Here is a 70093-nt window from a genome sequence, read left to right as displayed (position 1 = left end):
TTCCATGTTTTCTGATTTATTTAATTATTTATTATTATTATTATTAAAAAGTGAAGTCATCAGAAATCTGTGACCTCGCCCTCAGCTGTGAGGTCATCGTGACACGCAGCTTCTGATTCGTCAGCTCAATCTGCTTCCACTTCCTGTGAGGTCATCGTGACACACTGCTTCTGATTGGTCAGCTCAATCTGCTTCCACTTACTGTGAGGTCATCATGACACGCTGCTTCTGATTGGTCAGCTCAATCTGCTTCCATTTCCTGTTTTACTAAATATATTTATCTTTCTCTAAATGTATGATTTAAAGAAAGAAACTCGTCAGAAATAAGAGTTTGAAAGCTTTTGAAGAAAATAATTCACTTTTCTAACAAGATGAGAGTACACTTTAAAGTAGAGACACTTCATACTGATATACACCTGAACATCAGCAAGAGAGGACTCTTTAAAGTAGAGACACTACATACTGATATACACCTGAACATCAGCAGGAGAGGACTCTTTAAAGTAGAGACACTACATACTGATATACACCTGAACATCAGCAGGAGAGGACTCTTTAAAGTAGAGACACTACATACTGATATACACCTGAACATCAGCAGGAGAGGACTCTTTAAAGTAGAGACACTATACACCTGAACATCAGCAGGAGAGGACTCTTTAAAGTAGAGACACTATACACCTGAACATCAGCAGGAGATAACTCTTTAAAGTAGAGACACTATACACCTGAACATCAGCAGGAGAGGACTCTTTAAAGTAGAGACACTACATACTGATATACACCTGAACATCAGTAGGAGAGGACTCTTTAAAGTAGAGACACTACATACTGATATACACCCGAACATCAGCAGGAGAGGACTCTTTAAAGTAGAGACACTACATACTGATATACACCCGAACATCAGCAGGAGAGGACTCTTTAAAGTAGAGACACTACACACTAGCTATGCTACTTGTGCTGTAACGCTGTTCATTGTTTCATTTTTTTTTTATTAGTCAATTTATTGAACATGCTAGAAACAAAAAAAACAATAATACTAAAACTTATTATAACAAAGGGAAGCAAAATAAAATAAAAGTTCAAGGTATCAAAAAAAAAGAATTCTCAAATAGTTTCTTTCATGTTAAAAAGGGGCACGAAGAAGAAGCTTAAAAACGTTTCTGGTCCCCCTCTAGCATAAATTCTTCATGAAAATCAAAGTTTAGGTCATCGGCATCCGTGATATTTGATTCATTGTTTTAAACAAATAATTTTTTTGTATATAGTGTTAGGAAAAATCTCACTGGTCACCGGCTTGAGCTTCAATCTCAGGATCCATGTATTTGTGATCCTCTCCAGAATGGAAGTAGTCATCACATACAGAGCATCAACTAGTTCCTGAACAGTGTCCTTCACATGCTGATATCCAAGAGAGGGAGTTACACAGTCACAAGATGGAGGAATAGAAAGCAGTATTCAATGTTTACTTCAGATTAGCTCCACGTCAGAAATGATCATGCTTGTCATATGTCTATCTCCATAGAGGCTGAATCATCATGTTAATCACATAGCTATCATATGCCTCAAACAGTCCTGATGCTCTTCTAGGTAATCATACAGCAGCAGCGGGGGGAGGGGGGGGGGGGGGGGGGAAGAGGAGGAGCAGCAAGAGGAGGAAGAGCAGGAGGACATTGAGACAGACACAGAGCCGGAGCAGCCTCCCACTCCTCACTAACACTGAATCACACTGAAGGACATTTAAACTTTAAACTGAACTCAAAGATTGTAAAAAACATATTTTTCTGAACCCGCAGAGCGAGAACATATCCCAGCATGCACTTGGGGAGATGAAGGGTATCAAGACCAGCGTTGCCAGTGAAATATTAAGAGGAAGACTATTTGATTAATTACATCATCAAGGCAGGTCGTTTTTACTTTAATGGCAAGTACACTACTTCAAATGAACACAAGTCCTTTGTGAGTGACACAAATAATAGCTTTAGGCCTCAATTAGATTCAATGAAAACAGAATATATTTGTCAGCAAACTGAAATACATGTAGGGCTTTCTGGCATGCCGCTGTCAACATGAAATGTAAGCGCTGTTTTGATTTAAAAACACTTCAAGTTGTTGCTTATAGGGAATCCTGTTCACCAGAGAGGTTTAAATGTGTCTGACTTCAACAGATTCTTCCATGTAAGGAGGGGGAACATGACGATAGGTTAATTACTCGTGGTGTGTTCAGGGTCGCAGTATTGTTTCCTGATAAAGGGATGTTTCTGATGCTTTGGAGTTGGGTTGTGTGAGGTACTTATCATCAGTCGTCAGTGTATTGACTAGAAAAACACAAAGGAAAATACTGCAGTGGACGAAGACACAAGCAAGACTTATTTTAGCTGCATGCAACAAATCAAAATCAGTGTAATTGTACGTTAAACTTAGAGTATTTTCACATCTGTACCCAGCCCTCGGACACCTCGCTGTAATCAAAGCGCTCAGACTTCATTGAAAAGAACAGAAGTCTTACCTTCCAGATTAAAAAGGAATCACTGATCGGGCGTTTCAATGTGCTAACTCTCTAAAGCCAGCAGAGAAAATGTCTTGTTGCTATGGAGATATGTTCCTGGTGTTGCCTTTTTCCTTAATTAATAATGGACTTGTATTCATTAATACAAACACCCAATAAAATACAGAGTTTTACGAAGATCTTGTTTTACTACTGTGTTGTCCTCGGATAGATTTATTGACAAAGATAATGACATTTCATCAGATTACGTTTTCAGACGCTCATATGAACACGTGTGGTTTTACATTTCTGTTGTTTTTGGATAGCTCCATCATTAGCACCATTTATAACGAATAAAACACAGATTTTAGGAAACGTGATGAAAGTGTAGTCGGATATTTAGACTTGTGTTTGACAAACAACAACAATGAGGATGTTAAAAGTGGTTAAAAGTTGAAAAATGTAATAAAAAAAGTCATAATTATCAACAACACATTTAGGGAAATAGAAAATAAAAATGATGATATATAGAAAAACTTTATTAATCTTTGTTTGACGACCAGTTGACAAACATGAGGATATTAGAAAGTGGTAAAATGTTGAAAATAAAACAAATAAAAGTCATAATCAACATTAAAGTGTTAAAATGGAGGGAAACTAAAATTACACTTTACAAGAAAATAGGATGTTAAAATGATGAAATCCTAAAAATAGAAATAGGTAGAATAAAGAAAGTAAAGTCTAAATACAGTCAAATAAGTAAACGATGAAATGAAGAAGATGAAAGATGACCAATTACCACCTTTTAGAGCGACTCAGATACACATCAAAGAGTTTCACAAGCAATTGATAAAAATGTGAAAATAGAATAGATTAAAAAAAGTGTTTTAATAATACAGTGAAATAGAAAATAAAGCCGATAATAAACAAAGAGTTATAAAGTACATAATAACCAGACTGTAAAGATGTGTTTTGTTTAAAATCAGCAGGGTTCGAGTTATGTGGGAGCCAATGGGAGCTGAGCTCTCATGAGGAGGGGTCTGAGCTCCTATGAAAGCAGTGAAATCATACATCTGTGGGGGTCGCTAACACATTACCAACAACCATTATTTTAACCACAAATAATGCACTTTTCAATGTAATGAGTATTAAATACGTTAACGAGGTAAATAGGCTGAAAGAAAAACATGTTTTCCAAAAGAACTACGCGTCAAGTCTCTCTCTCTCTCACCCGTTATTTATGTTATTACCTGGCTGTTATTGATATATTTATCTCCACCCCTAACCTTAGTTTTAGAGACCCCCATAAAGCTCAGATTATAACTCGAACCCTGAAAATCAGAGATTCGTTCAGACCCTCACAGACCCTCTGTCAGAAAGCAGCACGGCCAAAACACTTCACTTGGTCTCTTTGGATCACTTGCTGTCTCCTCTGGGTTCTGGTTCTGGTTCGGGGGTGTAGAACTGGAACGTGACACAAACAGGGACCCCGGTGAGGGCGGTGCTTAGAGGGATCTTTAGGGTGGGGGCTGCCGTGGAGAAAAAGTGAGGAAAATCTGGAATTGGGGAGGGGGAGGCAGAGGCGTCCACATGTGGAAGGACGGTCAGGAGGTCAGCGCTCGGAGAAACGTCCACAAACAGAGCTATGTTTGCTGGGTCTTCAGGGAGGAGAGGGAGGGGGTCTGTGGAGGTCTGAGGGTCCTCTGAGAGGAGAGGAGGGAAGGAGATGAGGAGGGGAGGAGGTGAGGAAGGGAGTGAGGAAGGAGGTTCAGTCTCCTGGATCACGTTAGGAAGGGGTGTCTCTGTGATGGGGTCCTGTGGGGGGGGATCCTGGGAAGGGGACACAGCGGGGGACGTCTCCTCGGAGGAACTCACCTCGATGGACTCTAAGGAATCTGAGGTTTCTTCTTCTCCATTGAGACACATCTGTTGGAGGGTAAAAAGAAAAGATTTAAAATAAGGTTTCAACCACAAATCATTTTGGGAGAACCCTTCAAATCCTCTTTAACCTACACCGTGTGCAAAATGCTACTCCTTCCACATACTTTCAGCTAGAGACTTCATTCCAACTTTAAAAGGGTCACAAGACATTCAGCTATTAAAGTTGTATTCAGCTTTTTGATATCTTTTACAGTTCTCGAATTATCAACGTTTAAGTTTTGGTAAATGTTCGTGTTAGATTTTATAATGGATGTCTATGGGAGAGACTCTTCAGAGCTAGAGTGCGTGCATCATCACTTAGAGTGTAGAGGGTCTTTCAAATCTTCTGAAAATATATTTTAAAACTGCTCTCACACTCAAAATATACACTCTATCAAATCATTTCAAAAGATTTCAGGAGCATTATTAGTCTGGCCTGCTCAATTGCCTTCATCATATCAAACTGACCCACCATTCTGGCCCAAAACTGATCTGAGTGACAAAAAGTCCACCAAGCTCCCAATAGACGCCATGTTAAAAATGTTCGGATCTTTCTTCAGACCAGAAAAGAAGTCAACTTTAGACAAACTGACGCCATCGCCACATTGTACACACAAAACAGAAGAAAACACACAGATGTGTTCATTAGGGTTCCCTGATGCTTACTGTCAGGTCATTTGTTTGATAGGAGCCATAGTTTTTGAACAGGAGGAACAATTGTCAGAGATAAACCTCAAAGCATTCTGAATGAGCCTCCCTCTACTGCTGCAGGTGACCATGGTAACCATAGTTACTGGGCAGATTGGGGCAGACACAGCTGAGTGACATCATCCAATCAGAGCACACACCCACCCACACCCACACACACACACACCCACTCATCCACCCACCCACACCCACACACACACACACACACACACACACACACACACACACACACACACACACACACAATACTACTACTACTACTACTACTACTACTACTACTACTACTACTACTAATTCTACTACTACTACTACTACTACGAGTACTTACAGTAAAAAACTACTTACTGTACATCCAACTATTAAATCAATCAGCTATCTCAGGACATTGAGGCTATACATTTACAGTGGAGGAAACAAGTATTTAACCCCCTTCAGATTTTGTAAGTTTACCAACTTATTTTACAACTAAAAGCTCTTTTCAAATGAAGAGCAGGTTGTAACCGAGGCTCTGGCCGTTTCTCAATCGCGAGGATATTGGCTTCCAAGCCAATATTTCAAGGATGCTACGTCATCGAGTGCTGCCGAAGGACTGTTCCAATCTCCAGCATACTTGGAATTCCACCGAGGCCGCGTCCTTGGTTTGGGGGAAATTTCGAGGCTGCACATGGGTAGACTTCGCGTCCTTAAAATCCCCACAATGCTTTGCGCATGGACCAATTTCCCCAAATCTGTGGCGGAAGATGTAAGGCGGGGCCTCTCATATGACGCCCAAATAGCAATATTATTGTTGCCCAAATTAACTAACACATGAGTTCCCAGATGGTTATAACACTTATTTCATCATAAATTGTTTATTTAAAATGATATTACTTACTGTCATGATCATAATCAATAAGTACATCATTTATTATTCTGCTGTAAATAGCTTAGAGTCTTTGCTTGGGAAATACATTGTATAATATTACAGTTATTGTTTTGCAGACTAATTGTTGTTGTTGTTGTTGTTGTTGTTGTTGTTGTTGTTATCCAAATAGAAAGTGGGTACTCTGATGTTTTATAGAACATAACTTATCATGATAATAATCAATAAGGAAATCATGTGTGACTCTGTTTGAAATAGCTGAGATGAAACACATTCATGGTGTGGATAAAGTGAAACTGATCATGAAATCATTGAACAGACTTTACTGATGGGATGTGTGATCAAATGAAATGTTTGGATCATTAATAAAGGTTTGTCTTTCAAAAACAAAAACAGGATGTTCTTCTTGTTTTATGTCCATATACTATTATGCATTTCCTAGTTGTATCTTGTGCCTCTACTGTGACATGTTTCACAAAACACGTTACTTACAGATAAACAAATATAGCTGACAGCGTTAAAAGATAACTAGAATGTCAGGAGTCCAATAGAGGCGTTTCAGGTTCGGCTCTGTTGTGATTGGTCAACTTCCTAGAGATGTCCCGCCCCTTAACCTATCACGTAGACATGTGTTGGAGCGCTAGCCAATAGAAGTGCAAGTGTTACATAGTGTAAATATCTTAAGGAAGTAAACAAAGGAGTCCAATGGAGGCGTTTCAGGCAGGGTTGGTGTGTGTGGGAGAGAAACTCCCAGGAGGGAACACAGGGATTTTAGCCTCTGCAGACCATTTACATGCACTAAAACCTATATAACACACTACAGGAAAGGGAACACCCCAAAAAGAATAATAGGGCCTCTTTAAGATAATCACATGTTCTCTTAGATTGCATTGTAGTGGTAGCAGCAGATGAATACTCACTGGTTTAGAGAACACCACCGTCACCATGAAGGCAACACAAAGCGTCTTCACGACGGCCATTTTTGTTTTCCTGTTTATTCTGAAATACATAAAACATAAGCACTTCATTGTTACGTTTCAGAGGGAAATACGTTACTTCTGTTTCCTTTAAACACGTAATTTTACAGATAATTCAGTCTACAAATACATACATCCAAACTGCACCCTCAGGGGAAATTAAGTCTGGAAATGAGTCTAAAATTGAGTTTAAAAAAACAAGTTTTCACATTTAAAAAGGAAATTGTGGAAAGAATGATTCAACATCATTTCACTAAAAATATAACATTAAGAAAAATGCTGCTCACACATTTATGGATTCATTTGATTGATAAGACATTTAACTTTTACTGTAAAAATACAGGACAATTATGTGAAATTAATAACACTTTAAAGAAATGGATTATCGACAAAAAAAGGGCTTCCACTTCATGCATCAGTTTTACATTTATTTTAAATATATTTAACATTTCTGCATTATTGAATACTCTTATAATAATTTATGATACCTTTTTAATTACCCAAGTCATATTTTAAATACAGTATTACATCCTATGGAGATGTATACTCTAAAATAGGAATCGAAATTGCTCCACTCGGCTAGTTTGAAATGTTTAATCTTAATATAAATCCATAAAACAAGTTAAGACATCTCAATGAGTTACAAAACAGTCAATAAATGAATAGTGCGTTATAACCTGGTATAACCTGTAAAATGTGCATTGTTTTGTATAGAAATCTCTCCAGACCTACCTCTGAATGCCGAGTCTCCTCTTCCCTTCTCACAGACGATGAAATGACTCAATAAACGCTCCTCTCCTCTCATGTTTTTATACGGCTGTTTTATGTGTGGGCACTAAACAATAACTCATCATCTAATTCACGTATTTAGCGTTCATTCACTTCAGTCCTGCCTCGATAACAATCCAAACTAAATCACTGAACACAGACACCGCCAAATTAGAGGGTGTTAAAACTGTTAGCGGATAAATAGGAGCACCATGTGCCGAGTCTGAAGAGTAAACATGTGTTTTGTGGTTCTGCTGGGAACAATGGGAAGAACTTTAAATACACATACTCAGATTTCAATGTTATTACACTGACTGCAGCAAAACACGTCTTAAATACCGTGACATCAACCAATTCCAGAGAGTTCAATATGTGATAGAGATATGAGGCATTCAAAGTCCAAGTGAGGGAAACCTAAAATGTTTTATATCAAAGAGTGTTGTACTGTAAACGTCCTCACGTGTGTGGGTAGTAATCAATGTGTATGCATTCAAGAGGATTTAAAATAACACAGAGGAACATTAGTGCGCTTTAGTATCTTACACCGGATGATGTGCAGGTCAAGAAAGGAAATATTAAGTTTGATGTGATTGTATTTGTCCTTCAAGTTAAAGAAATGTCTTCAAATGTATAAAAATATGAGCATTAAAGCCACAAAATACATCTTAAATACCGCTAACTTATCAACCAAGTCCATAGAGTTCAATATGCAATAGAGATATTATATATCAGGGGCATTAAAAGTCCAATTGAGGGAAACCTAAAATGTTTTATATCAAAGAGTGTTGTACTGTAAACGTCCTCACATGTGTGGGTGGTGATCAATGCGGATTTAAAATAACACTGAGGGGAACATTAGTGCGCTTTAGTATCTTACACCGGATGAGAGGGATAAGGAAAGAAAAACTTTGATTTCAATACATTTCTCCTTCAATTAAAGAAATGTCTTCACCAAATGTACAGAAATATGAGCGTTAAAGCAGTTAAAGAGGTCCTAGTATGCTTTTTGAAGATTCCCCCTCTCCTGTCGTGTGGGTTTTAGTGCATGTAAACCAGGGGTCTCAAACTCAAGGCCCGGGGGCCAAATCTGGCCCGCGACTTCATTTGATGTGGCCCCGCAAGAGCTTGCAAAGAATACAATACGTTTATTATACGGTTTCATGCCACTTTACAGAAGCAGGTTGCCCATAAACTACATGTCCCACAATGCATCTCGTTTTGTGACACTGAATAGACTTGCAATTATTTGCCCTGGACTTCTGCTTTCAGACGTAGTTAATTGCTAAGTTATGATCCTATCCGATAATAATCCAATTCAGAGACAATAATGTAATATAATACATTTGATATATATTATAAAGTTACAACCGGCCCTTTGAGTGAAACCTTTATGCAAATGTGGCCCGCGATGAAATTGAGTTTGACACCCCTTATGTAAATGGTCTGCAAAGGCTAAAATCTCTGTGTTCCCTTCAGAGGGAGTTTATTGACTTGTTTGAAACACAAGCAGTTTATTTAAATATATTTTGGCAAGTATTTGGTCAGAAAGATATTCCAACTTCTTGTTTAGATATTTTCCTCCGGGCCATCTCTTTGCTGCTTGCTTTGATTAAACATCCCATGAAGACCGTAATAATACATCAGCCATTAGCTTGGTCTTTTGTAGAGCTGCACATACAGTAAGAGAATCTGCAACTATCTGTAAAAAAAACGTTCAGATTTTCTAATGTATTTATAGTTTAAGCAAAAAAAAGGATGTGGTTACAGCTTCTTAAATGTGACCATTTGCTTCCTTTTTTCACTGAGTTTAACGTAAGAGGATAAGGGCCACATGGGGGAAAAATACTACAATATAGAATACATTATTTCTGACTTTAATCTCAGAACGGATTTTCTTTCAACGAACTAATCGTCTTCATTTTTTAATGGGACTGTTGCTTAGAAAATTAAACATTCGGAGTGAATTGAAGACCTTAAATGTGCAAGTCATATTCCAAATGATTACTGGAGACCATATATCTGCATATTAGTAGATAAAGAAAGGTCGGTTTCCACCTTTTGTGACAATCATTGTTTTAGCTGCAATGAAATCTTCCTCACGTGTTGCATGTTTTCTCTCAACACCTTCTGCAGCCTCACCCCATTTTATAAAGTCAGATTAAACAAACCTGTATTTTTATGTTACATCAAGAGGTTGATCTTTCACTTCCTTTAATGCCAGATTTGTATTGTTCTTTGTTGAAAGTCACCGACAAATCTCTGATGTTACCCTCTGACCATGTCCCATAAAATAATCTGTCAGCTCTCAACGCTTCAACCCTGGTGGTCTAACCGACAGTAAACAACGCTGAAATAACTTCACAGGGAGCCGTGGAAAATGCAGACGGTTTATTTAAAAAGTTTCATGAATCAACCTCAGTCCACAGAAGACACCGCTTCCTGTGAAAAGAAAGAACGAAAAGTCAGACCGCCGTCCCACAGGAGCATCAACTGGGAATCTGATTATTTTAAGGAGTTTCTTTAAACCTCGGGTTTGTCAGCGTCTGCACTTTGTGTTTCAGGTTTCTTCTCCAGGTCCGTCATGCTCGTCTCCTTCGCCGCTGCGGGGGTAGCTCTCCTGCAGGAGGAAAAACAAAATGCAGTGATTAGCTTCCTTTCACACACAGGTACATGAAAACAGTCCTTCCTACTGCATTAACACTTTTCAACATCTCACCTCTGGCTGGCAGAGAACTCACTGCTACACAGTTTGAGTTTCTCCTTCCTAGTAACCATGACAAATCGGCAATTGTTTGTATATCTGTACATTATAGGCAAGGCAAGGCTAGTTTATCTATATAGCACCTTTCGAAGTGCTTTACAAAAATGAAAAACATTAAGAAAATGGCATTTAAAAAAGCAAAGATGATAAAACAAAATACATGGATAAAAGTTGCAGTGTAAGATATGAACAGTTCAATTAAAAGCAGCGGCAAAAAGAAAAGTCTTCAGCCTGGATTTAAAAGTATATATCATAAGTATTATACAAGTATGTCTATGTTCCTGTAACGTAAGCATGTATTCCTGCTACCAACTGCAGTACTTTTGACTTTTTGTAGAACATTTTAATTATCCATTGGGATCAATAAAGTATCTATCCATCTATCTCTGGGTACGCATTAGTTATTTTCCTGGGTAAAGGATGCTTCGGTGTACCCTTTCCTAAAGGAGATAAGGAAGCATTGAAGCTCCTTCCCTTAGCATGTAGCCTTTATCACTTACAGGTCATTTAACTCTTAAAGGAACTTTCCTAAGCAAAAAACAGATCGTATGATTGAAATATCCAAAACCTAAAAGCCTTGCCACGGTTAGCATTTAGCTCAAAAATCCACCGTTGACCAAGAACAGTCTCAGAGGCCCTAGCATGGTTTAAAAACTGATTTGAAGGTATAACATTTCAACTACGGACTAAATCTATATGCAAGCGCCAAAATACTTGTTTAGCAATTGTTGATTATTCCTAATCTTATCATTGTTGACACCACACAGTTGTAATTTGTCACATGGGTGTACTTTAAGGTATTTCGTCCACCTGTTGATGTGATGGACAAAGAGGGCGATTTGGTTCAGATACTTTTTGTTGACTCTACGGTCTTGCTGTAAATGTTTTCTTAATTCAAATTGGATGGAACAGGGACTTCAGTACGGACTCTTTATTAGGAACGAGTCACAATGAAGACCCAAACTTAGCCTCTTCATTTCCTCTGAATGTCGTCGCTACACTACATGTTTTAAGTTGAGATGTTTGATTAAACTTGTGTTTCTTTTACGCCCCTTGTATTGTGTTTTTAGCACTTCATTAATCTTTTATGATTCGTATGATGTAAACTTTTAATGCTTTGTCAAGTACTTTGTGAGAAGTGCTTTATAAATACACTGTACTTACTTGTAGCACTTTGGGATGACTTTTGGCAATGAAAGGTGCTTTACAAATAAAATGTGTTATTATCAGAAAGGAACGTTTTTTTCTTCAGTGCTTTTCAGACCAACCTGGCGTTTCCTCTCCTCTTCCTCTTCACCACCACTGCCATCACAGCAATGACCACGACTCCAGCACAGACCCCCGCAGCACTGTAGATCAGAGGTCCCTGCATGGTCTGCAGCAGGTGGTCTTCACAGGCGTCTCCGCTGTACATCATTGAACACACACATGTTGTTTCTCCTCCCGTCTCCACGCAGCGTCCGTTCCCACCGCAGAGTGTCTGGCTGCACTGCAGGCGGTCCAGGTTCCTCAGCTGGACGTCTTCCTCCAGGGTGGAGTTCAGGTCCTCAGAGAGGGGAGGTAGAGGGGAGAGGGGAGGAAGAGGGGAGGCGGGAGGGGGAGGGGAGCTGACGGGAGAAGAAGAAAATACTTCTGCTCCAGACAGCTGCTTCAGACCGACACCTGGAAGAAGAAGTACACATCATTTACTCGAGTAGAAGTACAGATACTCGAGTTTAAAAATACTCTGGTAAAAGTAGAAGTACTGACTAAACTTCTTTACTCAAGTAAAAGTAAAGAGGGCTTTGAAATGTACTTAAGTAAAAAGTACCCATAACTAGCAGCTGTTTTAAAGAGTACCTGACCTCCCTTTATATTAATAGAACAATAATGTCATTGTTAGCTAATGAATGTTTCCATGCTGAACAACGGCAACATGACAACGTTTTCATTCCCTCTTCTTTAGAGAAGACCAGGAAATGATGGATACACGGATCGTGTTCAAATCAATAGGCACGCAATGACTCTAAATAATAATGATCACGCCACCAAACACACATTCAAACTAAAGGAACCAGCCTGTTTGGAAAATGTATGAAGTAGAAAGTACAGGTATTTGTGTTAAAAATAAGTAAAAGTAAAAAGTCGTAAGTAGTGGAGTAAAGTACTGATACCAGAAAATGTACTTAAGTACAGTAACAAAGTATTTGTACTCCACTACTTCCCACCTCTGATAAAGACTCACAGTTCTCGTCTGAGTGGTCGTGGCAGTCCACTCGTCCGTTACAGAACTTCTCCTCCGGCTGGCAGGAGAGTAGATCCAGACAGGAGCGGCTGCCGTTGGGACATCGCTGCTCTGGACTGCAGTGAGTGGAGTTCATCAGGACGTAATCATGAGCACAAACACATGTCCGACCCCCCGGGGTGGCGAGGCACAGCTGCTGGCAGTCTCCGTTGTTTTCTGAGCATCCGTTTGAGCCTGTAGGCGATTGTTAGTTTATTATTAGGTTAATTTCACTCGTCACCGGCTTGAGCTTCAATCTCAGGATCCATGTATTTGTGATCCTCTCAAGAATGGAAGTAGTCATCACATACAGAGCATCAACTAGTTCCTGAACAGTGTCCTTCACATGCTGATATCCAAGAGAGGGAGTTACAGTCACAAGATGGAGGAATAGAAAGCAGTATTCAATGTTTAGTTCAGATTAGCTCCACGTCAGAAATGATCATGCTTGTCATATGTCTATCTCCATAGAGGCTGAATCATCATGTTAATCACATAGCTATCATATGCCTCAAACAGTCCTGATGCTCTTCTAGGTAATCATACATCCTGTCATGTACACAGCTACAGTTGGGATACCTTTGTTATCATGTGTACTCTGATATTGGACAGAGTACATTCAGAATTTTCTGAACTGGAGTTTGTGACGTTTACCACAAGACTATGAAAACGTGATTTTCTTGCTTGCTTTTATTTTGTTACTGTATATTTGGAATTCAACATTTATATTTCAACTTTCTTGTTTATTTCTAGTCTTTTAATTTGTATTGTACAATGCCATGTCTTTTTATGCTGCTGCAACAAACATTTCCCAAATTGGGATCAATAAAGTACTTCTTATCTTATTACGCACCCGTCTGACTGGACTTGCTGAACGCCTTCAAGCCGACCACTTCTGTGCCGACTTCAAACCACAGCTTGATGTTCTGCTGCTCATCTCTGAACCAGAGCCTGGTCTTGTCTGCTGGAAAGGGTCAACACAAAGTCAGGTAGCTACATTAGAAAGCAAAAGAGAATTGCTACCTTGACCTTTTTGATGCATGAATTGTTTGTGTCTTGAGCTACTGAGATAATGTAGAGTGGTAGATTCCGGTCTAGTTAAGAAATGAAACAGCATCTCCACATCACACAAGTGTCATTTTTGATTCAGTAAGCTGTACATGCAAGCCATTTATTTCTATTTTGAGATGTTTATATTTAAGAATTGTTCTTTTCTACTCATTTAATTTGTCATTACGTGCAATGCCTCGTTTTGTTTTATGCTGCTGCAACGAAAATGTTTTCCCCAAATTGGGATTAATAAAGTAAATGTTATCTTAATCTCATTACCACTGAGAGTCATCCAGAGCAGCGCGTCGTCGCTCAGGGTCACATCAGTCAGACCCTCCTCCGTCTTCAGCTCTTTGTATCCAGACCCATTGAGCAGGGCAGAGCTGATGGACCCTAAACCTGCGAGAGAATCACATCTAGGTTACGGCTTACTTTAGATAACAGATTACAGCCTTATTCCACTTATTTTTCCCCATACATAACTTCTTAAGAAAATGGAATAGTTAGGAGGTTTTGAACAGGGAGGTAATCAGTGTGTAACAGACAGGTAGAAACAGGTCAAGATAAGCAATAAACTGCTGTGGACCAACTGAAGCAGCAGAAATTATTTAAGCCAGCTAAAAATAAGGTTACACTAAATTTTTATATTTTCAATGCTTGCGGTCACAAAGCCCTTCTGAAGTGGTTATCCATGTTGTCTTTAAAGCCAACAGAAAACATTTTCACCTCTCAGTACAAAGGGGTTGCTTGTCTAACACTGCTTCCATTGGTTAGTCTGTGTTATTGTGCAACTTTGGTAAACCCTAAATAAACAAAGACTACAAACTAACCAACCCATTTAAGGCAGCGGTAAATGTCTGGCGGCCTCTTGGAAGAAAGAAGATCGCAGCTTGAGATTCATCAGGAGAGTAAAGCTACAATTATATATAATTTATGCTTACACTGATTTTTTATGCGCCTAACATACATTTAGCTGATGCCCCTTAAAGTACTATACAGTGTAGTACATTGTTAAAATACTCCTTTCCAAATGCAAGTACTGCATTGAGAATGGTACTTAAACATACTTTGAGTTATTTTTACTCATTATACTTAAACTAGAAACTAAAACTGTAAAATAAGTGTTGTTACAAGTTCAATATGTTCCTTTAAAAATTGTAGTAGAGTAGTGAATTAAGTATATTATAAAAGCATCTTAAATTTGTAATTCTACAGTACTTTAGTAAATGTACTCAATTACTTTCCAACACTTCACAGCATCAGATTGCTTAGCTTCCTGCTGGTATGCATGCCTTTGTATCACCTTCACTACTCCCTGTAAGTGTCATCATTGCAACTGGTGAAATGTTCTCAACCAGCTTCTAAATAACAAATTATCCCTCCAAACAAAAGCTCCCAACTCTTCTAAAAACACGTGAAACCCCTGTACCTCGGGGTCAAAAAACATCCATCTCTCCAAAACATATACGAGCAGTCTATTATTAGACAGGCTTAAAAAAGGGTGTCTGATCCAACCCACATTCTCCACCCAGACCTCCAGCTCCTCCCTTCTGGTAGAAGATTCATGGTTCCCAAGAGCAGGCTGAACCGCTATAAGCACTCATTCCTGCCTCTGTCCATTAAACTTCTTAACACTCACATGTAATGTAATATACTTTTACATGTTGACCATGAGGGTTGTGTAACAGGTCGCCATTGTCCAAACAAAAGCTTCACACTATTCTGAAACCACGTGAAGCCCTCTCACCGGTGTCGGCCCAGTAGATGGAGTCCCCGCTGCTGGAGAACACCAGAGACGTGGGCTGCTCGGCGTCTTTCCACACGACTTTCCTCTGATCCCCGTCCATGTTGGAGCACTCCACCGTGGAGCCCTGCAGACCCAGGTTAGTGAAGCACACTCTTCCAGTGGGAGGATGGAGGGCGATGGACCCCACCCGCCCAACATCTTCCTTCAGGAGGACCGCAGTGTGGGCCGCGGTGCTGGAGGTCACCTGCAGGCGGGGCTGCGTGCTGCTGCTCCAGAACACACTGCCTGTGATCCAGTCCACAGCCATGGCAGTGATGGAGTTACCCAGAAGCTTCAGGAACACGCCCTGAGAGGACAGGCAGAAGTGTGAGGATGCTTTGAGTAGAAGTACCAATACATTATTGTCAAAATACTTCCTAGTCCTAAAAGTCTAATCATTTGCATTTCAGTCCAAATGTCTTTGTCCAAATGTTTTCTGTAGAATGAGTCATTTTAATACTTAAAGTACATTTTGATGATAACACTTAAGCACTTTGAATGTAATTATTTACTTGCAGAGGTGGAAGAAGTACTCAGATCTTGTACTTGAGTAAAAGTAGAAGTACTAAGATCTTGTACTCGAGTAAAAGTAGAAGTACCAGAGTGTAGGAATACTCTGTTAATAGTTTGAATGACTTTGTATACTGCAGGGTAGCTTGTGAATTTACTCAAGGTGGAACTAAAGTCTGATTATATTTCACATCATTCATCCAGATCTGTAAAGTAACTGAAGGTATTGAATAAATGTAGTGGAGTAAAAGTACACGATTTACCTCTGTACTTCTACTCTAGTACAATTCAAAGTAGCATAAAATAGAAATACTCAAAGTTTAAGAACCTCTAATTTGTACTTAAGTACAGTACTCGAGTAAGTGTACTTCCCCACCTGGGAGGACAGTTCTAAGTCCTTGAGTTTGAAGGAGCTGAGGGAAGTCGTGACTTCGTCCGTCAGAAACAAAGTGTTGTCTCGGAGGCTGAAGTCCAAGATGGCCGCCTCGTTGACGCTGGGCACCTGCAGGGCGACGTGTTCAGGCCAGCCCTTCAGATCTGATGAGGAGTGTCGGGACTGCAGGTAGATCTGGAGTAAAGACGAGAGAGTGGCATCAATGCATTTGCAAAAAATCTCCAAATATTTCAATATACATTTAACTAAACGCAACAAAGAATGTTGCACGTTTCCAACATTGCCGGTTGGAACTTGATCCGATAAATTGCATTGAGACGACAGATGTTTGTCCTGGGAAAACATATTGATTATAACCTTTTCCTAGTTGTTTTATTTGTGGGAAACTGACATAACTCTTGTAAGAATGCAGATCAACTCTTTTCAAAGTATCGGTTCCTTAGAAGTTTGATACCATAATGGTTTCTCCGTTACCCTCAGCTTTAGTACATTAATGTGCAAACGCTAGTGATGCCCCGCCCCTTAAAGCTTCTCTTCAATGCATTTCCAGTCATATTGTATACATTTACATGAAGATAACATGTGGTCAGCATGTCCTTGTGTGAGAAATGTCACCTCAAACAGTGGGTATTCTCCACAGTAATGAGTGTATGCAAGTCGCTTTTGGATCAAAGATAATTGCTTTAATTCAACATCAAGATGTACGCAGTCTTTATAAGCTCATTATAACCTTTTCCACACCACTACATTATATATAACCAGAGGAGTACAAATACTTTGTTACTGTACTTAAGTACATGTTTCTGGTATCAGTACCTTACTCCACTACTTATTTTTCTGACGACTTTTTACATTTTGAACACAAATACCTGTACTTTCTACTTCTTACATTTTCCAAACATGCTGGTTACTTTAGTTTGAATGTGTGTTTGGTGGCGTGATCATTATTATTTAGAGTCATTGCGTGCCTATTGATTTGAACACGATCCGTGTATCCATCATTTCCTGGTCTTCTCTAAAGAAGAGGGACCAATGAAAACGTTGTCATGTTGCCGTTGTTCAGCATGGAAACATTCATTAGCTAACAATGACATTATTGTTCTATTAATATAAAGGGAGGTCAGGTACTCTTTAAAACAGCTGCTAGTTATGGGTACTTTTTACTGAAGTACATTTCAAAGCCCTCTTTACTTTCACTTGAGTAAAGTAGTTTAGTCAGTACTTCTACCAGAGTATTTTTAAAACACGAGTATCTGTACTTCTACTTGAGTAAAGGATGTGTACTTTTACCATCTCTGTATATAATAATCACCTGAGTGACGGTGGAGGGCGACAGCATCAACAGGAAGTCAGAGTTGACGAGGCGGGAGCAGGTCAGGCCGTCCTCAGCCAATAGGAGATGAGGCGGACATTTGCACACGGCTTTGGGCCCCGGGGCCAAAACACACATGTGGGAACAGACGATGTTTTCACAGGGACTCTCAAAGCCTGTCTGAAGCAACGGGTGGATGATCTGAAACAAACGGGAGAACATTAATGCTTACAAGTCAGGCTGATACTTCGTGAACATGTGAGAGGAAACCAGCAGTGGTGCAAGAAGTACTAAGACCCGTTAAGTAAAAGTACAACTACTATCGTCTTAAAATACTCCATTTCAAGTAAAAGTCCTGATTTCAAAATGTTACTCAAGTGAAAGTACAAAAGTATTGAAATGTATTTAGAGTGCAGAACATTTAGAAGTACTTATTCTGCACAATAAAGTACAGAAGTGTATTATTAATCCTACTTCAGCTTCATTATATGTAGTTTTATGTAATTTGGGGCAATTATAAAATAATGTTTAGTAGTATCACTGTTCATGTTTTATAGTTCAGATATACTCTTTCCGTTTGTTTATAATCGTCATACTCTGTTCAGCACTTTGGGCTGCGTCAAGCATGAAAGGTGCTATATAAATAAAGTTTATTTGAATACCAAACCCATCTTTCCCTGTGCCTAAACACCGTAAACTGTGAGCGTTATACCTTCACACTGAAAGGTTGATCGAGTCTCTTCAGGAGGACTTGTCGGTTTTTCCCAGAGTTTTTATTAGCAGCGAACACAACTCTCTTCTTAGCGTCAGACCAGTACAGCATGTCGTTAAAAACAGCCAGCGAGAACGGGTTGGTGGTCTCCTTCATCTGCAGGATCTGGAACATCACAGATTAAGAAACACACATTTATTATGCAGGCATGAAGCTAAAGAGTGTGTTGGTTGAAGTGCTTCAATTGATTTTCTAGCACTTTTTCCATCCAATCGAACATTTCATTTGGTTTGTTTTCCAGGCCAAAGCTTTTTCCAAGAGGTTAAGATTTCATAAATGTTTAACACGAGTAATTGTCAATTTAAAAACACTTAATTTGGTATTAAAATGTCTACGAGCAATCACGTAACAAACAAGAGTCTAATCTAATTTGTGTAATTGAATTTGTTCCAATGACGACATTTTAATCCAGTTTACAATGCATTTACCAATAAATAATCCAGTATCTCATTACGGTAAGTAGTCAGATGATTGGCTTATTAAATTAGAACTGAAGAATTATTGCATTGTTTCTGCTCTGTAGGCTGCATAGAAAAGTGAAAAACTCTACTCCATTCAAGCCCGAAAACTTCCTCCTCCAACCCAAATCTTTTACCCGGATGTCCTCTCCGTCCAGCGTGGCGGACCCAATGGCCCTCAGCCTCTCGTCGGTCCAGTAGACCCTCTCAGAGATCGGGTCCAGAGCCACGCCGCCCGGCCAGCCCAGACTGGAGTTCACCACGACTCTCCGCTCAGAACCGTCCATCCCCGAGCGCTCGATCTTCGGCACGTTATCGATCTCCGTCCAGAACATCAGCCTGGAGACACAAGGTCAAGGTTAGTTTATTTGTAAAGCACATTTTAATACACAGAGGCCATTCAAAGTGCTTCACAGGCATTTAACACATAATAATTAATAATTAAGTAGAGACACTACATACTGATATACACCTGAACATCAGCAGGAGAGGACTCTTTAAAGTAGAGACACTACATACTGATATACACCTGAACATCAGCAGGAGAGGACTCTTTAAAGTAGAGACACTACATACTGATATACACCTGAACATCAGCAGGAGAGGACTCTTTAAAGTAGAGACACGACATACTGATATACACCTGAACATCAGCAGGAGAGGACTCTTTAAAGTAGAGACACTACATACTGATATACACCTGAACATCAGCAGGAGAGGACTCTTTAAAGTAGAGACACTATACACCTGGACATCAGCAGGAGAGGACTCTTTAAAGTAGAGACACTACATACTGATATACACCTGAACATCAGCAGGAGAGGACTCTTTAAAGTAGAGACACTACATACTGATATACACCTGAACATCAGCAGGAGAGGACTCTTTAAAATCATATTGAATTAAAGTGTCACTGACCCTTTCTGAGGAAGCAGAGCCAGAGAGCGAGGCAGGTCCAGGTCTTCATCGAGGATCACGCTGTGGTCCGAGGACTTCACTGATTCTGAGCTCAGTTTGATGGCAGAGATCTTTCCGTTCACTCCATCGATCCAATAAAGGTTCCTGCCGAGCCAGTCCACCGCCACAGAGTCCGCTCGCAGCCCTGCAGGAAACGGGGATCAAAAGTACTGCGTCTGAATACATTTTGAGGTACTTTACTCAAGTATAACATTTACTGCCCCTATACTTCGACATCTGAGAGGCACACATTGCTCTTTTTCCTGCACTACATGCATTTACATACCTTCAGTTGATTTGTTTGAGGATGTTTTGGTTTTTCATACAAACAAAAACCTCAAACGTACAGAAAACAATACAGAAATAAAAAGTACACAAATTTCAGAAAACTTAAAAATATTTTTAAACTAAATTAACTAAGTACTTCAAAATCCAGAGAGCATACCTTTAGTTGATTTGTTGGATGTTTTGGTACAGAACGTATAGAAAACGGTCAATAAAAAAAAAGTACACAAACATGTCTAACAATGTCAGAAAACTGTTTTTTAAACTATATTTTCCTCTGGAATGAAGTGCATGAAAAAAAGTCTAAATAAAAAGAAAATACTCTTAAAATAACTTCAAAATCCTACATTTCCTACGGTCCTTGAGTAAATGCATTTATGGAATTGAACCCACCTTTAATGATAGTTACATGTATTGCCCCCACTTTAATGAGTTACAATTATTTCACCCACCTTTGATGAGGGTCCCACTGGTCTTATGGTCCAGGGAGGACCACTGGATGCCCTCTGTGTCCAGGCTGACCCACAGGACCCTCTGCTGCCTCCAGTCGTAGTCCAGAGACATGATGGCCTTTTGGGCCGACGAGGACAAGATGTCCAGACCTCCGTTGCGCAGACCGTACAGGAAGATGTCCGTGTGCACCGAGGCCAGGAGGAAGGGCTCACCTGAGGGAGAAGAGGGGGGTATCATCATGGACTGATATTTAATGATGAAGATTCATGATTTAAGGATGGTCTAAAAAAAAAAAAAAAAAAAAGTTGAATTATACTCAATTGACCTTTAAAAGCTCTTCGACTTGTGCATAATATTAGTGTAATTAGCTTTTTCAAATGCATTTGTTTCAGAAATATTACAACTTATGTACACATTAGCAAATACCTTGTATGTGTAAACCTACATGCAATAAACAAAAATGCTTTCTAACCATTTTCAAATGTGATTAATCATTTAATTAATGTTAAATGGACACATTTTTCAAACAAAAGTAACAGATAATGCAGTGTTCACCTTCTTAATTATGGAGATGTTCTGCTTTTCTTTGTTTATTATCATATTAAAAAAGTAAATATCTTTGGGTTTCGGACTTATCAAGTCTAACATTTAATGACATCACAACTAGGATAGACATTTTACACAATTTTCTGACATTTCATACCAACTGATAATGAAAGAAATTGTGAGTTAGAGCCAGGATGTGGTGTAACAAAGGACTTTAGTTACCGGTGATCTTGCAGTGGTCTCCTCCGGCCTCCATGATGTATCCCTGCTCACAGTCACATCTGTATGACCCCTCGGTGTTGATGCACAGCTGGCTGCAGACGGACGGGCTGCTGGACTCGCACTCGTCCACATCAGAGCAGCTCCGAGCGTCCGGAAGGAGCCTGAAGCCCAACGAGCAGCCACAACTCTGAGAGAGAGAGAGAGAGACAAATGTTTTTTCCAAGTTATGGGAAGTTATGGGAAGATGCAATGACATACAATTACTAATCCATCTGTTTTTGGCTCTTATCTGCCTATGCTTTAGTGTCTCTTGTGTGTTAGTATTAATGCACTTTAAATTGTGCATGTGTGTTTTGATATGGGCTGCAGTGAGATGGAGAGGCAACATTATAAAGACCTGGCAAAGATTTCATTTTTCCAAGTTATGGAAAGATGAAGAGACACAACTACTAATCTGCTATTCTCAACTGTCTTTGCCTTTTGGCTCTTATTTCTTATCTGTGCTCTAGTGTCTCTCGTGTGTTAGTATTAAGGCGCTTTTAGGGTCAAATAATTCCTGAAAACTCACCTTTTCAGTCTTGGCTTCAACTCTTAATCTACTAATATACCAACTGTCTTTGCCCATTGGCTCTTATCTTTGCCTATGCATGTTCTTTAGTGTCTCTTGTGCATTTGTATTAATGTGCTTTTAGTTGTATATGCATGTATTTTAATGTTGTCTATGCATTTGTTTGTTTTCTTTGAGTGCCATCAACCTGCCGGGATCTACAGATGAAAATCAGCCTTTACTTGCATGATGGACTCAAGTGCTCATTTCAATTAGTGTGAATTGTTCCTTTTTGGAATGAATACAAAAATGTATACATCCCAATTCCCATTTGACTGCACTGTAACTTTTATTCATGTACCTTAGTTGTTCATGTTTTATTATCTTTGCTTTTAAATTAGTGTTTTCTAAATGCCATTTCATAATTCTTTCTTAATGTCTTTCATTTGTGTAAAGCACTTTGAATTACCTTGTGTTGAAAGGAGCTATATAAATAAACTTGCCTTTGATTCAAGTATGTCAAAAAAAAAAAAAATCACACAAGATATTTGAACTCAACTATTGTTCTAGTAATGCATGCAAGTTAGCACACATTTAATAAAGGAATACCTCTCTTTTATATTAAAAACCACATGTTGCTCACCGGTCCCTGCGGCGTGCTGAAACAGATCTGAGAGCAGCGCTGTGCGTCCTCGCAGAGAGAGCTGCAGCTGCCGCCCTCGTCTGATCCGTCGGCGCAGTTAGTGACGCCGTTACACACCAGAGACCAGGACAGACACCCCTGACTGCCGCAGGGGAACTGGTGGGGGGGGCACGACACCTCACCTAGCACACACACACACATTAGTGTTTACACAGAAATAAACGCTACATTTTGAAAAAACATGAAAAAGCTGACGAGAGCAACTTACTGTAGGCTGGCAGAATAAAAAGCATGACCATCCTAGACTAGCTTATTTGTATTTCTATTCCTTAGGCGTTGTTTCGCAAGGCTGTTAGAATTGCTTTTCTTGATATACCAAAAAGATTCTTCACAAACCTATTACTGAACTTCGCATCCTTTATCTTTTTGGAACCACTTCTCATTTAACCTTGATCAAAGTTTACGATATTAATTTTTCTTGAGATAACACACTAAATGTAAATAATATCTTACTTTATATTGTGTTAGCTGTAATTTAGCCCTCAAATAGGGATTTATTTGTCATATAGTTTACCTTCACGGTCAACTTTTATATTTTCAGTCTTCCATGTGCAATACTTTGTGTTCAGGCACGTTTTATTACATTAGAACATGATGGCCTATGTCTATACCTTAAATACAAAAATTGCCTGAGCCGCAATTAAAAGCACGAGGTAACAATACTCCTCACATTATATCATTCTAAAAACAGAGCAACTGTCACAAAAACCCAACATTTCCCAAGACAATAAAAGTGTGCCGATTCTGAGTCAGATTCTTTTTTTTTACAAATCTCTCTATATCAGAAAACGAGTGACTCACATTCGATCTCGTCGCTGCCGTCGTCGCAGTCCTTCGTGCCGTCACACTTCCAGGAGGAAGGGATACACTTTGTCTTGGATTTACACGACCACTGAAACTCCCCACAGATCTCCAGAGACACCGGACAGTCCTGCAGAGGAAACATTCATTTACTGTCTGAGAATACTTCATTTCAAAATGTTACTCAAGTTATAGTACATGAGTATTACCAGCTAAATGTACTTCAAGTACCAAAAGTAAAAGTACTCTTTACACAGAATGGATATTTTCACAGTATTATATTCTTACAATTATTATATTATCCTGTTTTGTACATGTAGGAGCATTTGAGTGTCAATGTGGATAAATCCTAGATACTTGAAATACTGTGAAGATCAGTAGTAAAGTACTGCATTATAATACCATATCATGGTCCTGTATAAAGTAACAAATGTAGTCGAGTAAACACTACAATTAATGTGCCAAAGTGTTGTGGAGTAGAAGTATAAAGAAGCGTATACTGGACATCCTCAGGTACAAGTATGACAAAATAGTACTCAAGTATGGTACTTGAGTACCGTTACTTTCCATCGCTGAAAATATGACAACTGTAATCTAAAAATCCGTACAGTGTTGATGTACAGATGTTTAATGCTAGATTTCCACAGGCATGACAACACATACGATAACACCAGTAAACATGGTCCTCTACAACAGAAGTCTACTTTAAGGCTTGTTTTACTCCAACATGCACCTTTAACATCTGACCTGAAGTCTGATGTGTGCAGTGCTGTGAAAGCATGTTGAGCTGCACCTGGCGTATGAAGAGGGCTATCCAAATAAAGCTTCATCATCAACGTTCATAGAATATCCCGCTTTATATATATATATATTTTGTTACTGTACATTTGTTTTTCAACATGTATATTTTCTACTTTTTTATTTCCATTTGAGATGTTTACATTTGGATTGTTTATTTCTTGTCTTTTAACTTCTCTTATGTACAAAGCCATGTCTTTTTATGCTGGTGCAACGCAAACATGTCCCAAATCGAGATCAATAAAGTACTTCTTTACCATCCTCACCTGAACTTTTGAAACATCATTCATCTGGCTGCAACTTACAAATTATTTATCCAATACATCTTATTCCAATCACTTTCATATAGACTCTTATTACACAATTTCAATGTTCCTGTTTTATTGTGTTGCACTGTTGGAGGAGCCTGTGACCTAAGATTGTCATTACTACACTGTAGCTATGTACGCATGACAATAAAAGCCTTGAACCTTCCCCACCTTCTCGTCGGAGCCGTCCTTGCAGTCCAGGTCTCCGTCACAGATCCACTCCTCTACCAGGCACTCCTTGCTGAGGGGGCAGCGGCGCTTGGTGCTGCAGACGGGGGGGGAGACGCAGCTCTCTTCATCCGACCGGTCCCTGCAGTCCGGGTGTCCGTCACACAACATCTGAGCCGACACACACTGCCCATTGGAGCAGGTGAAGTCTGTGGGACTGCAGCCTTCATCCACTGCAGATCAAAACAGGTGATCAGTACCATACGATAATACTTTAATGGTCAAGTCTGAAATGTGACTTGCATCACAGCAGCTCCATGTGTCACATCAACAGACAGATATCAAGACACAATACATGCACAACAAACATTTAACATGACAGCAGAATCACTGAGAGAGAACCTGCTCAAAGAGCCTTCAGCGTGCATTTGATCTGGATTCAGCTCTGTGTTTACTGAGGGGATCGACTGGAGCACAAAGGATGCTTCAGTGTTTGAATGTCACATTTACTCTAGTACAAGTTTGAGATACTTGTACCCCTTATTTAAGATAAGATGGAACTTTTTTTATCCCCTTCGAGACATTCAGGCATTTATAGCAGCAACAGGGTCAGAGTGTTCTCTAAAGAAGAGGGACCAATGAAAACGTTGTCATGTTGCCGTTGTTCAGCATGGAAACATTCATTAGCTAACAATGACATTATTGTTCTATTAATATAAAGGGAGGTCAGGTACTCTTTAAAACAGCTGGTAGTTATGGGTACTTTTTACTTAAGTACATTTCAAAGCCCATACTTCTTTACTTTTACTTGAGTAAAGAAGTATAGCCGGTACTTCTACTTTTACCAGAGTATTTTTAAACACCAGTATCTGTACTTCTACTTGAGTAAAGGATGCGTGTACTTCTACCCTCTCTGATAATGATGAATATATGAAGTGTTTGTACCGCAGTTGGCCTCGTCGCTCTCGTCCAGGCAGTCCCTCTCTCCGTCACACAGGAAGCTGTTGGGGAGGCAGCGGGTGTTGTTGTCACACTGGTGTTTGCATCCGTCCGTCTGATGGGTGCAGCCCATCTCATCGGACCGGTCCTGACACTGAGACACACCGTCACACACCTGGCTCCGAGGGACGCACTTCTTCCCGTGAGCGCACTGGAACTGATCTGCAGAGAAGGACACATAAACAAACCAATCACAGTGCTGCAAGGTGTGGAATGCGCGCCAAGATTTAGTGGATTCAACATTACTCATAAATAGTCTTGTGAACATACACCACATATCTGGCTTCTCCCATAGAAACCATTTTGTTATACATATTGCTACTTGTTTAAATTAACTAACCATGCAGGATTTGCTATTGTATAATTATTTGCAGTGAGAAGAGAACAAATAATATGGTGGACAGGTGGTTGTTTTGGAATAGTATTAACAATCATGTGCCCATCAGGTAGAGGCACCCAAAGTGTCAGGGCCCTCGTGGCTTAACAATAAAATGCAACTGGAAAAGACTCATATTGACCTGAAGGAAACAAACATGCTACCACATTGAAGAGAGGGGAAACACAATTCGAGAGAGACTCAACTTCGGGTCCCCGGGCGCTGTACAATAGCTGCCCACTGCTCCTACTACTAGGATGGGTTAAATGCAGAGACCACATTTCCCCGTGTGCGCTGCATGTGTGACCATTAGAGGGTTTCATCTATCTATTCTATCCATCTATAACTTCAGACTCAAATATGTATACATGTTCATTTAATTCATTTCTTATTTTAACAGTTACTTACCTGTATATAATTGTATCTTTAATTGTATTAATCTTGTGTGAATCTGTACTGTCCTATTTTTTCAATCTCACTCTGTTGCTGCTTGAACTCCTGAATTTCCCCACAGAGATAAATAAAGGTCGATCTTATCTTTGATAAAAAGGGTAAAAACTAAAAAGAGACGTAAAGTTACTTTAAAGAGACACAACGTAACGAAAGAAAAGTGAAAAAACAGACTAAAATCCTATAAAGTCATGCATTTAGCTTCTCTGTGCGAGAGGGTGCATTTTATATTGATGTGCAGTCCCATTAAAGTCCACCAGAGGGAAGTAGAGCATCATATTAAACCCACACACACACAAGCTAACACCACACCCAGTAAGGAGCACCTACCTGCTTCACATGCTGAGGAGCACTCTTCCTCATCAGAGCCGTCGGAGCAGTCTGCCTCTCCGTCACACACATGTTTATAGAGCACACACTCCTTCAGGTCCACGCAGGATCTGAAGCCCAGAGGACACTTTATGGGGGTCGAGGGGCCGGAGGAGGGTGCAGGGGTCGTGGTCGGGGTCGGGGTCGGGGTGGGGAGGGTCCCTTCATCCGGTTCAGAGTGCTCTACCTCTGGGTCCTCTGAAAATAAGAAAAAAATATATGAATTAAGAATTATTCAGAAAGCTTGTCGATACAAGTCATGGTGCCAAAGAAAACTGATAGTACTTGTGGGTTATCCGTCGCCACTTTTTAATGGCTGCTAAATCCTCAGAACTGTTACAGGATGTGTTTTTTGTAAATTGTGTAACTTGTTTTATTATAATGTTTTAAAATGGGTATTTCGAGAGTCTGAAAAAAACATAAAAAGTGGCGACAGATAACCCACAAGCACCAGAAGTTCAGACCTATTTATACTGTTACGCTGATTATTATTTTTTAAAGTCATAATATAGCATGTCGACAAAAGTCATAATATAGTGTGTTTTATGTGCCATTTATGTCCTTAAAAAGTTGATTGATCCCATTAATTAATATGTGTCGGTGTGGGTGTTTCTTCCTCCCACCGCAGTTGTCCTCGTCGGTCCCGTCCACGCAGTCCCTCTCCCCGTCGCAGAGGAAGGTTCTCGGTAAGCAGCGGCTCTGGTCGTCGCACCGGTGGTCACAGCCCTTGCTCTTCTCGGGGCAGAGCAGCTCATCGGACCGGTCCTGACACTGAGACACCCCGTCGCACAGCTGCTGCTTCTCGATGCACTTCTTCCCGTGAGCACACTGGAACTGATCTGCAGGAGATTCACCCAATGAGACAAGGATTTGACAAACTAAAAGTGCACCATTTTTGCTTTATTTTTTTTTCACATTTTCTATTGTTTTTATTATTGCGTTCATTACTTTTTTAATCATTTTAGTAATATTTATTTATTTTTAATACATTTGTAAAGATATTGGGAAGCCACTTTTAAAATCCCAATGAAGGCTATACATTTTCTTTTTATCATTATTGTATTTGTTTATTTATTTACCCATATATTTATTTATTATTAGCTGCATTAGCAACACATAGCCAGTGTTGGGGATGCAACTTTTAATTATTTGCAAGATACCAATGAAGGCTATTACAAATTGCCCGCTAGATACAAATGGTGTCTTTGAAATTCAAATGTGGGCACCATCCAAAACAATGGAGGCCTTTTGTCTTATAATCAGTTTTTTTAACATCAGATTTGTACACTTTTAAAAACGGAGTGAGAAGCTTGAACTCGGATCTCAACAACAATCTTATAGTCAGAGCAGAATTCCTATAGTCTCAATAAATGTGATGTCTAACCATTTCAGTGCATTTCAAGTCATTCACAGAACTGCAAGGAAGCATCCTCTGTACAAAGCTTCAGGAAACATTAGAGGTACCTTCGCTGCATGCTGTTGCACAGTCGTCTTCATCAGAGCCGTCCTTGCAGTCAGACTCTCCGTCACACACATGTTGGTAGGAAACACACTCGGAGGCGTCTCTGCACAGCTTAGAGCCGATGACACATTTCAGAGGGCTGCTTCCTGCAGACACTACTGTTCAAAGAGACACAAAAACATCATAAGAATCAGAAACCATCTAAACTTCCCACATTTTGCACTAGAAAATCTCATTGTATATTTCTGTATTAGGACAATAAACGCTTTCTATCCATCTATCTTCAGCAGGGACATTTATATTGATACTGCAAGGGGGAAAGTGATAAAAGGTAAAATAAAAAGTTTAGACTAACATCACACAAAGAGGCAAGCACCTGTTAATTAAACGTAAATAGTGAGCATGCATGTTGCAAATAAGTAGCATTATCAGAACACAAGTGTGAAGTGAAGATATAAAAGTGGTTAAGAAGCAGCAAATATAGCATTAATAAATTGTAAAAACGTGTATACTGCATTTAGTGTTGTCATTATTGTATTGCCATTTCTTTTTTTATTTGTAAACTATTGTATTTCTTAAATTTTTAATTGACTTGTTTATTTTTATGAACACTTAGCTAGTGCTGGGGAAGTCAGACAAAAAAAAGTTTCACTCCAGCAAAGATACCCTATAGTAAACAGAAATAAATAGGTAGCATTATGAGAAAGTAAGCAAACATAAAAGTAGTTTAAAGTAAATGCATCTATAAAAACCTTGCCAGTGATGGGAACGTTACTTTAATCGCTTTCCAAAAACCACCTAGAGAAAATCTAGTTCAACTAAAAAGGTTGAATCAAATCCAAAAAGTACACATGCATGGTAAAAAATAAATGAGTTGCAGCATTATGAGAGAGAAAGCGAACATATAAAAGTAGTTAAGTAGCAGCCAGTTGCTGTCGAAAAGTTGACATTGCACACAGTAGTGTCAATAGCCTCAATCTGAGTAACATCACTCTGAATAAATGAACGTGTAAAAGGATATAAACCGTTGTGGCTCCTCACCTTGCAGGGACCCTGACAGCTGCAATAAGACTGCACACAGAAGCAAACTTCCACCCATCGCCACAGATCAAATCAAGCAGACCGAATGATACCAAAAGCTGAAGGGTAGCATTTTTATAATGGCACCAGGTGAGACCCAATCATACCTGATTAAACACCTGAGGGAGGGGCGGGGCTATTGAGTGTTCCCATGTTATCCTGAGCAGCTGTATGCAACACATAAACAAGTAGTAAAGACATCGTTAAATAAGAAACAGCTATACTTAATTGTGATATTGTTGATTTGATTGTATTAGGGTGAATATTTGTGAGAAATGTAAATAATAACTTAATATCCTGTGGAAATACTGTTTAAAATGTCTGCAGTTTTCTGAATATGGCCTTAACCTAGTAAGATAAAAAGGTAAACAATAAATGTCAAAATAAGAAATATGTATATATTATAAAACATTCAAATGCAGGCTACAAACATGTCAGACATGCAATCAGCCGCTCAAAATAAGTGAATTACTAAAATAAGGATGAATACACGTTCTAAATAGTAATGTAAAATCAACAAGTTCACCATGAATTCCAAAATAAGTTATATATGAACAATAATGATTGTCAAGGCTATCAGCCAATAGCCAGAGTCTGTCTTCTTGTAATCATCCAATCAGATTCTGAGTAGGAGGGACTAAGAGCTCGTACGTAACCATCAGGTCTGTTTTGTTGTTCCAGTCTACCTAACTAGCTAACTAGCTTTCAGTAGCAACTTGAGGAGAGCCAACAAGCCTTGTCAAAATTAGCTGCAGTAAAACACCGTTTTATGTCAACAAGGTGCTCAAAAAGGCTGTGCACATCTTTCTCTCAAAAACCGGAGTTTTGGACATTAAAACTGGGGTAACTATTGACATGTTTTTGTCTGTTTTTCTCGACTTTGAAGCATGTTGTTTTGTGTGAAGGTCCGTTAGCCAAGAGTTCGTCCAAGATGCTAACTCGTTTTTTGTTGCCGTTTATTTAAAACTCACAAACATCCAAATAGCTACGTTGAAGTACAACACAACAACGTTTACAATCATGCATTTATATAATGTGTTATTGCATTAATTACAAGCCCGGGCAGGCTGATGATAGGTAGTAAAGTCTCGCTGCTTGACTGTTGCGCATAGGAGGTTTTTTGTGGATCACAACAAAAGGATTTTTGATAACAAGCTGGCAGTTAGCTGAAGCCTACAGGAAGTGCGCCGGCCGTTGAAGCCGATTTTTATGAATGGACATAGTGGCCACTAGGTGGTACTACAACTGCCGTCACGTCATGTTGGCCCGAAAAATACTTCTTCCCATTGACTTGCATCGGGAAAGAGACGTCTGTAAATCAGCGTGTACCTTTTTTTTAGCTAAATAAACTAGCCAGCACGAACTCTTTAATAGCCCTTATTTTAATCATTAGTGTCTAAAAAGTTGTAAAATGCGTTAAAACCTCAATCTAGAGTTATTTTCTCTCTCCATTCATTTAACTGAGCCGAGAGCGGGTGATGGAAGGCGGGGCTTAAGGGGAAACTCAACTGCGCATGCTCCCTGGGCCTACATACGGGTACTTTCTGTAGCTACAGTCGCTTTGTTTTGGGCTTCATGCGATACTGAGCAGCTCTCATAGGAATGAACGGAGTATCCAGTTTATACATCCATGAGCTAGCTCAGATAAGCTAGCTAACGTTAGCCTGCCTAGCTAGATGAGGGCTTCTACATGAATTGTCTTCAATCTGCTTAGCTTCGTGAGCTATACATGCTCTCTTTTCGTTATTTAGCTTACAGTGATTCAGCCTTGTAATGCTAACGATACGCTAGTGAAGTGAGTGTTGTGATTTCTGTGAAGCTAAAAGCCGGCCTATCCAAGACAGTTGGTTTTAGCATTGGGGGGCCTGTCACAAAATATAGTCCTTGTTTATGAGAGTGTTCACTGTGTTACACAGAGGTGGGAGAAGTACTCAGATCTAGTACTTGAGTAATAGTAGAAATACTCAGATTGTGTACTTGAGTAAAAGTAGAAGTACTCAGATCTTGTACTTGAGTAAAGTAGAAATACTCAGATTGTGTACTTGAGTAAAAGTAGAAATACTCAGATTGTGTACTTGAGTAAAAGTAGAAGTACCAGAGTGTAGGAATACTCTGTTACAGTAAAAGTCCTGCATTCAAAATGGTACTCAAGTAAAAGTATTATCATTAAAATATAGTTAAAGTAGCGACAGTAAAAGTAGTCATTGTGCAGATTGGTCCATTTCAGAATAATATATGATATGTTTTATAATGATTGATCATTAAAGTGTTAACAAAGCTGGTAAAGGTGCAGCTAGTTTGAATGACTTTGTATACTGCAGGGTAGCTTGTGAATTTACTCCAGGTGGAACTAAAGTCTGAATTAACACTTGATTATATTTCACATCATTCATCCAGATCTGTAAAGTAACTAAAGGTATTACATGAATGTAGTGGAGTAAAAGTACACCATTTACCTCTGAACTGTCGAGGAGTAAAAGTACAAAGTAGCATCAAATGGAAATACTTAAGCAGGATCTTTTAAAGTGTACTTAAGTACATGTACTTAGTGACTTGTACTTTAGCACATTGAGCAGCCACAAACTATGCAAGTGACTAAGGCCCCGTCCACACGGAGACGAAAATGAAAACGATATCAAAAAAGTCTTCCGTCTACACGAGACCGCTCGACCTGCTGGAGACGCTGTAGTACATATGTCGGGCCTGTAAGTGGCGCTGTACTTCCGCCACAAAATACACCAAAAGCAGCGAAGAAGACCCCCCGAGCATGGTTGCCATGCCGCGGTGGATTTAGCAACATGTAGTTCATGTAGTTCTCCATGTCATGTAGTTCTCCATGTCCACTTGTTACTGATGGTTGTGGTAGTGCAAAATCTACAGCTCCTCTAACATCTGTATCATGGTCAGTAGCGTATGGAGCAGGAACGAAACCCTGTGATCCGCCATTGTTGTTGTTGTTGGCGAAACGCATCAGCATTGACGCGGGGGTGAGCAGGAGAGGCGGAGCTATGATCGTTTAGGGCGTACACACGGTGCCGTAAGCGTTGCGTTACCAGACCTTCCCATTTTGGGATGCGTTATCGTTTGAGGGCTCCGTTTCCGCGGTTCCGTTACGGCCTTGTGTGGACGAACCGTCCATACGATAAAGAACTATAGCGGATAACACCCGTTTCGTCTCCGTGTGGACGGGGCCTAAAAGCCTTGCATCTCCCACAGCCAATCCATTGAGTCGCAGTAGAAATTTGAGCAATCACAAGTTAAAAAAAGTGATTATTGTTCCCTGTTCTTAGCAATGTACTTTGTTTGTGACTTTCTCCCAAAGTGCCCATCTCTTCTCATCTTACTTATAGACAAGTTGATTTAAAGAATAATGCAGTTTTGCACCATTTGAACATTTGAGGTACCAGAGATATCAGAAGTTTAACTTAAAAAAATCTGATAAAGCAGTATTGAACTAAGACCAAAACTACCATTTAAGTCGACTAAGAGGCTACATGGTTGTCTTTTTTTTTTACTATATTTTCATTAGAAATCTAGTGAAATAAGCAAGTGGATAAGACAAGTTGATTTAAAAGACAGATATGTAAAACTTGAGTTTCTCTGTAAAGAACAATGCGATTATGTACCATTTGGAGTTTACCGGAGATTTCATATCAATTTACTTATCAATTTGAGCTTTAAAAATCATCAAAGACCAAAACTATACCATTAAGTGGACTAAGAGGGTGTGGCTCTATTGATGAGGCTACATGGTTGTCTTTTTTTTACTATATTTTCATTAGAAATCTAGTGACACAAAACAACAGCAATCCATCGAGTGGCAGTTAAAAGTTGTTATTGTTCCTTGTTTTTAACAATACTCTTTGTGTGTGACTTTCTCCCAAGGTGCCCATCTCTGTTGAGTTTCCCCTGCTAGCACTGGGTGTGACTCGCTGGTCACTAGAGGGGCCCCGTCAGAGCAAGGGCCCACACTGTAGCTCCAGGTGTGTGTGTGTGTGTGTGTGTGTGTGTGTGTGTGTGTGTGTGTGTGTGTGTGTGTGTGTGTGTGTGTGTGTGTGTGTGTGTGTGATTGTGTTGAGTGCTCTGGAGACTCCCAGCTAAGATGTCCTCCATCTTGCCGTTCACCCCTCCTGTGGTGAAGAGGCTTCTGGGCTGGAAGAAGACAAGCAGCGGTTCAGGAGGCGCTGGCGGAGGAGAGCATAACGGCCAGGAGGAGAAATGGTGCGAGAAGGCGGTGAAGAGTTTAGTGAAGAAGCTGAAGAAGACGGGTCAGTTAGACGAGCTGGAGAAAGCGATCACCACACAGAACTGCAACACCAAGTGTGTCACCATCCCCAGGTACGACCGCACGATTCATTCAAAATCTGCTACTGTTACACCTTTCAAGTTTCAAGGCTTTTATTGTCATGTGTTCAAAGCTACAGTGTAGTTATGACAATGACAATCTTAGGTCACAGGCTCCTCCAACAGTGCAACACAATAAAACACATAAAATAGTGCAAGTAAATACAATACAATAAAATAGAATATAATAGAAACAGAATATGATAGAAACTGTGCAGAATAGTCTTTATATAGTACGTAATATTGATATATGTGAGTCGCAAACGGATGAATGTTATGTGTTTAACAGTCTTATGGCCTGTGGGACCTGTCTCTGTGAGTGTGATTAGTTTAAACTTCTGCTTAATATGCAACCCTGACATCTTGGGCTGATGCTGATCGTGCAATTCTCTTTTTGGGCGGGGGCAAATAAGATAAGATGTGTTTTCACAGTAGCAGGTTTACAAGCATTACACATGAGTTAACAGACTTTTTTCTAAACCAGACTCTCTTATTCTCGGCGTGCGCCCTCATACCAAAATGCAGATTTTCCCCGTACATTTTAAAGTGATGCCAGAAAACAATATTCCTGTTCGTCCAAAATTGTATAATATTTCCAGAAATAGAAAAATTGTGTCGAATAGAGCGTCAGACGGCAGAGACAGATTTGTTTTTACGGAGCGCCGACGTCGAGTTTACGTCCACGGCGCCATCTTGTTTACGGGCGTCATGTTTTCAGGATAATTGATATATCGGCGCCACAGTATCACCTCATACTATATCTTTCTAGAAAAAAGCCTGGTTAGAATACTACTACAAGAATATAATAAATATTTGTATTGGCAAGAAAGAAAGAGACACCCCCTAAGAAATAATAGAACATAGTAAATAAATAAATGTCCTTTACAGAATCACACATATATAAGTAGTAAATAATAATGAAAAAAGGAGAATTTAAAATAACTTAAACACATTTTTTTCCAGCAAGAGATTTATTCAAATATATTCAACAAAAAAAATGTACAGTAAACCAGTTAAATGTATACTTAGATTATAGAATTGTACAAATACAAGTAGTTAATAAATGTTTGTTTTAAAAGGAGAATTCAAAACAACATGCACAAATATATAGAACAATATAAAAATGGACACTGAGGATTGTCTATAGCTTTTAATAGTTACTAAGCTGCTAAACAAGAAGCTCTTAATAATAATAATAATTACCAAACGTGTAGGGATGCAACAAACTAAAGATTGATCTGATAAAGACTTGAATGAGAGCCCCATGTAAAGGCGAGAGGAGATGTTCTCTTTATCAGCCAGCCAGCCTTGATGGCTCAGACTCGGTGCAGTGGGAACACGGTGTGAACAGGTTCACTCCTCCTGATGGCAGACATCTCCACGTCAGATGTTTGTATGTCTATAGATAGCGAGCGGCTGGTTATCGCCTGAGAATTGTTCTAGGCCGAGATGTTTTGTTTGTAGAGAACCTGGCTCAAACTGAATGAAATTATTCCTTGTACAGGATATCTTTATGAGAGACAACATTTGCACATTTTGATTGTGATTTCGGAGCTCGTCTAACCTGCTCGCCACTTTAAAGAGACCCTATTATGCTTTTTTGGGGGTTTTCCCTTTCCTGTAGTGTGTTATTATGTGTTGTGTATATAGGTTTTTGTGCATGTTAATAGTCTCCCCCCCCCCCCCCCCCACTGCCTGAAACGCCTCCACTGGACTCCTTCGTTTACTCACATAATCACTATGTAACACTCGCGCTTCTATTGGCTAGCGCTTCAACACATTCTATATGATAGGCTAAGGGGCGGGACATCTCTAAGCGGTTGACCAATCACAACAGAGCCGGCAAGCTAACCAATCAGAGCAGACTGGGCTCTGGTTTCAGACAGAGGGTGAAAAGAGGTGCTGCAGCACAGGCAGTATGAGAAAAATAAAGAGCTTTTTGAACATTAAAGCATGGAGACATGTAGAGACACTACATACTGATATACACCTGAATATCATCAGGAGAGGACTCTTTAAAGTAGAGACACTACATACTGATATACACCTGAACATCAGCAGGAGAGGACTCTTTAAAGTAGAGACACTACATACTGATATACACCTGAACATCAGCAGGAGAGGACTCTTTAAAGTAGAGACACTACATACTGATATACACCTGAACATCAGCAGGAGAGGACTCTTTAAAGTAGAGACACTACATACTGATATACACCTGAACATCAGCAGGAGAGGACTCTTTAAAGTAGAGACACTACATACTGATATACACCTGAACATCAGCAGGAGAGGACTCTTTAAAGTAGAGACACTACATACTGATATACACCTGAACATCAGCAGGAGAGGACTCTTTAAAGTAGAGGCACTACATGCTGATATACACCTGAACATCAGCAGGAGAGGACTCTTTAAAGTAGAGACACTACATACTGATATACACCTGAACATCAGCAGGAGAGGACTCTTTAAAGTAGAGACACTACATACTAATATACACCTGAACATCAGCAGGAGAGGACTCTTTAAAGTAGAGACACTACATACTGATATACACCTGAACATCAGCAGGAGAGAACTCTTTAAAGTAGAGACACTACATACTGATATACACCTGAACATCAGCAGGAGAGGACTCTTTAAAGTAGAGACACTACATACTGATATACACCTGAAAAGAAGCATGATACAACCCCTTTAAGTCTAGTAAATGTTGTTGTTTACTTCTAGCATTTAATATGTGTTGTTGTTCTGTTATTATTCAGAAGCAACTACTCTACAAATGTCCTCATTCCCAGTTTACATTTCTTTTTTGGGTCAAATTTCTCTTATTCAAAGTTCCAATTTCCTTTCCACTGCTACAAATACTAAATGTGTTGTCGTTATTTTGCCATTAGACTCTAATGAACGGGGCTTTTTGATTGATCACATTACCCATACTGATATTTCTGAATGAGTCATGTCCCATGTTTATGATTTCCTTTTTGTTTTTTTCTCTGTACACAGCAATTGCTCTGAAATATGGGGACTGAGTACACCAAATACGATAGAACAGTGGGATTCATCAGGCCTTTACAGCTACCCTGACCAAACCAGGTGACTATCCTCCATTATTGTATGATGTTACGTTCTTGATGTGGCATCGGAGTGTCTTTACAATGTTTGCCGTGGCGGACATTGAGATCATCTTTGTTCCCCATCTCCAGAGGTGGGAAGTAGTGGAGTACAAATACTTCGTCACTGTACTTAAGTACATGTTTCTGGTATCAGTACTTTACTCCACTACTTATTTTTCTGACGACTTTTTACTTTTACTTCTTACATTTTGAACACTAATACCTGAACTTTCTACTTCTTACATGTTGAACACAAATACCTGTACTTTCTACTTCTTACATGTTGAACACAAATACCTGTACTTTTTACTTCTTACATGTTGAACACAAATACCTGTACTTTCTACTTCTTACATTTTGAACACAAATACCTGTACTTTCTACTTCTTACATTTTGAACTCAAATACCTGTACTTTCTACTTCTTACATGTTGAACACAAATACCTGTACTTTCTACTTCTTACATTTTGAACTCAAATACCTGTACTTTCTACTTCTTACATTTTGAACCCAAATACCTGTACTTTCTACTTCTTACATTTTGAACACAAATACCTGTACTTTTTACTTCTTACATGTTGAACACAAATACCTGTACTTTCTACTTCTTACATTTTGAACTCAAATACCTGTACTTTCTACTTCTTACATTTTGAACACAAATACCTGTACTTTTTACTTCTTACATGTTGAACACAAATACCTGTACTTTTTACTTCTTACATGTTGAACACAAATACCTGTACTTTCTACTTCTTACATTTTGAACACAAATACCTGTACTTTCTACTTCTTACATTTTGAACTCAAATACCTGTACTTTCTACTTCTTACATGTTGAACACAAATACCTGTACTTTCTACTTCTTACATTTTGAACACAAATACCTGAACTTTCTACTTCTTACATTTCCCAAACAGGCTGGTTCCTTTAGTTTGAATGTGTGTTTGGTGGCGTGATCATTATTATTTAGAGTCATTGCGTGCCTATTGATTTGAACACGATCCGTGTATCCATCATTTCCTGGTCTTCTCTAAAGAAGAGGGACCAATGAAAACGTTGTCATGTTGCCGTTGTTCAGCATGGAAACATTCATTAGCTAACAATGACATTATTGTTCTATTAATATAAAGGGAGGTCAGGTACTCTTTAAAACAGCTGCTAGTTATGGGTACTTTTTACTGAAGTACATTTCAAAGCCCTCTTTACTTTTACTTGAGTAAAGAAGTTTAGTCAGTACTTCTACTTTCACCAGAGTATTTTTAAACACGAGTATCTGTACTTCTACTTGAGTAAAGGATGTGTGTACTTATGCCATCTCTGCCTATCTCACCACCACTTCCTGTTTTGCCGTCCAATCAGAACCATGGATGGCCGCCTGCAGGTTTCCCACAGGAAGGGGCTTCCTCATGTTATTTACTGTCGTTTGTGGCGGTGGCCGGACCTCCACAGTCACCACGAGCTTCGCGCCATCGAGGCCTGCGAGTACGCCTTCCACCTCAAGAAGGATGAGGTCTGCATCAACCCCTACCACTACCAGAGGGTGGAGACCCCAGGTGAGGGGACTTTTGTTGCTCAAAATATAAAAAAATCATTCAAATTCAAAGGTGTTATGGTCATATGCACATAAACTACAAGCAATCATGTGACTACTTACATTAATGTCATACTATTTCTGACCAATGCCATCCTGCAAATAATGTAATAACATACTGGATTATGTATTGGTAAAGACATTGTTAACTGGGTTAAAAACACACACATTTGATCTCTTTAGGAATTAAGAATCTTTTTGTTTGTGATGACATTGGGGTAAAATATTTAGGATGGAGGAGGAGGATGTTGTTGGTCTTAAATGCAGTGGAGTTTTTCACTTTTTGATGCAACCATCCTAAGCTTTTTGCCGCAGCAACACCTCAAATTCAATTCAAAGGTTTTATTGTCATATGAAAGCTACAGTGTAGAAATGGCAATGAAATTCTTCTGACCTGAGCTCCTCCAACAATGCAACATATATAATAAAATACAAAAATATTGCAAGAAGTCTATATACATGTAAATATAATATATGTACAAGAAGAAAATATGAAATTAAATAACAAATATCTTCCTATTTCAGTGTCTTCTGCAAGGGTTGGGTTCTATTGTTACCTACCATTTTAATTTAGACATTTCTATCATTAGACGTTTCAAAAAGCATTTCATTTTCATTTATTTATTTACATTTAACGTATAAGACAAGGTTAAGGTAAACCGGCCTGATGTTCTTCTCTGTGAAATTGACAGCCTTCAGATTTTTGGTAATTGTTGATCACTGAAAAATATTTGGTTGACAAATTGCCATTTTGATTTCTGATTGTTTTATGATTTTAAAATCTTAAATCTGTTGGAACCTCTCACTGACATTCGCTAAGCTAAACCGAATGCTAAGACAGTTAAAATGCCTTTTTAATTTGTTCAGATGTCTGCCTTTTTGTTTCATTAAAGGATTAATATGTCATTTTGGGGAAATAAACATATTGGTTTTCTTTCTAGGAGCTTATAATGATACGATTTAATTAATTTTAGTGTCAGTAAGGCAGCAGACGGTTAGTTAGCTTAGCTTAGCATAATGACTAGAAAAGTGGGGAGTAGAGAGGCGGCTATCTTTGCCTCGAGTACCTCTTTGTTAGCGTCAATGCTACGCTAACTGACCGCTGGCTGAAGCCTTGTGAAGTATCTAAGAAAACGATATGATAATGGTGTCAATCATAGCATCTAGCTAACAGCTAAACATGCTAATAAACGTTTCCCCTCAAAATGTAGAACTACTCCTTAAGAGTTTCAGGGATATACAATATTTTAAAATCTGCAAAAAGTCACATTTGTCAAGCTTTCACCACAATAATGAAACCACCTGACTATAATCTAGTAACAGCGTATAACTGATTAGTATTTAACTCATTAGTTTTTTCCTCCCTGCAGTGCTGCCTCCTGTTCTTGTGCCAAGACACTCAGAGATCCTGCCAGAGCTGCCACCTCTGGACGATTACACTCACTCCATACCGGAGAACACAAACTTCCCCGCAGGAATCGAACCTCCAAACAACTATATACCAGGTCCGTTCACCTCTGACATTTACTTCTGAGTAATGCTGACATAATGTACTCAATTAAACCCTGAAAGTAAAACGAAACATTTACGATTAAATTATGTTGTTGTTGTTGTTGTTGGAAGTCAAGTACATGGTATATAGTCTGTAGATGTGAAGTTGTTTTTTGTCAAAGTATATATAATAGCTGACTGCTGCTTCTACTACAAGGATTTGTTAAATGCAGAGCATACATTTGACTGTTTTTGTTATACATTAAATAAATAATAATAAATATACAAAAATATAATATAATTTTTTCAGAAGAATAGAAAGACAGTGGAAACCACGTTGGTTATTATACTAATAAGCTACGTTTTTTTTTGTTAATAGAAAAGTACTTTAATTTCCTTGCCTCAGGTAGCCAGACAGGTTACAGCAAGGCATCATGGGAGTTTTACAAAGAAAATATATATGTTGTTGTGTCAGCTGAATACTTTATTACGAATAGGACTTTATTTTAAACGTTTTTGAACAATTCTATTCTGTCTAAGCTTTTTGATCCATATGAGCAGTTTCCTTTATTTTAGTAGGTCTAATTGCCCTTTAAATAAAATTATGATAATTTGCCAGCTCTTTTTTGAATTCCCCGCTCTTTCTCTCCACAGAAACGCCTCCTCCAGGCTACATCAGTGAGGATGGGGAGGCCAGCGACCAACAGATGAATCAAAGTATGGAAACAGGTATTCTAGAGTAGAAACTCTCCTTCTTCTTCCTTCAACTTCACTCGTGAGTCTGCCTCAGCCGGGTCAAAGTCAAATGTATTTTCTTTATTTTAATTTAAAGGAATAAGTCAACAGCGGAAGATATCCACAACAGACCTGCATCAGGTGTTATAGACCTGATCCTGTCTTAGAGATAAACTACAAATACCCAGTTTCAACTCTGGGTTTACAAAAGTTATATTTATATTTTTACAAGTGAATTACTTCTGACTTACTCTACATTAAAAGCAGATTTTGAATCAAACATTGACATTACCATAACGATTATTCAGAGAGGTTGCAGCTCTGTTATGGCGCATTTCCACTACACGGCCTCGCTCGGTATGGCTAGGCCTCGTTAGGACTGGCTCACTTTATGGCGCATTTCCATTACAGTTTAGGAACTGGGGTAGTATCTATAGTAACGCAGTGTAGGCGGAGCCGTGACGTCATCTTCAATGAGAACCCCAGAAAAACAACACAGCCGTTAGCTGTTAGCACTCAGAGCTCACAGCTCCTCATATCTGTTCAGAAACTAGACAAAAGTTAAACAAGTACAAACCACAGACTGTCTGTGTCATGGTGAATACAGTCGCTGCTTTATTTATGTCTGTATAGGCCGTTGTTGTGAGTGTGGACGGTCGGAGCGTATATTGCGTTAGCTTAGCCAATCTCCATTTAGAAAACACGCATTTTAAAAGGTTTTTCGCCTGCCGTCTGTCTGCAGACTTGACAAAGCATTAATTCATGGTTTTTACTAACCGGTATCAGTATGTTGTTACTTCGGCATCATTTTGAAACGTGTATTACAATTAAATCACGGTCAAATATGTCCATCTTGTTGTAGTTGTAGCCCCCTTGCCAGCGATGCTCTCTCTAGTTTAGCATACTCAGCCCGACTCAGCCTCGTTGTCTCTGGCCCTAGACCCACGATTTTATGAGACCAGAAAAACTGTGAATTAGGACCCGCCGGCCGGTACTAGGCCAAGTGGAAACGCAACCAAAGACGGGCCGCTGACGTCACAGCCCTCTTAAACCGGGCTCCGCGCTGTAGTGGAAACGCGCCATTAATGAGCAAGTCTTAAGCTGTTTACATGCATTACAGAACATTTGAATTAAGAATAAATATTTATAATTATGTGATTTTTAGTCTTCAACCTCTATTGTACAATTTTTCCCAGGATTTTAAGTCTTCTTTATATATTTGTACATGTTCAATTTAACAATACTACAGAAAAAAATGCATTTTAGCCTCTTGAATTTCTCCAGGTTCCTTTTTGGAGATTGAATGTATGGATATTTCCCAAATTCTCATCAAGTCTCAGTTTGCATTTGCAGGAGGGAGATACTTTTTTAATTGAAACATCATCCATTTAGTTATTTCAAAGTGTAAAATATCAACAAAAGCAATATGTAAGAAGTACAAAAATATCTTTCTTACTCCGCCATTCTTCATCACTCTAATGCAAATTGATTACATTTACACTATCGTTATGGGATCCCCAGGCAAGGCAGCCACTACTTTCACTAACTCTGATGCTCTGATCTCCTGTGATCCCGTCTAAATAAAAGACTTCCCGTTTTTCTCCGTCAGGTTCTCCAGCGGAGCTCTCCCCCAGCACTCTGTCTCCTGTCAATCACAGCATGGGTAAGAGGCAAATACAATACAGAACAATCATTACTGTGTATTAAAGGAATAGTTCACCAACAAAATGAGCATTTGTATATCAACAACCCACCCTGTGTTACCTTTTAAATAATTCATTATTTGTCCTGATTGCCTCCGCGGTGAACAAAGTCCGAAAACAAAGAAAAGTTTGTAAATTACACCAAAACTATATCAGAATGTTTACAAACTCACACACAACTCATGCAGTATAATCCAAGTCTCAGTTATCCAGTCAGATTCTCACTACTTCACAAACTCATGACTTTTCACTAAACCCGTAACTATTTAAACCACTGACACATAAACAGTCTCACTTTCGTGCAGACGTGACAAAGTGTATTCGTAATGTTAGAGTGAAATGCATGCATCAAAAACTCTAATAATGTTTATGTTAAATGTCTGTTGTCTTGTTTCTAGTCTTAAATACGTGTCCTTGTTGGCGTTGCAAATAGAGCTGCTGTGATGCAAGAAACATTTCAGACTTGACAAATAATAGTAATGTATTAGAATTAGTGCTGTTTTGATAAGAAGTGAGAATACAACTGGATAAATTAGAGTTTGTAAACAGACGTTTTTACATCAATTTGCCGATAGACATTGCACATATTGACTTTAATTCATCAAGACTGTTTCCATTTTATCATTGTTTGTTTACTGTGGAAACATTTGAGAAACACTTTAAAAATTCAAGGTAACATGTTGTGAGTAATTGATAAACAAATGAGTGTTTTGTTGGTAAAGTATTGCTTTAAAACATCACATTTTGGCACCTAGTTAGATTATAATCACAGGCATTTCCAGTGCCTTATTTTGTCCCAAGTATAAACTGTGTTGTGTCAGAAATTGATGTTTCCCCACAAACCTTACTGACGTTAGGGTCCTCTGCTGCAGACCTTCAGCCGGTGACCTACTCCGAGCCGGCCTTCTGGTGCTCGATAGCGTACTACGAGCTGAACCAGCGCGTGGGGGAAACGTTTCACGCCTCGCAGCCCTCGCTGACCGTGGACGGATTCACAGATCCTTCAAACTCTGAGCGCTTCTGCCTCGGCCTGCTGTCCAACGTCAACAGGAACGCCACTGTGGAGATGACCCGGAGGCACATAGGTACGCCACAGCTTTGAGGAGCTTTTTAGACGTTTTCCAAATGTGCCGCTGATTTGTTACTTAGACACTTCATGAACTGCAACTCCTTCCTACTTCCAAGAACGGGTCAGCAACACAATGGACATTCAGTTTAGCAGTTTATTTACATTTTTTGTTACAACAAACTAAAGTTGACTTAACAACAATTCTAGACTTCTCTCACCAAAAACCAAACAAAAGACAAGTCTCTAACTTGAGCTCCGACATCTGATAACACAAAAAGGTTCTTCTCACTCTTACTACGCTGCTGGGAGCTTTATACAAACTAATCACCTTTTTATACAAATTGTTTTATAAATGTGCCGCTGATGTCCTGACCTAGACGCAACACAAGGGGCGTCTCCACACTCTTCCTTCTTCCAGGAAACAGTCGGCAACACAAGGGAACTCTTCGATTTAGCAAACAAAAGTTGATTAAACTAAAAATCTAGACTTCCCTAACCAAAAAAAACCAAGTCCCAACAAAACACAAGTCTCTAACTTGAGCTCCTACATCTTAAAAAAGAAAAAGGGGCTTCTCACTCTTACTATTCTGCTTTAGTATTAGTATCGCTTTACTTAAATAATCACACATTGACCTAATTCTAGGGGCCCCATGTACACATAGTGCCTTTTGGGTGCAGCACCTTTTGTCTAGGCAGCTGCTTCAGACGGCATGCGCCTTTTTCTCGTTAGAATCCATTGAAAAAGACGCTGCCGCTCAGAAAAAGGCGCTATGTAAACACTGGCCCTAATACTTCTATGCTGCAGTTTGAGGGACTGATGGTCCAATCAGGAGGCAGCACCTGCACACTCACTCACTCAGATGCACACACTGTAAGAGGAGAGGGAGATCTGACAGAATGAATAATAATTGCTCAGGTCAGATATGGGGCGAAGCCTGCGAGCTAGTTCAGGCAGTCAACTCGAGCACCAATCAGACATTAACACGTGACGCACCTCGTCCCTCTTACAACCAACCAAACACATTCTCCTTAACATGCCGCTCTATTTAAGCTGCCAGGTCTTCCTGCCTCTGCCTCGCTATGCTGCTGCTGTACTGCTGTGTTCATGTTCCTGCTGCTGTGTTTCATGTTGCTGCTGCTCGCCTGCCCCACCACCCCCCCAGCTTCCACCCCAGCTTCCACCCCCCCAGCTTCCACCCCCCCAGCTTCCACCCCCCCAGCTTCCGCCCCAGCTTCCACCCCCCCAGCTCCCCCCCAGCTCCACCCCAGCTTCCACCCCAGCTTCCACCCCAGCTTCCACCCCAGCTTCCACCCCAGCTTCCACCCCCCCCAGCTTCCACCCCAGCTTCCACCCCCCCAGCTTCCACCCCAGCTTCTACCCCCAGCTTCCCCCCCAGCTTCCACCACCCAGCTCCACCCCAGCTTCCACCCCAGCTTCCACCCCAGCTCCACCCCAGCTTCCACCACCCCAGCTCCACCCCAGCTTCCACCACCCCAGCTTCCACCCCAGCTTCCACCCCCCCAGCTTCCACCCCTGCTTCCACCCCCCCAGCTTCCACCCCAGCTTCCGCCCCAGCTTCCACCCCAGCTTCCGCCCCAGCTTCCGCCCCAGCTTCCACCCCAGCTTCCACCCCAGCTTCCACCCCCCCAGCTTCCACCCCAGCTTCCACCCCCCCAGCTTCCACCCCCCCAGCTTCCACCCAGCTTCCGCCCCAGCTTCCGCCCCAGCTTCCGCCCCAGCTTCCGCCCCAGCTTCCACCCCAGCTTCCCCCCACTTCCACCCCCTTCCACCCCCCATCCCCCCCCAGCTCCACCCCAGCTTCCACCCCAGCTTCCACCCCCCCAGCTTCCACCCCAGCTTCCACCCCCCCAGCTTCCACCCCCCCAGCTTCCGCCCCAGCTTCCACCCCCCAGCTCCACCCCAGCTTCCACCCCAGCTTCCACCCCCCCAGCTTCCACCCCCCCAGCTTCCGCCCCCCCAGCTTCCGCCCCAGCTTCCCCACCCCCCCCAGCTCCACCCCAGCTCCCACCCCAGCTCCCACCCCAGCTTCCCACCCCCCCAGCTTCCACCCCCCCAGCTTCCGCCCCCCCCCCAGCTTCCACCCCAGCTTCCACCCGAGCTTCCACCCCAGCTTCCTCCACCCCAGCTTCCACCCCAGCTTCCACCTCCCCCAGCTTCCCACCCCCCCAGCTTCCTCCACCCCAGCTTCCACCCCAGCTTCCACCCCCCCCAGGCATCTCCACACCCCCCAGCTTCCACCCCAGCCTTCCACCCCCAGCTTCCACCCCAGCTTTCCACCCCCCCAGCTTCCATCCACAGCTTCCACCCCAGCTTCCACCCCCCCAGCTCCACCCCCAGCTTCCACCCCAGCTTCCACCCCAGCTTCCACCCCCCCCAGCTTCCACCCAGCTTCCACCCCAGCTTCCACCCCAGCTTCCACCCCAGCTTCCACCCAGCTTCCTCCCCAGCTTCCACCCAGCTTCCACCCCAGCTTCCACCCCAGCTTCCACCCAGCTCCACCCCAGCTTCCACCCCAGCTTCCACCCCACCACCACCCCACCATCCACCCCAGCTTCCACCCCCCCAGCTTCCACCCCAGCTTCCACCCCAGCTTCCACCCCCCCAGCTTCCACCCCCAGCTTCCACCCCAGCTTCCACCCCCCCAGCTCCACCCCAGCTTCCACCCCAGCTTCCACCCCAGCTTCCACCCCCCCCAGCTTCCACCCCCCCCCCAGCTTCCACCCCCCCAGCTCCACCCCAGCTTCCACCCCAGCTTCCACCCCCCCAGCTTCCACCCCAGCTTCCACCCCAGCTTCCACCCCAGCTTCCACCCCAGCTTCCACCCAGCTTCCACCTCAGCTTCCACCCCAGCTTCCACCCCAGCTTCCACCCAGCTTCCACCCCCCCAGCTTCCACCCCCCCAGCTTCCACCCCAGCTTCCACCCCAGCTTCCACCCCAGCTTCCACCCCAGCTCCCACCCCAGCTCCCACCCAGCTTCCACCCCAGCTTCCACCCCAGCTTCAGAAACACGTGAGTTGTCTGACTGATATCGTATTCTACCCTCTGACTGTCTGTGTGTTTGCAGGAAGAGGAGTTAGACTCTACTACATCGGAGGGGAGGTTTTTGCTGAGTGCCTGAGTGATAGCGCCATCTTTGTCCAGAGTCCAAACTGCAACCAGCGGTACGGCTGGCATCCGGCGACAGTGTGTAAAATTCCTCCAGGTAAGGTGCCGAAGATGTAACGTGTGTAGCTGAGCACACAACAAATAACCTATAATTAACCAGACATGCACAATGAATTGGTGTGTCAGTGGGCTAGGAAAACACCTGTTAACTTCTTTGTTGTTTATCCCTTTGTTTCTCGTTAGGTTGCAATTTAAAAATCTTCAACAACCAGGAGTTTGCGGCCCTGCTGGCTCAGTCGGTGAATCAAGGCTTCGAGGCGGTTTACCAGCTCACCAGGATGTGCACCATCCGCATGAGCTTTGTCAAAGGCTGGGGAGCCGAGTACAGGTGAGCCCCGCAGATTAAACTGAACCTGAACTAGAAATCCATACAAGCTGCAGGTTATTCAGGGGTATATCAGTATGTAGTGTCTCTACTTTAAAGAGTCCTCTCCTGCTGATGTTCAGGGGTATATCAGTTTGTAGTGTCTCTACTTTAAAGAGTCCTCTCCTGCTGATGTTCAGGTGTATATCAGTATGTAGAGTCTCTACTTTAAAGAGTCCTCTCCTGCTGATGTTCAGGGGTATATCAGTTTGTAGTGTCTCTACTTTAAAGAGTCCTCTCCTGCTGATGTTCAGGTGTATATCAGTATGTAGTGTCTCTACTTTAAAGAGTCCTCTCCTGCTGATGTTCAGGGGTATATCAGTTTGTAGTGTCTCTACTTTAAAGAGTCCTCTCCTGATGATGTTCAGGTGTATATCAGTATGTAGTGTCTCTACTTTAAAGAGTCCTCTCCTGCTGATGTTCAGGTGTATATCAGTATGTAGTGTCTCTACTTTAAAGAGTCCTCTCCTGATGATGTTCAGGTGTATATCAGTATGTAGTGTCTCTACTTTAAAGAGTCCTCTCCTGATGATGTTCAGGTGTATATCAGTATGTAGTGTCTCTACTTTAAAGAGTCCTCTCCTGCTGATGTCAGGTGTATATCAGTATGTAGTGTCTCTACTTTAAAGAGTCCTCTCCTGCTGATGTTCAGGTGTATATCAGTATGTAGTGTCTCTACTTTAAAGAGTCCTCTCCTGCTGATGTCCAGGTGTATATCAGTATGTAGTGTCTCTACTTTAAAGAGTCAGATATTAAAATGCATGCTTTGTGTTTTCCAGGCGGCAGACTGTCACGAGCACTCCTTGCTGGATCGAGCTTCACTTGAACGGCCCGCTGCAGTGGCTCGACAAGGTCCTGACCCAGATGGGTTCTCCGTCTGCTCGCTGCTCCAGTATGTCCTAAACAGCTGAAGAAACGCCCCCAAAAAAATACAAAAAAAAGAACCGCAGCCCATTACATGATCATTAAATCCCAAACATGCGAGTCCTTTCATAAAAAAAAAAAAAGGAAAACCCCCACAGAATGAATTTTCTGTAACGTTCTTCATAGTATTTGTGGCCCAGTTCCACATCCCTCTTTTACCTTTACACACACACACATGAACAAACGCACCCACACTGTCGCACACACACATGCATACAGACCTTTCAGTAAAAAAAAAAAATAATTGGCACTTTGTTACCCATCTATGTCATGCACCTTGTTAAATTGCTTTCCCCCAAATCCTTAATATTAGATCTATTTGTGGTACAAATGAAAATGTATATTGGTTTTTAGTCCAGGAAGTAGGGGAAATACCAAAAATATCTGTGAATAGTTTCTCAGTATTGAAGATTGCTTGTATGAGTAACACAAGCTTGAATGCTCAAATTATGTGTTCTTGTTCCTATCCCACCCCAACCATTGTTCTGATCCTAAGTTTACTTTTCTCTGGGAAATTGTCAGGAGGGATTTTAGCGGTGGCTCTGGGTGAAGAAAAACGATGGCCTTGGTGGAAACGCCACAATGTGTTTTATGGAAACATTTTAAAATTCGCCCTTTCTTTTTTTGTACGCGTGTCGTTATAAGACATGCTTCTTTAATGGACAAATAGGAATGTTAAAGTATAAAGTAATTCCAAAAAGAAAAAACCCCAAACAAACTGCAAACTCGATCTGGATGTAGTTTATTTCTTTGTCATTATATGGCACTCTAGTTAAAAGCCCCGCTGATTAGCCTGGTATTGGAGCTAATGAGAGAGGTGCACTGGGCAGGGACCAGAGGGAATCAGCTGGTATTAAAACGCTTTTTCTGACTCGACACTGGGAGTCCTGGGGGGGGGGGGGGGGAAGCTTTAAAACGCCAGGAGAAATTGAAGGTATCATTCTGTTTTTAGCCTATATCCCCATTGTTTTGCTACTTTTTTGTATTCTCATGTATTTTTATATATAAATATACTTAAATTTTCTCTGTCGTTCACTTTTTATTAAAGTAATATTTTCAAGACCACAGCTGTTTCTAAAAAGGAGGGCATGGATCATTCCTTTTTACGTTTTACCCTAAAAAAAAATTAGTTTGTCTTGATATTAAAAACCTCTCACTGCCCCCACATGATGTGTTTCTATCCTTTTTGGTTTTTCCCAAAGAAATCTGGTGCATTTAAAGTACTCCTTTCCTTGTAATGCTTATAATGATTCCAGAGGCATGTAAAAAACAAACTTTGTAATGGCCATTCATTCAGTCATCTCTTCTATTATTATTATTATTATTATTTTTGAAACACACGTGACCTCTTGTAGCCTTTTGGTGCTTAGAAACAATTGGCTTTTAAAATGTTACAGAAGAAGACCTGTGTGTGTTAATGTGTGTATCTGTCGTTAAAATACAGTATGTACAACAAGACTTATTAGCTTCAACTCTGCCATTTTTTGTCATTATGTGGCTGTTGCGAGTTTATAACATGTCCCCTTCCTCCTCCCTTTTCTCCCCCCTTATTTTTGATGTACATGTGTTTACCTTACGGCACTAGTGATTGTACTTTAAGTGCACCTAGTGGCGTTTGGATTTTGGGGAACTGAACCGTGTGTTAGGGTCCAGTGTTACATTGTTTTTATCTTTGGCCTCCAACATATGAATGTGAAAAAAAAAATGACATTACAAAACCTGAACGTGGACCAGACGTACATATACATAACAGTAGTACAGTATGTGTGTATTTAACAGTAATCTTTTTGCAAAGCAGTCAGTACAGTAGATGTCGCAGTTGTTTTACCAGTAGAGGGCCGTATTGATAGAGCAGTTCTTTTTTTTTCTGACCATAAGCTTCTCAGGCGTGTGGCATATTATGCAGACTTCATAAAACACTAATAAAGATTTTTATTCTCATGATTCTGTGTGTGTTTCTTAATTGTAGATATATGTTTGTATATTCAGTCAATTAAGACAGGGTAGTAATACAGTTCATTTCCCCCCTACTTATAGAATATATACATAACATATGAGTACTTAGTTATATATGACTTTATGCACATGTATGGTATGCAAACTTAACAAGGTAATACCATATGAAAATGCCAATTAATGTTCTGTCCAATCTAGTAATGATTCAGGCTGTACGTGTAGACAATTGGTTGGTTTAATCTATTTAGAAATATATATTTACAGAGATCTCTATGTTGTAAATGTCAAAAATCTTAATTTGTAACTTAACTTGTAAGTTTACAGTAAATCTGTCATTTTATTGTAGTGCAGTAATAAAAGAAAGTGGCATAACAAAATACTTTAGTGAAGTTGAAGTACCTCAAGTACTCATACTAGTATTTTGATGAATTAGCCCTTATTATTTGTGGTGGGAAGTATATAAAGTACATTTACTCAAGAAAAGTACACATTTTGAAGTACATGTACTCCATTTATTTAATAACTCATATTTCGAATATTCAGATTAATTTCATTTATACAAATTACAAGCAACAACTAGTTTATTGTGGTGTACTGTAGTTATATGTTGAACTTTTTGTGATAATCAAAAGCAACCCGGAAGTATGTAGTACAAAAGTAAACAATAAAGCGCTTATAGTAATGACTCATTACTATAATCAAATGTAATGCGAAATTTAAAAAAAATCACACTCTGGTGTTACTACTTGTACTGCAGTACGTTACTGCTTATGGATTTTATATCTCAATTTAATAATACAAAATTATTTTAAATTGTGTATAATTCTGTGAGAAGCGCAAGCTGTCACTCGGTTTGACCCTGTCAGCCACCGTAGGCTACGTCAGATGTAAATACTGTTAGCATATAGCTAGCTACTGTGAAGACAACATGGCCTTTACTTTGTATTCTCTCATCCAAGCAGCCATTCTGTGCGTCAATGCTGTCGCTGTGTTGCACGAAGAAAGATTTCTGAGTAAAAGTAAGTGGAAGTAGTTTGAATTATAACCGTCCGTTATCAGTTAGATGTCAGTTGAAATTCAAAAAAGCTAAACTAATGCTAACTAGCTAGTAACCTGACAGCTAGAACAATTAAAAACTTAAAATATTGATCGGTTTTTAGAGGGATTATACCAGCCCCTGATGAATGACTTAAAGTGTGTGATGGAGAGGTTTAAATCCAATTGCTACGATTTTATTTTACTTTTGTTAGACTAGAAGTAGTCCTTCATTCAAAGTCTTCCTTAAACTAAAATAAAATAAATGTATTAGCAAGCTTCAACATATACTTAAAGTATCAAATGTAAAAGCACTTATTATGTAGTGTTGGAAGATGTTTTGCTTAAGTAAAAGTAGTAATACAACAGTGTAGATTGTGTTAATAATACATTTAATTCATTGGGAATTAAAGCAAACATTGAAGAAAAATAAGACGAAACATCAATATAGTAGAATTTAAGTACAATGAGATTATAAAGAAATACAAAAAGGATGTATACTTGTATTAAAAGTGGTAAGGCTCTGTACTTTTACATATTGTAGTTTTGTGAAATATCTATTTTATATATATATATATATATAAATTGGCAGTTGAATAATCGAAAAATGAAGTCACACAAAATGATGAAAACGTAAATAAATGTATATATTTGTCTCAGTCAGAGCATGTTTTTATTCCCTCTTTATAATGACACTTCTGTATATCTACCTGTGTGTTTTAACCTCCTTCAGTTGGATGGGGAGTAGACACGAGTGTCGGAGGTTTTGGGGATGAACCGGGGGTCAAAGTGCAGCTGATGACCCTCGTCCGCTCCGTGAGGACCGTGATGAGAGGTGGGTGTTCACTACACTACAGTGTTTCCTAAAGGAGAAAGGAGGGTCATGTTTCTTAGTAATTAAAGAAAATTAAGTTCCTCAAATGTGATCTTACATATTGGATTTAACTCACCTGTTCCAATCAGCCTAATCAATGTAGTGGCCGATGTTCCCTGTATCCTTAAATGTTATTGTTCTATTGTACCTTTTTTAAGTATTTTATGAAATGTAAGGTGTCCTTAGGTGTTATGAAAGGCGCCTCCGAATAAAATGTATGATGGTTGTTATTATTATACGCAATTAGGTTTGTTTTATGTGACCAGAAGGCTAGTTTTAATATTGAATGACAGAGAAAATCTAGAAAGAGAGTGTTGGAAAATGTACAGATATATAAGTGGAAAAGAAGCCAAGGTTTTTTACTAAATGTTCTGAGCAACTTATCAAAAAGACACAATACATCTTAGTGATATCACATGCTTTTTTATCAACAAGTTTGTTGGTTTGTGAATCAGACACTGATAGTACATCACTGCATTTTACCTTTTTTATATATGCCTTTTTCTTTGCTACCCAAAAAATGTTTTGCGCTGGTAAACTGGCTTAACATATATTTTCAATGGCCACAATAAAAGCCACAATGGGAAAAGGACACAGTTTAAAGAAAAGTATTTATTATAATTAAACCAATAGACAAAGGAAGCTACCAAAGTGAGCAGTAAGAGTCAGTGATATATCAGTAGTGTCGGTGTGGATGTGTGACTATGATGTAGTGCAAGGTGTTTTATGCAGAACCCAAAACAATACCAAACAAAAGCATACGAAGGTAGCTGCTCTCTAGAAAGAGTTCAGCCAGCAGAGAGAGCGGGCGAGACACTGTATCGAGCTTTTAACCCCCAGTGTTGATCAATGATAGACCAAAAGGGAGGATCATTAAAGGTTCACACACGGCAGGGAGGATTAAAGCAGGGGTCAGCACAGGTATATTATTGAAAGAAGGTTAAGAAACCTCATGTGAATCCTGTTTTTCATTATGACCCTGTTGCTGCTATAAACACCTGAATTTCCCCAAGGGGATAAATAAAGTTACATCTTATCTTAAACTCAACTTCACAAATGCTGGTAATGTAACTGAGTAAGAAAGAAGCCCTGGTTTTAATCCTCTGTTGTCTGTTCCTCTGCAGTGCCGTTGATTGCGGTGAATGCGGTCTGCATAGTGCTGCTGCTTCTGTTCGGATGAGGAGGAGGAGGAGGAGGAGGAGGAGGAGGAGGAGACAACCTTCATCACCTCAGGAAGCCTTCTGTAGAATCATCTGAATCACAACATGACTCCTGTCAGCCTCAATATGAATGTTATCATTTAATATCAATACATTAGATATTATTTGATGCCAGTTTTGAACAGCACAATATTTACAAATCAGTATCCGGTTCATTGCCGAGTAGATTTTCGAATTTTCGGTGCATTGACAAGAAACATTAATATATGAAATGAACATTACAATGAAAAATATTTAAAAAATTGAATTAACTGTGAAAAAGACAGAGCTCAGCAGAAATGGGCATAATGAACTTACAGTCAATTTCCATCTACTTCCTAATAGTACAATAACATGCTGAATAAGTAACACATCTTTTTCCTAGGGTTTAAATATTATATGAAAAATGTTTATTCAATTCACTGGGTGCCGAATGTAAAATGTTTATGAATTATACACTGAATACATGTAATTTAACTTCTGTATACATGATGTGATTGTTAAAATGCTCTAAAAGAAAGAGTTTTTAAAGACTTTCACTAAAAGTGTGCTAATGTGTTTTCATTTCCTGAAATAGTGGATGGTTTAAGAGCGGTCGTGTTATTTTCTATTGGATTTTGGGATTTGTATTTAATATGAATATTGCTATTACATAGAAACTATTTGAAAATAAATTAAATTATCTTCTAATAAAATATTTTTATAAAATAAATTCATTACACAACAATAATAAAAAAAGCTGTGCCTCCTAAGTCCTATTTATTGTACTTTTTTGGCATTATTATTTACCAGAATTGGCAAGTTAGCATGGAGGCAAAAATAAACATTAGTGACGCTGGATGATCCAACCTGAAACTAACTTCACTGTGCAACGGCGTGTTGTTTGTCCCTGTTCACTTTCCGTACTTCTGACAGCGACATGTTTTCCTTGTGTTTACATTATTCTGCAGATTTACAAAGTGATTTAATATGTAGTAATACTTATTAAACCCTCTTTATTTATTATTTTTGAGCTATAATGGGCAATGCGCAGAGTTACGTGGTTTCCTCGCTCTCTGTGTGTTGTGTGTATATCGTTTATGTTCACATTTACAGCTCCTACAAGTCGTTAAAAACTCATGTTCTCTACGAGGAGAGGCTTCCAAGTTTTCTGTTTCTTTACATCAAATATCTGACCAAAGCTGTGGCTCAGAGGACGGGATTCCTGAGCAAAGAAACTACAAACCAGCCGGATGTAGTTTACACTGTGCTCAACTGCAGGTCAGTTTACATATGATGGGATTAAAAAGAAATGCATCATGATCAGAGGTGGGAGAAGTACTCAGATATTGTACTTCAGTAAAAGTAGAAGTACTCAGGTCTTGTACTTGAGTAAAAGTAGAAGTACTCAGATCTTGTAATTGAGTAAAAGTAGAAGTACTCAGATCTTGTACTTGAGTAAAAGTAGAAGTACTCAGATCTCGTACTAGAGTAAAAGTAGAAGTACCAGAGTGTAGGAATACCTGTATTCAAAATGTTACTCAAGTAAAAGTAGAAAAGTATTAGCATACAAATATAGTGAAAGTAGCGACAGTAAAAGTAGTCATTGTGCAGATTGGTCCATTAGATGCTTGAATACATATATAATAAATTGAGTTAAATGGTTAATTCTTACCACAAATTAAATATGTCAGTTGAAAATGATTGTTTAAAGTTGTTACTTCTTGCCTTTGACTGTATTCCCCAGGCTGCAGACCCCCCTGTTGAGGAGTTTCTGCGGCGCTGCAGGTTATGGTTGGGATTATCCGGACTCGGACTACCGAGACGTTCCTCTGTGTTTCCCCGAGGTTCTCTGCCGCAGATTGCTGCTGACGCTGATCACAGACCAGCACTTCAGACTCAGCCCAGCAGGTGAAACACATCAAGAATATTCTGATATTTAAGGTGATAGCTTCAGCTGGTGTTTTGCAGATGTCTCATAAACTATAACAACATATATGTAATACTTAAAGGGGACCTATCATGCAAAATAAATAAATATGTGTCCCCGGTGTGTCAGGGAACTCACGCAGCGTCAGAAAACAAAACCCTCTCTCTTTTCCCGTACCCAAATCTCTAAAAACGGGGGAACAACGGAGCTGATCCAGATTTGCGTCCGATATGACATAATATCTGAAATGTAGGCTGGCGTTACACCCACGGCCCTATCAGAAACGTTGCTATCAGAAACAATGCCTGACTGTTTTGGACGTAATATGGTCTTTGTTTACATTAGCATTTATCGCTAACACTCAGAGCTAACCTATAGGCCTACTGGAGAGAGCATGTGTAAAAAAGCAGGAAATAAAAAAAGGAACTCGCCTTGTGGTAAACCTGAGAGAGAAAAAGAGTTTGAGCTCCATACTGTTTCAGAAATAATCCTTGATGTGGTTTGGAACATGATGGTGTTTAATCACTCACTACAGCAGTTGATGGACTGCTTAACAGAGATAAAATCCTGGCTGAGCAAAAACGTTCTCAACCTCAACGAGAGCAAGACTGAGGTCATCTTTTTTGGACCCCAACCTCCAGCCTCTCCGGTTGATATTCTGGGCTCTCTCAAAAAAAACATCCTCCCCTCGGTCATGAACCTTGGAGTGACCTTCACTAGCACTTTTAAATTCGACAAGCAGGTCAGCACTGTAGTCAAATCCTGCTTTTTTTAAATAAGACTATTGGCCAAAACCAAGTCGTATTTATCTTTTAAAGATTTAGAAAGGGTTATTAACGCCTTTGTAACCTCGAGACTGGACTATTGCAACGCTCTGTATGTGGGTATGGACCAGGCCTCAATTAAACGCCTGCAGCTAGTCCAAAACGCAGCTGCACGTTTGCTGACTGGCCACAAAAAGCGCGACCACATCACCCCAATTCTGGCCTCACAACACTGGCTTCCAGTTCGGTTCAGAATTGATTTTAAAATCCTTTTATTTGTTTTTAAAGCACTAAATGGGCTGGCTCCGGCCTATATAGCTGAACTCCTCCAGCGCTACACCCCAGCCAGAGCTTTAAGGTCTGCTGACCAGCTGTTGCTGGTAGTGCCCAAAACCAGGCTTAAAACCCGAGGGCACCGAGCCTTCGCAGCAGCTGGCCCTAGGCTCTGGAACACTCTGCCCCTCCATGTGAGGTCGGCCCAGACCCTAGGGGGTTTTAAATCTACACTAAAAACACACTTCTTCTCTCTGGCTTTCTAGTTAGAGCGGAGCACGACTCCTGACTTTTCCGTGTGTTTTATTTATTTTTATTTTATATATATCTGTTGTAATTTATTGTCTTTTATTGTGATTGTAGTAATGTGTTTTTATTACATGTACAGCACTTTGGCTCGACCAAAAATCGCTTTTAAATGTGCTTTATAAATAAAACTTGATTTGATTTGATTTGATTTAATCACGGCAGCATTTAGCTGAGTATCTGCTGGTAGAAATCAGATTTTTTTTTTTTCAAGCTAAGGACCCAGAATCAGCGTTTCTCTAACAGGGCAAACAGAGGGATGTCTAAAATGCATGACCTGTTTGGTATTTTGATCAAAAAACACATCAGAGACATATTTTTATATTCTTTTATATATCTGAGACCCATAATATATGCCTAAAAATAGCATAATAGGAGACCTTTAATACTTAATCTGAGATTAATAATAATAATATAATAATAATTTATAAGAGATATTGTGAATGACTCCTGCAGGTCTGGTTCGTGTGCATCAGAGTTTGAAGACCCTGCAGCCGGTGGATGAACTGAAGAAAGGTCCGTTCTCTCTGCAGGCTCGAGTCCTGCAGTACCGGAGCCTCGATGTCGGGGTGGAGGTGGACGTCTGTCTGTTGGCCGCCTCTCGTACCGGGACCCCCGTGTGGGAGAGCGTCCTCACTCTGCTGTCAGGAAACAAGACGCACAAAACCTGCAGAAACCCATCTGAGAGGGAAGACACATGTGAGAAAAAATCTGGCACAATAATCAGCTGGTTTTGTATTTGTTTGTACTTCTACTCCACTACAGTTCAGAGGTAAATGGTGTACTTTTACTCCACTACATGTATTTAATACCTTTAGTTACTTTACAGATGTGGATGAATGATGTGAAATATAATCAAGTGTTAAATCAGACTTTAGTTCCACCTGGAGTAAATTCACAAGCTACCCTGCAGTATACAAAGTCATTCAAACTAGCTGCACCTTTACCAGCTTTGAGAACACTTTCATGATCAATCATTATAAAACATATCATATATATTATTCTGAAATGGACCAATCTGCACAATGAATACTTTTACTGTCGCTACTTTAACTATATTTTGATGATAATACTTTTCTACTTTTACTTGAGGAACATTTTGAATGCAGGACTTTTACTGTAACAGAGTATTCCTACACTCTGGTACTTCTACTTTTACTCAAGTACAGTATCTGAGTACTTCTACTTTTACTCAAGTACAAGACCTGAGTACTTCTACTTTTACTCAAGTACAAGACCTGAGTACTTCTACTTTTACTCAAGTACAAGATCTGAGTACTTCTACTTTTACTCAAGTACAAGACCTGAGTACTTCTACTTTTACTCAAGTACAAGACCTGAGTACTTCTACTTTTACTCAAGAACAAGATCTGAGTACTTCTCCCACCTCTTGTTGAAGTATTGTGGAGCTACAGCCTACAATTCATATTCTACTTAACATAATTTTTTTGGTACAGATCCTCCCCGCTAAAAATCACACCATAATCATTTTAATATATTTATCAACAAAAAAGAGAATTATGATGTAAAAATGACCAGTCCATACTATATTGTGAATCATATTGCAATTGCAAAATCAGTTGAAAAGTGCGTAAATGTCACGCATACTGTTTATCCTGTTTCTTCTGTTTTTCCTCCCTGTTTCTGCTCTTTTAAACAGGCCAACCAGATGAGTGTGTGGCAGAAAACGTGAAGCAGGTAGATCTGAAAGTCTCCAGGATGAGCGGCCTGCAGAGTGTTTGGTTTTTCTCGCCCCTCCGGCTCTTTGGCTGCAGATCGATCACCGCCCCGAGTCTCTGGATGCTGTCTGTCTGCATGGCTGAGATAGAAAAACACAAAGGTAAAAGAGATGTGATGCATATATTTGTTTAAAGGGGCCCTTTTATGCTCATTCTCAGGTTCACATCAGTATTTAGTGTCTCTACTTTAAAAAGTCCTCTCCTGCTGATGTTCAGGTGTATATCAATATGTAGTGTCTCTACTTTAAAGAGTCCTCTCCTGCTGATGTTCAGGTGTATATCAGTATTTAGTGTCTCTACTTTAAAGAGTCCTCTCCTGCTGATGTTCAAGTGTATATCAGTATGTAGTGTCTCTACTTTAAAGAGTCCTCTCCTGCTGATGTTCAGGTGTATATCAGCATGTAGTGACTCTACTTTAAAGAGTCCTCTCCTGCTGATGTTCAGGTGTATATCAGTATGTAGTGACTCTACTTTAAAGAGTCCTCTCCTGCTGATGTTCAGGTGTATATCAGTATGTAGTGTCTCTACTTTAAAGAGTCCTCTCCTGCTGATGTTCAGGTGTATATCAGTATGTAGTGTCTCTACTTTAAAGAGTCCTCTCCTGCTGATGTTCAGGTGTATATCAGTATGTAGTGTCTCTACTTTAAAGAGTCCTCTCCTGCTGATGTTCAGGTGTATATCAGTATGTAGTGTCTCTACTTTAAAGAGTCCTATCCTGCTGATGTTCAGGTGTATATCAGTATGTAGTGTCTCTACTTTAAAGAGTCCTCTCCTGCTGATGTTCAGGTGTATATCAGTATGTAGTGTCTCTACTTTAAAGAGTCCTCTCCTGATGATGTTCAGGTGTATATCAGTATGTAGTGTCTCTACTGGGACATGTCTCCATGCTTTAATGTTCAAAAAGCTCTTTATTTTTCTCATACTGCCTGTGCTGCAGCACCTCTTTTCACCCTCTGTCTGAAACCAGAGCCCTGGTCTGCTCTGATTGGTTAGCTGGCCGGCTCTGTTGTGATTGGTCAACTGCTTAGAGATGTCCCGCCCCTTAGCCTATCATGTACAATGTGTTGGAGCGCTAGCCTATAATAGTGCAACTGTTCCATAGTGTTGTCACTTGATTGCCACAAAAAAGGTTAAAATGTCCGCCCATTGCTCTGTTGTATCTTCAGGTGTCGGAGTCATCACAGCTCCTGTTAAAGTCTCCGCTCAGTTTAAGGAGCCTCTGCTGTTACCAGGCAGAGTCACCATCAGTTTTTGGGAGACGACAGGAAACGAGGGTGAGTTTCCTCCCAACGTCCTCGCCTTCAACATGCAGCGACACGGAGGCAACACATCTCACGTCACGGGATTTATTACTAGGTGATTTAAATAATATAAGGTGAATATTTGCAGCAGTCAAAACATAATAAAACCACTGACATAGTATTGTTTTAGTGCTTTAAATATGATAGGATGGTGTATAATCAATGTTGTTTGTTCTCATAATCATAAAATAAGGTCATTTGTTTATAAATACAAATAAAGTTGTATTATGTTCCTTAATTCTGTTTCAAAGGATGCCTCTGATTGTGTAGATATATTAAAAAGCTCCATGTAATTCAATAAAAACATTGTTTCTGTACTTTTTCGTAAAAATACACTGTAACTTAATGGTGTCCAGTCTACTATAACGTACGAATATTATAAATTATTATATTATAGACTTTATTTGCAAGGTTAGAGATGAATTGTAACTTAAAAATAAAAGATGAATGGTTGCTAATTTTAGAAGACCTCCTCAACAGACCCTCAGATTTTAAATGTAATTATTTCCAATGTGCAAAAAAGACAGTATATGGTGACTTCATAGATGTTATCAGCAAGATTGAGTGCTGTATGTTTCACGGATGTTCTCCACATGAGCACTTTGTCAGATGGCGTGTTTCACTTCGTCCCTGCAGGGAGAAAATACTTTTTAAATATTTGATTCCTGCGTTATTCCTGTTTGCAGCATTCATGTGTGTAAAGGGCTGTCCTGCTGTATTATTTATGGGAACACATTCAGTGCATGGGACTCAAAGCAAAGAAGCCATGCATCCCTGCATCGCTGCAATGTTTCATAAACCAACCACAACATTTAAATAGTTCATTAGTGAGATTTAGAGGTGCGGGCAGGAGCCAGGCTAGCTGTTTCCATCTGTTTACAGCAACTATGCTAGGCTAAGCTAACTGGCTGTTTGTCTCGTTCAATGAGAACGGTAAAAGCGGAAAAAAAATCTGTATACTAAATGTTTCCAGATGTATTATGCCCTCTCTTAAACAAACAAAACCGCTTATTTGAAGTGGTAAAAACAGTTAACAAGGCAGTTTCACAGTAAATATCACTGTCTCTCTGATGAGGATTGGTTGGGCTAGCGTTAGCTTAGCTGGTTTTTCTGATAAATTTAGATCCAGATGTTCAGGAGGTTTTTACTTGGAGCAGAATTATCTTCAGAGGTCTCCTCCTCTCCAAAACAAATGGACCCCATGATTACACTTTTTAAAACAGTGAACAAAGCAGTGTAATATACAAAAAAACGTGTTGAACTTGTTACAATGCAGTTTGGCTGCGGCTAAGCTAAGCTAAAGTTAGCTTAGCTTGTTTCTCTGATCACTTAGGATCCAGACATCCCATGAAGAAAATCTAATAGATTTAATAAGAACCGACATTTAAAAGCTGCATGCTAAAAGGTGGGTGATATAATGACAAAAATAACTTAGATATTCTGAGGTTAAAGTGGTAAATGTGCAAGAAAAGTACAGTTTTTCCAAAAGTTTTCTTCTGGTTAGGGACTTTTATCTTCTCTGAGGATGTGTTTAAATTAAATATATATTGTAAATGCACCACTTTGATCTTATACTTTCTCAGTGTTGTCCTTGAACATTAGCCTACCCCTCTCTCGCTTCCTAATTATTGTTATTTTAAATATTTCTACCCCCTACAATGGCCTTAATACGCAGTCTTTTGAAACACATGTTAAGTTTATTAAAAGGACGAATTTTTCTAAAACATTTGGGATAAAGTTAGAACTCAACTTAACATATAGGTGTAGTCTATTTTAGACATTTTAATGTAACATATTACACCTTTTAACAGAATATTATCCTGGGTAAAAACACATAAACACACCTAGAAAACATCAGTAGTGTGATTTCAATCAGTGAGCATCCCGTGACTGCCTCCCTGCACACACTGAGCGTTTGTAGTGTGTGAGAGGAGGGTGTGTGTGTGTGTGCGCGTGCGTGCGTGTGTGTGTTTGTGTGTGTTAGAGGAGGATGTGTGTGCAGTAAGGAGAAAGGAATAATTTCCAGCAGCTTCAGATCAGGACTCATGCTGCTCGTCCACCTCGGCCATGTGATTTTCATTACTGCTCCTCGGGGAAGAGTTCAACCGTGGATCACTGAGGTAAAAGCTTTTTAATATACTTGAGTTAAAGTGGATTTATGTGAAAATGTAGATTTCTGTACAGTGAATAGGATTCTGAATTGTTATATCACTGTCATTGATATAGTGCCTAGTAACAGCTAAGTGGGGAACTATAGTTAACAAATATAGGAAAATCCTAAAAGACAACATGGTTAAGTATGTCCAAAAATGAGTAGAGAGTAGAGGTGAAAGATGTCAGGAATTGACTCACATCTTCCATAAAAGATATTTAAATGTTTTACTTTTAACAAAGTGTCATTTGTAAAATAATTATTTTTAAAATTGGTAATTTACTCTGAAAAATGCTGCAGGTAGCCTAAGTTTTCAAATGTATTTATTTTAATAATCTCTTTTGACTGTTACACAATAATATGTTTGCATTAGATAGACAGAAAACAGGTTTCTAGGCTTAAAAATATACACTCTTTAATTTGCTGAAGAATAGTAAAATCCTGCATTGAAAATGTTACGAAAGTAAAATGTCGTTTAAGCATTAAACCTAAAAATACCCAATGCAGAACAATCTAAAATTAACAAATGATTACTACAAAAGAATTGTAATGTTTATAGATACCAATTAATTATCTAAAAACTTGCTAATTGATCAGTTGACTAAGTAAGTTGTTGTTGCATACACTATTTACTAGTTTGTAGTGGAGTAAAAAGTGCATTAATTATCTTTTAGTGGAATTAAAGTATAAAATGGTACTAAATTATCAGGTAAAGTAGCTTAATTTACACTTAAGTAATACACAGATTGTTCTACTTTATTGTTTAATTTCTCCTCCATTATTCGCTCTCTGTGCCTCAGTTAAAGCATTTTCCACCCTCTCACAGTCACAGGAACTGCCACACACCGAGTGCAGAGTAAATGCACTGAGTGTGTTTAAATCCAATCTATTTTTCATCCATTGTTGCTCAGCACGCTGCCTCTCGCTCTAACATGAACGTTTCTGTTATTATTCATTTATAGTCCCAATTCTGTCATGCACACGAGTCAGTGGAGTGTAAGAGGGTCAGTCTGTTCACTTTTAGCGTGAAGAGACGTAAACTGGAAACACTCCTCTGCAAGAAGCCATTAAAGCCTGTATTCAGTGTCAATATCTCAATGGTTTAAATGTAATTTGTATGTCTTCATTTTACTCATACAATTTATATAGTTCTTTACAGCCATAGAAAAAAATGACACATTGCTAATAACAGACACCGCTTCATATCAGTATGTAGTGTCTCTACTTTAAAGAGTCCTCTCCTGCTGATGTTCAGGTGTATATCAGTATGTAGTGTCTCTACTTTAAAGAGTCCTCTCCTGCTGATGTTCAGGTGTATATCAGTATGTAGTGTCTCTACTTTAAAGAGTCCTCTCCTGCTGATGTTCAGGTGTATATCAGTATGTAGTGTCTCTACTTTAAAGAGTCCTCTCCTGCTGATGTTCAGGTGTATATCAGTATGTAGTGTCTCTACATGTCTCCATGCTTTAATGTTCAAAAAGCTCTTTATTTTTCTCATACTGCCTGTGCTGCAGCACCTCTTTTCACCCTCTGTCTGAAACCAGAGCCCACTCTGCTCTGATTGGTTAGCTAGCTGACTCTGTTGTGATTGGTCAACCGCTTAGAGATGTCCCGCCCCTTAGCCTATCACGTGCAATGTGTTTTAGCGCTAGCCAATAGAAGCACAAGTGTTACATAGTGATGTCACTATGTCCCGGAAGTAAACAAAAGAGTCCAATGGAGGCGTTTATTTCATTGCACAAATGTAAATGTTGTAGAAGTTTCTACATTTACATAATGTATTATTATCATAATCAGCTTATAGCAATATATAATTATACTTATATAGCAATAATCATAACACATTATAAAGTATTTTATAATGACTCATCCACATGTTTTAAAACACTGTATACTGTAGTTTGAGAGCTTTGACAAAAAACACACACACACACACACACACACACACAAACACACACACACACACACACACACACACACACACACACACACACACACACACACACACACACACACACGTACTCCTTGGTTAGAGCACTTTGGATGACTTCATCTGTCTCCTCCTTCAAACAGCTGCTCCTCGGGGAATTTAAGTTATTTTTTGCTTCTTCTAAAAGTACCGTCTTCATTTATTTATTCAGCGAGGCCAATACTAAATGACAGCTTGTTCTCTCTTCCTGTTGTTCGTAACGTCCTCTAATACCTGCCCCAGTTACTGTGCTAGTGAATAACTGACTGATAATGCAAAAAATACAAAGAGGGGGAAGTTAAAGGAGAAACCTGCAAACATTCTGTGAATATTAATGTTCAAATTCAAAGGATTTATCGTCATATGAACAACAGCTACGGCTCCAGAAATGCAACATACAGTATACCTAAGACATTAAAAAAATAGCTAAAATAGTACCAGAGTAGAATACAGGAATAAGTAAAACATATACAAAATGGAATTTATTCAAAAAAATGTATAAAACAATAAAAATAAAATAAAATATAATACATTCTGTGTATATTTAGGTTAAAATACAAAGGCTTTATGGTCATATGAACAGCTTCGGCTAGAGAAATGCAATATACACACACAGATAAAATGTTTTAATAATAATTATAATATTCATATAAGGAGGTAACATAGGAATATGCAATAAAATAAAATAGATTAAAGATATCTATACTAGTATGAATATGATGTTAAGCTGAATTACACAGTTTAAAAGGATTTAGCTGCTTCAAAACTAGCACGCCACATGAATGTCTGGGAGCAAATTAATTTGATATGCTACACAAATATGGCCAGGATCCGTTGAATTTTCCGAATATTGGGTTGCATTTAGAATTTTCCAAAGGGGGGTTCGTTTAGCATGAAACACTTGAAATAACTAAAGGATATGTTACAAAAGAAAGTAGAAAGACAGTGAGGTCATAGAAAACTATTTCTGCTAAAAAGTTAGCAATGATTGAGAGTCAGCCCTAAACAGTTCAGATGTGTGTATCTCACACTGCACTGTCACTTTAATTCATGTACCTTTGTTATTCAACTTTTATTATCTTTGCTTTTAAATGAGTGTTTTTAAATGCCATTTTATAATATGTTTCTTAATGTCTTTCATTTTTGTAAAGCACTTGTAATTACCTTGTGTTGAAAGATGCTGTATAAATAAACTTGCCTTGCCTTCAAAGTAATACTATTCCTAAAGTAAATTAATAACTTGATGTTCTCTGTGTTTTCTCAGTGCAGTAAAGGGGATAATACATGAAGAAGCAGGCTAAAGGCCCCCCCCTCTCCTCCCCTGCAGGGGGCAGCGGTGTTCAGCTGCACCATGACTTCACCAGCGTGGCTTTTAAGATGCACCCTGCAAACGGACATGCTTTGGTAGAAAACGGCCCTCACAGCAGGAGGGATGGAGCCTCGGAGGACGAGAGGATGGAGGGCAGCTGCAGGAACTCCAGCTGGGTTCTGGACTGTCAGGTATTCTTGTTTGAAACCAAGAGTTGGTCTGAAATAGATCAGGAAGCTTCTTGAAAAGTTTAACAGTATTTATTAAAGGTCCCCTATTATACTGTTTTTCATCAATATATTATAGGTCTCAGATATATACAAAACCTGTCTCTGATTGGCTGAAACACCAAACAGATCATGTCAGCATCCCATAATCCCCTCTGTTTCAGCCCTGTTTCTAAAGTGCTGATTCTCTGTCTGTTACTTTAGATGAAAATAAGGAGCCCCTCCCCACGCCCCTCTGAGAGATATTTGGTTAAAAAGAACACAATGGTGCTCTAGGAGGAGATTCAGGTGATAAGGTGGGGGGGGGGGGGGGGGGGGGGGGAGGTACCTTGGTTGCTGATTGGCTAATGGTTACACATGCCAAAATATCGTTATGACATCATAAAGTGGCCAAAATCTGATCAGCTCATTTTCAGACAGGTTTTTATATAAATGGATCAGGACAAAACGAGAGAGAATCTTTTTTCCTGAAACTTTCAGAATCTCTTTACACAGAGGGGACACATGTTGATGTAGAAGAGACATGAAGAAGAGGGGACACATGTTGATGTAGAAGAGACATGAAGAAGAGGGGACACATGTTGATGTAGAAGAGACATGAAAAAGAGCGGACACATGTTGATGTAGAAAATACATGAAAAAGTGCATAATAGGTGACATTTAAAGTTCCGGCACAATATATTGATTATTTCTTACAGGATTCAGGGGAGAACAACTCCACGGACCCCCACGAGGCCCTCACAGAAACCTCCACTCTGACCTTTGTGGACGTGCATGAGTCCGCAGAGAGCCACAGTCTCCACGGGTTGGTCTACCTGAGGGAGTTTGTGCTGATAGACGACGATGATGACGGAGACATGTCTCTGAGGGAGAAGACGGTCACTGATCTGACTGTGATGGACGGCCGGGCAGCAGATCTGGTTTGTGAACGACTGCTGTCCACCTCCAGCGGCTCGCTGTCCGAGAGCAGGGAGGAAGAGGAGGCTGAGGAAGAGCCTCAACAAGAGGAAGAGGAGGCTGCAGGGGCGAAGAAACGCTGCTGTTTCTGCACACTTTTATGACCAAGATTTTGACTTCTCCCTTTTGTATTTCAAAAATAGTTGAGTGTTCAGTAGACTAACGCTTTCATCTACTCCCAACATGTAGTTATTCTCAATAATAACTTTTCCTTTATCTTAAAATGTTGTTTTTTCTTAACATTTCCACTTTTTGTCCAACATTGCAACTTTATTTTTCAACAACTAACCTTGTAGTGCTTTTATGACGGAGAAGACACTCTTTCATACTGGGTTTTTTATTTGTTGCTGGTGATAGCAGGGAAGATGTATAGGTTTGGTGACATAAGGTAAAACATCTGGAAATCAGGGGGAAAAACACAAGGAGGTCATGCTGGGCCCTTATTCTCTTCCAATGTAAGATTTTTTTTTTTTAGTTATATGTTAATCAAATGTTCTGGCACTGATTGAACAGAGCAATTACCAGACATCAAAAACACTCTGCCATCAGAAACCTACACTACAAAAAGTGATTTTTTTTCTAAGACACCTTATTTAGATAATCATGACATGTATGTATGCTGGGAAGAGTTATACTTTTAGTTTGCCGAACATTGAAAGAATTTGATCAAGTGAGATAAAATTATAATTTTCAAGTTTAACAAATGTATATTATACATTTTTGATACTAAAAAAAGCATGTTTGTGTAATATTTGATCTGAATGAATGACTCTGTGACGCAGGTCTAGAAAGATCAGGTGTTAATTACAAATAAATATTTCTCCAATGACCAAATGTTGTGTTACACTTTCTTTGGCTATGTTGTGTAAAATGAACACACGTTGGACACACGAATTGTTGAAAACCGCTTGAAGTATGGCATTTACCATCCTGCGAAGGAATCAAACCAGCTTCTAAACCAAATGATTGGATGTGAAGTCATGTGACCGTGCTGTAGTTCCTTTATAGCCCAACATTAGCTTAGCGGTGGTGACACGAAGTCATGTGACCGTGCTGTAGTTCCTTTATAGCCCAACATTAGCCGCCTTTAGCTTAGCGGTGGTGACGTGAAGTCATGTGACCGTGCTGTAGTTCCTTTATAGCCCAACATTAGCCGCCTTTAGCTTAGCGGTGGTGACGTGAAGTCATGTGACCGTGCTGTAGTTCCTTTATAGCCCAACATTAGCCGCCTTTAGCTTAGCGGTGGTGACGTGAAGTCATGTGACCGTGCTGTAGTTCCTTTATAGCCCAACATTAGCCGCCTTTAGCTTAGCGGTGGTGAAGTGAAGTCATGTGACCGTGCTGTAGTTCCTTTATAGCCCAACATTAGCCGCCTTTAGCTTAGCGGTGGTGACGTGAAGTCATGTGACCGTGCTGTAGTTCCTTATAGCCCAACATTAGCCACCTTTAGCTTTGCGGTGGTGACACGAAGTCATGTGACCGTGCTGTAGTTCCTTTATAGCCCAACATTAGCCGCCTTTAGCTTAGCGGTGGTGACGTGAAGTCATGTGACCGTGCTGTAGTTCCTTTATAGCCCAACATTAGCCGCCTTTAGCTTAGCGGTGGTGACGTGAAGTCATGTGACCGTGCTGTAGTTCCTTTATACAGTAGCCCAACATTATCAATATAGAAAATGATAAAGGGCTGTTGATATGTGGAGATTGTTGTACACCTCACCCATTTTTTTCATCTTTTGACAAAGATAAGAACTAGATTTCAATTTTTTCCATTTCATATATTTCCTACAAGATTCTTCCATTTCAAGCTAATAACGTTAGCATCTTTCAACCGACTCTTGTATTTTTTCTTCTTAATTTTATCTGCTGTCTTCAAGTGGTTTTTTAATTCTGAGAAAGACCAAACATATTTGACAGTTGTCTTATAGATATCTCCCAGAAGCCACTTATAGCTTTACATGTCCAACATATATGACTCAGTTTGACTTCTTCTCACCACATTCTCTTTTTTTATTTCTTCATACTTCCTCTGAATTTAGGGTGTTTTAATATATTGATATGCTCTGAAGGACAGACTGGGTTTAATCAGGCTGTGTTTGGTTGGTTTGAGTGACAGAGACACCCCACTGAGGACCATATTGGGCTAAAAGATAACAGACCACTACTCTTATCTCGCCCCCAAAAAACGTAATGCCAACTGACTCCCCTCAGCGCCCACGACACTTAAATGTGTGTAGTGTAAAAAAAAACACTTCTACGTCAGCAGCAGTTTCCAGTTTCATTCCTATTTTAAGCTTTTTACAGAGGTTGTCATTCACATACCATTCATAGACTAATTTATACATTTGTTGCTAAAAACAGGCAGAAAATACATATTTTATGGCAGTATTTTCAGTTTTATGGAGTGATACAAAGAGATTCCCTCTGTAAAAGCCTTAGACATTTATATGGCAGCTAAACAAAACTATAATATTGAACGTTATCCATTGTGAAGATTTCTGTTCTTGATATATACGCAAATAAGCACATTAACCAATAAATATTTTATCTATATAGCCAAATATCACAAGTTATTATAGTTACACGTATTAGTTCAATACTGGATTCTTATTGGTCAATTTGGACATTTTAGAGGTCTGTTATTTATTTTTTACTAGACTGTTGCTAAGAAGAATCGAAGGACTATGTGCAGTCATCGGCAAATGTAATATTAGAAAAAGTACTCAGATCTTGTACTTGAGTAAAAGTAGAAGTACTCAGATCTTGTACTTGAGTAAAAGTAGAAGTACTCAGATCGTGTACTTGAGTAAAAGTAGAAGTACTCAGATCTTGTACTTGGGTAAAAGTAGAAGTACTCAGATCTTGTACTTGAGTGAAAGTAGAAGTACCAGAGTGTAGGAATACTCTGTTACAGTAAAAGTCCTGCATTCAAAATGTTCCTCAAGTGAAAGTATAAAAGTATTATCATCAAAATATAGTGAAAGTAGCGACAGTAAAAGTAGTCATTGTGCAGATTGGTCCATTTCAGAATAATATATATGATATGTTTTATAATGATTGATCATGAAAGTGTTCTCAAAGCTGGTAAAGGTGCAGCTAGTTTGAATGACTTTGTATACTGCAGGGTAGCTTGTGAATTTACTCCAGGTGGAACTAAAGTCTGATTTAACACTTGATTATATTTCACATCATTCATCCACATCTGTAAAGTAACTAAAGGTATTAAATACATGTAGTGGAGTAAAGGTACACCATTTACCTCTGAACTGTAGTGGAGTAGAAGTGTAAAGTAGCAGAAAATCCATTATGTTCCTTAAAATTGTACTTGAGTAAATGTACTTAGTCACTTGACATCACTGCTTTACTGTGTGAAGAGCAGAGGACACTACATATTGAAGAAGATAATGCCTCATTTTCACCTTTAAACATACACATTATGCAGTGTAGTGCTTTTAAAAGACATCTTTGCTACCACAGTGCTCGTCCAACAGGTTCTTTAGGGCCAAATATAGGCTGTTATCAGCGGCCGCAGCATGACTCTGCAGTTCAGAGTAACTGAAAGTGTCAGAGGAAGACAGATTAAAACCAGCAGCTGTAGGAAAACCATTGAGAAAAAATGTGTTTGTCTTTCTCTCACGACGACCTCGACTCACCCACTCAGATCCTGCATATCTAATCCACTCAAGACGGAAGTGAAGAATGAGAAGAGGAGAATATGAGGATGAGGAGCGTCTTGTGAAGAGTAGAGACTCTCAGAGAGGATGGAGGACAGAAACACAGCCATGATCGTGCTGCTCCTGCTCTGCGTCACAGCAGGTAAAAAACACAACATTTTATTCATTTAAAAAAAAAAAGTTATCATACGCACAACAGTTACCGGGTAGAATAGTCTCAGAGTGCATAGGAACTTCAGACATAAAAATAAATGTATTTGTATAGTATCCTATATTTTGTTATTGTTGGTCTAAGTTGACAATTACAGTATATTCTAATGTATTCTGTGTGTTTTGTATATTGTGTTTTCTAAAGATACTTATA

The 70093-nt window shown here is 39.6% G+C and overlaps 7 protein-coding genes across 19 annotated transcripts in view; 5 read left to right on the top strand and 2 right to left on the bottom strand.

Annotated features, from left to right (window-relative positions):
• Positions 1–3360: 3360 nt before the first annotated feature.
• LOC117484757 (proline-rich protein 36-like) lies at positions 3361–7740 on the bottom strand. Of its 2 annotated transcripts, XM_034133177.1 has the most exons (3): positions 7691–7740; positions 6902–6980; positions 3361–4417 (listed from the first exon to the last, which is right to left on the bottom strand). In XM_034133177.1, the coding sequence occupies exons 2-3, from the start codon at positions 6959–6961 to the stop codon at positions 3908–3910; spliced, it is 570 nt and encodes a 189-aa protein (XP_033989068.1). In that variant the 5' UTR covers positions 6962–6980; positions 7691–7740; the 3' UTR covers positions 3361–3907. The 2 variants fall into 2 exon arrangements, with proteins under 2 accessions (XP_033989068.1, XP_033989069.1); XM_034133178.1 differs by lacking the exons at positions 6902–6980; positions 7691–7740 and adding an exon at positions 5465–5621.
• A 2359-nt stretch (positions 7741–10099) lies between these two features.
• lrp13 (low-density lipoprotein receptor related-protein 13) lies at positions 10100–29599 on the bottom strand. 3 transcript variants are annotated; one of them, XM_034133188.1, is made up of 22 exons: positions 29518–29599; positions 28479–28634; positions 27638–27853; positions 26976–27212; positions 25766–25981; positions 24824–25053; positions 23547–23676; positions 22686–22867; positions 21496–21682; positions 20727–20939; positions 19951–20134; positions 19170–19371; positions 18515–18679; positions 17803–18003; positions 16473–16664; positions 15548–15893; positions 14080–14199; positions 13604–13714; positions 12712–12945; positions 11756–12149; positions 10253–10343; positions 10100–10165 (listed from the first exon to the last, which is right to left on the bottom strand). In XM_034133188.1, exons 1-22 carry the CDS (start codon positions 29573–29575, stop codon positions 10142–10144), a joined length of 4089 nt encoding a protein of 1362 aa, XP_033989079.1. In that variant the 5' UTR covers positions 29576–29599; the 3' UTR covers positions 10100–10141. The 3 variants fall into 3 exon arrangements, with proteins under 3 accessions (XP_033989079.1, XP_033989081.1, XP_033989080.1); XM_034133190.1 differs by having other exon boundaries at positions 13604–13711; XM_034133189.1 differs by having other exon boundaries at positions 28479–28631; positions 29518–29594.
• A 656-nt stretch (positions 29600–30255) lies between these two features.
• On the top strand, positions 30256–50033 carry LOC117484765 (mothers against decapentaplegic homolog 2). 4 transcript variants are annotated; one of them, XM_034133194.1, is made up of 11 exons: positions 30256–30399; positions 33442–33894; positions 36910–36999; positions 38384–38577; positions 39986–40120; positions 40761–40823; positions 42451–42504; positions 43417–43629; positions 46701–46838; positions 46985–47129; positions 47945–50033. In XM_034133194.1, exons 2-11 carry the CDS (start codon positions 33659–33661, stop codon positions 48066–48068), a joined length of 1392 nt encoding a protein of 463 aa, XP_033989085.1. In that variant the 5' UTR covers positions 30256–30399; positions 33442–33658; the 3' UTR covers positions 48069–50033. The 4 variants fall into 4 exon arrangements, with proteins under 4 accessions (XP_033989085.1, XP_033989083.1, XP_033989084.1 ...); XM_034133192.1 differs by having other exon boundaries at positions 43402–43629; XM_034133193.1 differs by having other exon boundaries at positions 40761–40835.
• Positions 50034–50904: 871 nt separating this feature from the next.
• Positions 50905–53698, top strand: LOC117484783 (immediate early response 3-interacting protein 1). The gene is made up of 3 exons (XM_034133215.1): positions 50905–51064; positions 51814–51915; positions 53079–53698. Exons 1-3 carry the CDS (start codon positions 50974–50976, stop codon positions 53132–53134), a joined length of 249 nt encoding a protein of 82 aa, XP_033989106.1. The 5' UTR covers positions 50905–50973; the 3' UTR covers positions 53135–53698.
• A 362-nt stretch (positions 53699–54060) lies between these two features.
• On the top strand, positions 54061–59749 carry si:ch211-12e13.1. The gene is made up of 5 exons (XM_034133216.1): positions 54061–54413; positions 54880–55043; positions 56862–57104; positions 58066–58245; positions 59311–59749. Exons 1-5 carry the CDS (start codon positions 54172–54174, stop codon positions 59502–59504), a joined length of 1023 nt encoding a protein of 340 aa, XP_033989107.1. The 5' UTR covers positions 54061–54171; the 3' UTR covers positions 59505–59749.
• Positions 59750–64954: 5205 nt separating this feature from the next.
• si:ch211-12e13.12 (paralemmin-2) lies at positions 64955–66782 on the top strand. The gene is made up of 2 exons (XM_034133249.1): positions 64955–65066; positions 65801–66782. The coding sequence occupies exons 1-2, from the start codon at positions 65022–65024 to the stop codon at positions 66161–66163; spliced, it is 408 nt and encodes a 135-aa protein (XP_033989140.1). The 5' UTR covers positions 64955–65021; the 3' UTR covers positions 66164–66782.
• Positions 66783–69617: 2835 nt separating this feature from the next.
• Positions 69618–70093, top strand: part of susd1 (sushi domain containing 1) — a 26441-nt gene continuing 25965 nt past the window's right edge. For all 7 annotated transcript variants that reach the window (XM_034133205.1, XM_034133207.1, XM_034133209.1 and 4 more), the window contains exon 1: positions 69618–69871. In XM_034133205.1, coding sequence (XP_033989096.1) covers positions 69817–69871 — 55 coding nt within the window. In that variant the 5' untranslated portion in view covers positions 69618–69816. The remainder of the gene's footprint in view (positions 69872–70093) is intronic.

Source organism: Trematomus bernacchii, unplaced genomic scaffold, assembly GCF_902827165.1.
Source record: "Trematomus bernacchii unplaced genomic scaffold, fTreBer1.1, whole genome shotgun sequence".
Taxonomy (NCBI): Eukaryota; Metazoa; Chordata; class Actinopteri; order Perciformes; family Nototheniidae; genus Trematomus; species Trematomus bernacchii.
This window is presented reverse-complemented; position numbering and strand designations above follow the sequence as displayed.

Excerpts from the sequence above, each read along its gene's own strand:
- LOC117484765 (XM_034133191.1), top strand. The coding sequence starts at position 33,659 with ATGTCCTCCATCTTGCCGTTCACCCCTCCTGTGGTGAAGAGGCTTCTG. Across the intron at positions 40,836-42,450 it reads GAATCAAAGTATGGAAACAG|GTTCTCCAGCGGAGCTCTCC; the intron begins GTATTCTAGAGT and ends TTTCTCCGTCAG. Across the intron at positions 46,839-46,984 it reads AGTGTGTAAAATTCCTCCAG|GTTGCAATTTAAAAATCTTC; the intron begins GTAAGGTGCCGA and ends GTTTCTCGTTAG.
- lrp13 (XM_034133188.1), bottom strand. The coding sequence starts at position 29,575 with ATGGGTGGAAGTTTGCTTCTGTGTGCAGTCTTATTGCAGCTGTCAGGG. Across the intron at positions 28,635-29,517 it reads GCTGTCAGGGTCCCTGCAAG|TAGTGTCTGCAGGAAGCAGC; the intron begins GTGAGGAGCCAC and ends CTCTTTGAACAG. Across the intron at positions 18,004-18,514 it reads ATCAACCTTTCAGTGTGAAG|ATCATCCACCCGTTGCTTCA; the intron begins GTATAACGCTCA and ends CGTTTGTTTCAG.
- si:ch211-12e13.1 (XM_034133216.1), top strand. The coding sequence starts at position 54,172 with ATGGGCAATGCGCAGAGTTACGTGGTTTCCTCGCTCTCTGTGTGTTGT. Across the intron at positions 54,414-54,879 it reads TACACTGTGCTCAACTGCAG|GCTGCAGACCCCCCTGTTGA; the intron begins GTCAGTTTACAT and ends TGTATTCCCCAG. Across the intron at positions 55,044-56,861 it reads CTTCAGACTCAGCCCAGCAG|GTCTGGTTCGTGTGCATCAG; the intron begins GTGAAACACATC and ends TGACTCCTGCAG.
- LOC117484783 (XM_034133215.1), top strand. The coding sequence starts at position 50,974 with ATGGCCTTTACTTTGTATTCTCTCATCCAAGCAGCCATTCTGTGCGTC. Across the intron at positions 51,065-51,813 it reads AGAAAGATTTCTGAGTAAAA|TTGGATGGGGAGTAGACACG; the intron begins GTAAGTGGAAGT and ends AACCTCCTTCAG. Across the intron at positions 51,916-53,078 it reads CGTGAGGACCGTGATGAGAG|TGCCGTTGATTGCGGTGAAT; the intron begins GTGGGTGTTCAC and ends GTTCCTCTGCAG.
- LOC117484757 (XM_034133177.1), bottom strand. The coding sequence starts at position 6,961 with ATGGCCGTCGTGAAGACGCTTTGTGTTGCCTTCATGGTGACGGTGGTG. Across the intron at positions 4,418-6,901 it reads CGGTGGTGTTCTCTAAACCA|ATGTGTCTCAATGGAGAAGA; the intron begins GTGAGTATTCAT and ends ACCCTCCAACAG.
- si:ch211-12e13.12 (XM_034133249.1), top strand. The coding sequence starts at position 65,022 with ATGGAGGGCAGCTGCAGGAACTCCAGCTGGGTTCTGGACTGTCAG. Across the intron at positions 65,067-65,800 it reads GCTGGGTTCTGGACTGTCAG|GATTCAGGGGAGAACAACTC; the intron begins GTATTCTTGTTT and ends TATTTCTTACAG.